This window comes from Protopterus annectens, chromosome 2.part1 (genome assembly GCF_019279795.1).
Source record: "Protopterus annectens isolate FY-2018-M chromosome 2.part1, PAN1.0, whole genome shotgun sequence".
Classification (NCBI taxonomy): Eukaryota; Metazoa; Chordata; order Ceratodontiformes; family Protopteridae; genus Protopterus; species Protopterus annectens.
This window is the reverse complement of record NC_056729.1, coordinates 510,995,430-511,067,518: the sequence shown is the minus strand read 5'-3', so window position 1 is coordinate 511,067,518 and position 72,089 is coordinate 510,995,430.

The following is a 72,089-nucleotide window of genomic DNA, read 5'->3' as shown; positions in this document are numbered from 1 at the left end:
AATGTGGAGCGATCTCGGAGTTAGTATATTTAGTTAGGGGGGTGTGGGGGGCACAGCTCGCCACTTAATTCAGGTTGAAAGGTTTTTGTTTTGTGTAACGGCCAAGCACATTCTTTCCATGGAAAAAAATTTGCTTAGCTTATCGTTCGCAGTTTGAATGTTTCAATCTTTAGCTGTCGATCTTTTGTAGTTTGACAAGCTAAAGTTTCGTCAAATTAGTAGGGACCCGATATATACACTATATATATATATATATATATATATATATATATATATATATATATATATATATATATATATATATAAAGTTCACAGAAGCATTAGTAATGAAAAACTGCTATGAAACTAACCACGAGAAATACACATTTCTTTCTAAAAAAAAGTGTAAATCTATATTTTCCTGTGAGTGGGGTACCTCGTGTTCCCATGAAAGAAAGCTGTGTTTCCTGCACAACACTATTAAATATAATCAGCTCCAAGGTTGGCAAACCTTGTTGAATGGTATATATTCCCAACAGAATGGTCATAGGTTCATAGGCTGGTACTAGGCTATCGGCCCTAGGCCTATACAAGCCTAGCCATAACAATTCCCTGGATATTTCTTCCCACAGTATTTGCTTCCCTCTTAGTAAAGGAAACTAATTTGCACAACATAAACACCATAAAAGATTTTCTCATTAACTATTCTTCCCCCATGATGAATCGGGTTCCTATTGCGTGATCGCAGATGCATTTTGTCGAATGCATCTTGATCGAACCTAAAAGAATGTAAAGCCAAAATAGCGAAGTGGCTTTTCAGCAAATTCTTTCTCTGGGAAAGAATTTGCTTGGTCGCTTTCATTACTTTGCCGTTTCGGCACTGTAATGTGATCTCGGAATTGGTATATTTAAGTAGGGGTGTGGGGGGCACAGCCTCCCACATCAGGGGTGTGAAGTCCCTCACATTATGCAATGTTTTAAAGTTTTTTTTTTATTTTGGTTCTGAGGTTTCAACGTTGTAAGCTTTCACTTACATGGGGTCAGTTAATTATCGTTCGCTTTTGTAAGCGTGCGTTAATATAATATAGACCCGATGAATCACATGCTATATGACATAAGTTTACAATTTCTTCAGAAATCACACACACAAGATTAGGCAGTACTTATTAGCAGTTTCTGTAATGAGAACATAAGAAATTACCTTTTACAAATTAAATAAGGGTTCACCAGTGTTTCCCTGTTTTACTATGCTGCATCACACCAGAAACAACCTAATTCACCTTGGGTAGTGCTTCTCTTTACTTTTTTTTATGGTTAGCACTTTTTTTTTACCTTTTGCCGATTAAATATGTCCAGCACTGGACTAAACTTAATGCTAACTACTAAGTTGTAAACAATCAAATGATTCCTCCTGCTTTTCCAAAGACTCAGCAATTTCTCCAGGTCTAAAACTTTACTTAGAACCATTTAAGTGATGTTTTTCTGTATGATATCAAACGATTCCAAAGCATGAGTAGTGATTGATGTAATGATGTGAGGTATGTCAGTCAGGAAAATGTAGTGAGATTAGATAAGTGCTGTTTTTCTGTATCTCTATGAATGCATTCATCTGTGTTATTTTAATATTTCCTGTGACTGAAACTCTGGTGTTTATTGTAAACAGATATTCCATATTTTCATGTTCTTCTATTATTTATTATTAAATATATTTAAACATTGTGGCTGTCCCTTTAGAGAATATTTTAAACTTTAAGAGTACTTATTTCTATTTGGTGACTTTGTGGCCACTCCTGAAAGCCTTATTGCATTGGTAAAACACTACCATTGGTATTAATATTAATTTCACTCAATATAATTGGGTACCCTTGTAAGAGCCTTAGTGTAGCTGGCTTTGGTGTGTCTGGTGGCAGTGTAACTACCTTATAGTCTGGACAGAAAGGGCATAGCTAGTAAATCTGTGCCAGCTTTTCCCAGGTGTGTGCGTGTGTGTGTGTGTGTGTGTGTGTGTGTGTGTGTGTGTGTGTGTGTGTGTGTGTGAAAATCAACTCTGAAAGAGTGTGTGAAATCTGCTTGGAGTAGAGACACAATGCACTGGTTTCACAGAGAGGGTGCTGGAGAACTTGACTTGAACACTTGACTGAGGATTCAACTGTACAGCTGTGCCAGCTGGTAGTCTTATTGGGGGCCTGAAGAGAGAGAGAGAAACCAGTTCCTGGACTGAGTGTGCTCCCTGTGTGCTCTTAAGGGAAATTGTGCTTGATGCAGAGAGCTGCATCTGGAAATACTGTGTGTATCTATTTTTATTCCAAGTTAATGTCCCTATCCAGTGTCAGTAGTGAGGATTGAGACTCCTTGATAATGGGTCCACAGGGGAGTATGTCACAATCACATTTAGTAACTCATTTTTGAGTTGGCATTTGAGCATGAGCAAGTGCAACATGTTGCTTCAATGACTCACATATTTCAACAGGGTGGTACTCAAAATAAGAAACATTAAAACAAATGTGCCTGAAAATAAGTTAGAATCTCAAAATTATGTGTTGCTGCTAACAGAATTTCATTATTAATATAAATGATTGTATGAATGGCAATATAGGGAAGATATGTCTTGCAGTGAGAACTGCAAACAAAATTGGTCACATTTTCTTTTTTGTTATCAATCTCTGCCCATTTCCTGTTTAAGAGCACAGTGCTGCATGTTACTTTCTCATGACAAACTTAAAGGACTGTATATTGCTTCATCTTGATAACAAAATGCAAAGGAAAATGTTCCAGCTTCACATGAGGAAAATCAGTTTCCCACCTCCATACAAGTATGCTGTGTTCTGGTTAAATTGTGCACCAAATATCTGCAAACATGTAAAATAAAGTAAACAAACTAATGTTTAGCTATTCTCACTGTCATATATAACATAACAGTGCATTTGAAATATGCAAAGCTATATTCATGTATGCTGTTTTACAATGAGCATCTTTTTTTCCTATGAGCACATTAGTGTATTAGAATTAATACAGCCTTTAATTTTCTTCTAGAATATAATTTCTTTTATTCTTCAAAAATTTTAACATGTAAACAGAATAAAGGTGTAAATAACAACAATACAATTGCAAACAAAATTTTCTAAGGAAAAAAAACCTAAGTACAATATATACAGCGTGCCAGATTGATATTAACAAAAACAAAATTTGGTACTCCAGAGAGTAAGGTTCCATACAGTAAAAAGTAATATATGTTATGTAAACAATAAGCATTTTCAGAAACAAATTCATGAGGTAGAGTTCTTCTGAAATACATCAATTAGAGATAATACTTTTGCCCAATGATTCTTGACAAGTGCCTTAGGGAATAACTTACTTTCCTTTATTTTAGTCTCATTTAAGACTACTTTTAAGGAAGATAAAAATTCTTCAAAGGATGACAGTAAAATTAATCTCTAGTGCTTAGTGATACTTTTCCTTGCCACTGTCAAAATGGTCCAAAGCAGGTAGAGATGCTCATTATACAACTTGTGATTACCATTTATATTAAATAGAACTAAAACCCAGTTAAAGAAAAATAATCAAATCGTAAAACTTTCATGAAATCTTCTATGGAATTCCAAAAATGTTTCATAGAAGGACAGTCAAACATATATGCAACCAGTCTGCATTACAAATCTTGTACACCTCCAGCAATTATTGGTGCTGTTTTTATTTATTTTGGCCATTCTATCTGGAGTTAAGAAAGATTAGTATAAACATTTCCAAGTAAATATATGACAATGGTTGAGGCCAGTATGTATTTTTATTATAATTTCATATTTGTGATTTCTGCTCTTATGTAAAGAGTTATGATCCAATGTTATAGTTCCAAAATGTTTAATGAATTGTACTCTATCAAAATTTTATATGATGTAAAGATAATTCCCCGTATTCAGCAAGCTCTGCATGGCGTGCATGAATAGTGCAAGAGCTGCTGCACGCAATATGGCTGACCAGCGATCCAGGAACAAGCTCCCTGGACGTGCACGAGCACTCCCACACTATTCCTGCATGGACACCGCTGCTATATGCTAAGTACCTCATTTGCTGGTGAAAACCATGAAAATGAGGTGAATTAGCGATCCAGGAAGCAGGCAGGCATCTGTGCAGGAATAGTGTAACCTGCAGAAATGTATTCGGTTACTAATCGAATACATTTCTGCAAATTACAAAATGGAGGGATGACAGCTCTAAAGAAAGCATGTATTCAATGTAGTAGGCATGCCAATGGCCAAATATATGGCCATTGGCATGAGAAATAGTTGCAAAATTATAAAAAAAAAGTTTTTTTTGGCTGATCTCGGCCGTTTAAGCATAGGGCAGCGGTGCGCAAATAAGAAAAAAAGTTGGAAATAAGCTTTTAAACCCAAATCAGCATTTTGACATAATAGTCAGTGGCATGCATAAGACAACAATACCAGGGAATAGTGGTTGCTAAAGGGGAAGGCTGAGTTTGAGTGTGGTAACTATGTATTAGCAGTCTGTTTTATGCAAATGAAGGGACTGATACTGAATCACAGATTTCCTCTCAGTGTTAGCTTGCACCCAACCGTGTAGGTGCAGCAACACCATTGTATAAGTCTAAGAGGTGGATGACCTCATAAGGGGGAGTGTCATGCATACTGTAAGCTTATTGGAGCTCTGTGGCCTTGTTTGCCCTTGCTAAGCACAGCTAAGGAAGGGTGTGTGTCTGAGGCTGCCTAGCAGTGTTTACACTGCCTAAACGGGTTAAACAAAGCAACTCTGTTCACATCTGAGCACTGGGTATGCGAGCCGTGCCTTGGGGCTTAAACAAGAAGGCAATGGAAAGGGAAAACAGCAGTAGGAAGACAATCAAGGAGAACTAGCATAGCTGGCAGGTAAAATGTATCAAAATCAGCCAATTACACAAGGAACAGCCTAGCACACTACTATAAACTATGAAAACACCTTCCAGTCTGGTTTTTCTCACAAACTCTACACCACCGGTGTACACAGATGGGGAAATTTTACCTGACAAAACTAACAAAATGTTAGGGGCCGCTGTCACTGTCATACATCAGTATGTGCAAGAGGCTGAGGGTGATGAGGATGTGAATGCTGATGACCAACCCACAGTGAGGAGAAGGAAAAGAATGTACAGACCCAGGATAACCTACCAGGGGCTACATGTGCTGGAGATACTGGAGCGCTATAGGGTGGACAGGGACAATCTACAGCAAATTGTTGAGCTGTGCCAGCCATGCCTCACACACAGAACCAACAGAGGGGAACCCATCCCAGTGGATACCAAGGTATGTGTAGGCTTAAGAATACTAGCCACAGGTACCTTCCAAAGGGCAACTGAGGATATCATGGGGATCTCACAGGCATCAGCATCTCGGGTACTCCACCAGTTCCTGGATGCCATGTCAGCACATGCCGGTGAGCACATATATTTCCTCAACACCCGTGAGGTGTTGATTAGCAATATGCGTCTCTTCCACCAAATAGCAGAATACCCTGAGGTAGTGGGTGCTATAGACTGCACACATATTCACATCAAAGCACCACCTGGTGAGCAGGGTAGGGTCTACATAAACTGCAAGGGCTTCCCCTCCATCAACTGCCAGGTCATGTGCGATACCCAGGACATTATCTTGAATGTGTGCGGTGGCAGTCCTGGAAGCTGGCACGATCTCCCACATATGGCATATGACACAGTTGTACCAGTCATTTGCCAGTGGGGACATCCCATATGGCCACCTAGTGGGGGATGCTGGCTATGCACTGGAGCCGTGGCTGATAACACCCTTCAGAAATGCACACACACCTAAACAAGAACTCCATAATGAGGCACACGCACAAACCAGAATCATAATAGAGAATGTGTTTGGGATGCTCAAGTTACGGTTCTGCTGCCTGGACATATCCGGTGGAGCCTTGCAGTACTCTCCAGCTACATGTACACAAATGTTCATAGTATGTGCCATGCTACACAATATGCTCCTGTGGAAACAGCTGCAGGAGGAACATCCCCCCTTGTCAGGGTTGCTCCACACGTCTTGGACTAAGGAGTTCTGTGTATACCTCTGGACTGACCAGATTGTTTCAGACTGTCCATGTTTATTGGTCATATTTCTGATGTATGCCACAGCATCAATACTGTGATTTGTGTGGTACTTCACTATGATGATTTTATGATGTCTGTTAGTAACTGATGGTATACATGTCAGTTTCAGGAGAGCCTTCCTACACAACGTGTCTGTTGACACAACCCCTGTTATTGTAGCAACATTCTACATTTATAACCACAATACTTACATTGCGTTCCCTTGCACTAAGAGGTTGAGAGTTATGGTGCTGATGTATGACTCCACTACATGTTATGGGCATATGCTATTTGTGTATAGATATATATATATATATATATATATATATATATATATATATATATATATATATAGATATATATATATATATATATATATATATATATATATATATATATATATATATATATATATATATATATATATATGTATATATATATATATATATATATATATATATATATATATATATATATATATCTATATCTATATCTATATATATATATATATATATATATATATATATATATATATATATATATATATATATATATATATATATATATATATATATATATATATTTATATAGAGGTCACACAGCCCCACCATTGCCAAGGCCATCGCAGGCACAGAGGGACTTGGAGGAGGAACTACCTGAGCCTGCCCATGTAGGCAGAAGGAGGCATGCCCAGTATACCCAGACTTTGGCAAAGAGGCAACGCATAGCACATACACTGACATGATAGGGCCCCAGGGAATGACACCTATCTCTGACCTGCACATACAGTAAAAAGGATGCCAAACATGACATTATCTGTGCTTTACCATGTATAGGGAGTGTACTATGTGCATCCAACATAGTCAGCCCTCCAGCACCGTCCTCAGTACTGGCACAGCCACAAGGTAAGTCACTCTTCCTATCAATTGCTGAATGGAGTAGTATGTTCAGATAGTTGTATCTATGGTATGAACGTGAGCATGCAAGGGAATCGGGTGGCTGAATGTGATGGCAGCAGATAGTGGACACCTATATGGGCAGCATGACATCCAAAACAAATACTGGTGACAACATACTAGGTAGTACTAGACAAGGTGACAAATCCCACTGCAGTACATGTGGTGGCCCAAATGTGTGTCCATAGGACACACACACATGCATGTCATTGAGGCTCACATACCCAACAACAGCTTTAGCCAGCAGGACAGGAGTGGATGACCATAAAGAAAGGCTGGGCTAGAGTCTCCAATTGATGACAATGGTTAACAGCCCCCCACCAGACCTACACTGACAGACTACAACAGGTCTGGCAGTTGTATGTTGGTTCTGAAGGGTAAGAAGTCTGAAACTGAAATGTAGGTCAATAAAACCTAAGATTTGTATTCTACTGATATGCCTCCAGTCTGCATGATAGGTCAGAATACAAAATGAAATGGAAGCCAACAGATTACCTGAAATACCAGTACAGTCATACCAAATGTTTAAAGTCATCAGGTGTGTCCCCCCCCCAACAATCCTATGTAGAAATGCAGTAACATGTAAGTGTGAGGTGTAATAACAGTGGAGCACAGATTACCCGAACTGGCCCAATCTACAGGATAGATTGATGCATGGGTACAATATGTAGGGGTCCATGTGTTAGGTTGTTGTGTGTTCAATATTGTCTGGAAGTGGTCAGGATGTAGGCATGGAGGGTTGAGTCTCGGTGGCCTATGGGCAGTACTGTGGATGACAAAGCCATGTTCCGACAATGGCAGTGCCAACCACAATGCTTCTCAGCAATACCCATGTTGGCAGTTGTCCATATTCACTGCCCAGATGTCAATATCAATCACCGTCTGAAAGATGGACATGCCATGAATGTGGGCCCAGACATACACACAGTACACATGTGGAATTACCCTAGACAGAGTACATAAAATTTAACTGTCAACTGCACACAACTTTGGAATTGTACATACAGGTTAGCAGCACATTAGTTGTCTGTGTAGTGTGGAATACTGCTGTAGTATGGCCAATCACTGGCAGACCACAAAAGGCACAGTTATGAAGTAATGAGAGACTGCCTATGTCCCATATAAGGCAGCATAAGGGAAATGTCCCAGGTATATCTGTGAGTCAGTTGCAAGAAGCTTCCATATCACACATTGAGTCAGCTCACCCCACCATCAGCCACAGGTTTATCACAGGTCATATCCTTGCTGTTGGGAAGGAGTACAGTATGACCCCCACTTCTGTAAGGGAATACCCACAGAATGCAGCATGCTGAAGAGGTGTCCCATGCAGGTGTGTCCCTAGCTATAAGCAGCACCCTGCCTGCATCCAGACCAATGGATTAATATGGCCAGGAACTATTGCCATTAACACCCCGCACACTTACCCTGTCACCCCAGGGGAATCCACTGGCTTGCAGCCTGGGAATGTAGGAGTGACAGAATGCAGTGGCCTGCTACAGATGGCCTGCATCACTACCAAATGGCCTACAGTCCTCTGTCAAAGGCCTGTGCCTCACCCGAAGTGCCAGTGTATGGTATCTCATGGGGTCCCAACTAACAACATAAAAGTCAACAGAACACAAATGCAAGGCCATGTTGACAAATCGCAGTAGCATTCCCACCATGTCCTACTGCATGAACTGTGGACCAACCCCTAAATACCATTGCGATGAAGGGCCAACTATAGGGATACTTCTCAGATATTGCTCGCATAATGTTAGGACGAGGATAGAAGAACAGAGTGGGGGGGTGTAAAAGCATGGACGTCATGGAGTGTGTGAAGTCTGAAACTCTGATGTGTGCCCATACTACCTCTGCCTGCAAACCCAGTAATGTGTGGCTACAAACCTGCTCATAAACCACAATGTGAAGGGGAACTGACCAGATATATGAGCCCTGCCTCTGGGTGAACTGGGTGAATCTGAACAGCTGAGAGGTATGGCCACAGCAGGATATGGCCATTCTGTTACGTTGATATATGTAGAAGAAGGGGATCCTCAGCCACCATAGTAGCAAGGTGCTGGACCATTTACACAGACACATCAGCAAGTGTCTGCAGCTACCCCTCCAGAATGGCATGAGTGTGCAAGAATATGTAGGCTGTGGACCACAATACTGGACACAGCTTCATTCATCTTGTATTTCTCAGGAAATAACTGTGAGCAAATAAGTATATCTGTCAATAGTTGATGACATAATACATCACAGTGGAAAACAGTACATATGTCTGAAAATCTCTGCTAACACCAACCAGGTAACACAAGCAGCACAGACAGCAATAGTTACAGTATCACCCTATCTGTCGCCCATTGTGACTCCATATTGTCAAATCTACAGATATCCTGCAGAAAAAAGTTGCTAGCTGTAGGTGTAGAACACCAAACCCTGGACTGGAGTACAACCCTACCTGGAATGGATTCACACACTCAATATAGAAGGTCATACTGGGCATGCTCATGAAGCTCATGTCTGACAACACAGTGGACTATACATATTTGTCATTCGCAGATGTCTGTACACACACACCAAATTGTATACCATTCATGCTTTGCTCACACATTGGATAGGAATACTCACACATATTCATGGCCAACACACTATAATATGCAAAACATACACAAGCAGATGTGTGGAGAAGAGAGAGAGACAGACAGTGACATAGATTTCCATTATGAGGCCTGTCCCACCCACCACACATTAAATTAGCCAGTATCACATGATGTGCTGATGTCAATCACTGTAGACATTCCTTTTGGTAGCCCTCAGCCCTATAGTGCCTCTGGTGCTTGTGATAACTGTGTAACACAATAGTACAAATCAGCATTCATCTAGTATTTGTATACCCAGTCCTGTCAAATGTAAAGTTGTGTGTGACTGAGTGTGTGTTTGTGTGTGTGTGTTTCCAGAGGAATGATTTATGGTCCATTCACACACACTGCTCTTCCCATTGCCCATGTTAGAACTCCTGTTGATGTCAGTCACCTTGAAATAACCCTCTGGCCAAATCTCAGCCCTGTAAACTATGTGGCACTTGTGATATGTGTGTAATGCTATAGTTTAGAAAACTACTGGGATAGGAGTTTGAATTCCAGACATGGTAACTGTGAAACTCTGTGTGTGTGTGTGTGTGTGTGTGTGTGTGTGTGTGTGTGTGTGTGTGTGTGTGTGTGTGTGTGTGTGAAGATGAATGATTTTGAGGCCATACACACTCACTACACCTCCCATTGCCCTACTTTAGCATGCCTGCTGATGTCAGTCACCTTGAAATAACCCTTTGGCCAAGTATTAGCCCTATAAGTTCCATGGTGCTTGTGATAAATGTATGATACTACAGTGTAGCATACCAGTTAAGTAGGAGTTCTCATCCCAGACATGGAAACTGTGTGTGTGTGTTTGTGTGAGAAAGTGTGTGTGTCTTTGATGATACCTGATTTTATGGACATTCACACTTACTACTCTCCTCTTACCCCTCCTTTAGCACTGCTGCTGATGTTACTCACCTTCAAAGATACCTTCGGAAAACTCTCCAATCTGTAAGCTCCGTAGGGCATGCTATAAATGTGGTACACTGTAGTAACAATACATAATTAGGTAGGGGTTTGAATCTCAGTACTGGCAAGTGTGTGTCATCAGTATCCTGTGTGGGGTTGCTGTGAGTGTGTAATAACTGGATCCATTGTGGGGTGAGTTTTGCTAAATTATTATGTTGAGGACCTAGTATATGTCACAATGTCCACATTACAAGGCCAACAGATGTCAAACACCGGAGAGGTTGGTGTAGACAATCCACAGACCTACATGTGACAGTATGGATTAGTGAACAATATAGGAAACCCTTCTATTACTCAGATAACACTCTCCACCCACATATCATACACAAACACAATTGGCTAGGCAACAACCACTATATTAGTAATTCCCTGCATATTGCCTCCCAGATAGTAATCACAGTGTGATAGCAGTGGACTACATGCCTGTTGACCACAACAGTGCCACTGACATCAGAAAGTACTTTGATGTGTTACATCTCCTGACTGTGTGTTATCCAGCAAGTAAAAGGACATGGCACCCTGTTCCATCCCCTCAGTAGCTAAATAAATGTGTACAGTGGCCCTTTTGCCATGTTCCCCACTGGACGCCTGCGACAACTGTAGAGTCTGCAAACATTCCCACAAAAGGAATACCATGCCTTATACACATGCCCTGTATGGACAGACACCACTAACTCCACTGAATACCCATATCATACTGTCAGTGTAGGTGCAATCACGACCTTAGTTACATAGCCAGGTCTCGCCAAATGAGGTCAGGAATGCTACATCAGAAGATAACAATCTATCCACACAACATGCCCCAGAGACCTCAAGTACACTTCCACACATCAAAGAACATGCATATGGGACGTGCACAACCCAGACACTGTCTATGTTATGGAATATAGATCACATACATGGGAAGCAGTGCACATCACTGGCCACCCACAATAGAAACCCAGATGAGTGGATGGTGAATACAATACCCACCCCTGGGATCACTCCAGGGACTACACCCCTTTGGCATACTGGGGACTATTGTCATGTGGCCTGAGGCCAAGGCATTCCCTTGGCCTAGCCTTGTAGAGCCTTCAGGCCCATTCACCTACTACACACCTGTGAAGCAATGAACCTATGGATCTCCGTACTGGCAAATGTGTGTGTGTGTGTGTGTGTGTGTGTGTGTGTGTGTGTGTGTGTGTGTGTGTGTGTGTGTGTGTGTGTGGAGATGAATGATTTTGAGGTCATTCACACTCACTACACCTCCCATTGCCCTACTTTAGCACGCCTGCTGTCAGTCACCATGAAATAACCTTTTGGCTAATGTTCAGCCCTATAAGCTCTGTGGTGCTTTCAATAACTGTGCAATACTGTAGTGTAGCAAATTAGTTAGGTAGGAGTTTTAGTCCTGCTCCTGGCAACTGTGATAATATGTGTGTTTGTGTGAGAGAATGTGTGTGTGTCTTTGTTGACACCTGATTTTGTGGACATTCACACTTACTACACTTTCCTTACCCCTCCTTTAGCACTGCTGCTGATGTCACTCACCTTCAAAGATACCTTTGGACAACTCTCCAACATGTAAGCTCCATGGCACGTGCAATAATGGTGTAATACTGTAATAGCAATACATAGCCAGGTAGGGGTTTGAAACTCAGTACTGGTAAGTGTGTGTGTGTGTGTGTGTGTGTGTGTGTGTGTGTGTGTGTGTGTGTGTGTGTGTGTGTGTGTGTGTGTCATCAGTATCCTGTGTGGGTGTTTGGATGATTGTGTAATGACAGGGTCCATTGCATTGTGGGTTTTGCTACATTATTATATTGAGGACCTATATGTCCCAATGTCCACATTACAAGGACAACAGTTGTCAAGCACTGTAGAGGTTGTTGTAGACAGTCCACAGCCATAAATGTCTACTGCTGTGTGCAATTACTATGTGACAGTATGGATTAGTAAACAATACAGGCAACCGTTATAATACCCAGAGACCACTCTCCACCCATAGATCATGCACAAACATGCTTGGCTCTTTCTCTCTTCCTTTCTTACTTGCTTTCTGTCTCTCTCTCTCTCTCTCTCTCTCTCTCTCACTCTCTCTCTCTCCCTCTCTGGTAGATGTGGAAAAATACATCTGTTTTGCATAGGCAGCAGCTTGACTTTGGTAGGTAATGCTCATGATCAGCTGATGGCCTGTGCACAAATTGGAGACCCCCACTTGCTAATTGCATGTGGAACAGCTGTATTATCATTCCTGTAGCCAATTGCATTGAAACACACTCCTATAACTAGGCACTTCATGCGGTGTTGGCCCTTTTCCTTCACTGTGAGCAGGACTTCATGTGGGTGTATGACAAACAGCATCACAGAGGGTAGTTGGAAATACCTCTTACAACAAACACTGTGGAGACAGGCCAACAAACTGGAAGGGGATTTTCCAGACATGGGGACAGAATGTGAGTATTGCTGTCCTACATTTGAAGCAATGTTGGTTTAACAGGGTTTGTGTGGCTATGGCTGTTATGCATGATTTAAAGTCTGGCATGACAGTGTTATGTGTTTGAGGAAACTCTCACCTGTAGGGCTATCTGCAGACTGGCCAGAGTTTGGAGTCTTACATGTGGTGTGTTACTCACACATTTCCTATCTTTAGAAATGCAGTAGCATACTCTGAAGATTGCAGTCAGTATATGGTAACATGTATGTGAGTTACTGATTTCATATCCCTCAGAAGAGATATGTCACAGCAAACCCTGTTACACCAGCAATTTTCAAAGTTTATCACAGCAATATGTCAATATTGCCCCTGTGTTTGTGCCTCTGTCCCCCAAATCTGTCACCCTTTGTCCATATGTCATGTAGTAAGAGGTGCATATGTACAGTATATAATTATTTGCTGACATCATTCCTGATATCAAACCAGTGATATATCAGACTGCCAGACATGTTATGTATAGGAGGCCTTATATTTGAGGACACAACCTGGACATTCTGTTGTAGTCTGTGCAGTAGAGAGGTCTGTGCACTTATCGTGATTGTTGACAGAGTGTCAGTATTGTGTAGCAGTGTATTGTGAATATGTTATTTGGCCTGTGTACAGACTGGGGGTAGATGTCAGTGCTCTTGATCCTGTTCTGACATTGCATGCTGTTCCAGTATATGGTACCCTATCAGTGTATATGTTTGTAGGGCCAGACTGAGACATGTCCCATACCACAGTCAGGCATCAAACTACACTGTGAATTGGGCCAGTATATGTAGGGTTAGTGTGTGAGTGGCAAATATGAGGATGGTTTTGTTCACACAGTCCATATACTGTACTATTAATTAGGCTTACCATAATGTGACTGTGACTGTGTTGAGACTGGTTGTGGGTATGCACTTTCACACTGGTGTCTGTTACTCCATGCTCTTACATGCCTGTAGTGCCTGCTATATTTGCAATTACATGTGTATTCCCCCATAAGAAACTTGGGTCAGTGTTGTGGCAGGCTGCCTGTGGTTTAGACAGTGCTTGGTGACATGCCTAGCAGCTCAGTGTATTTACCTAGTGTGATGTTATGCCCAGATATTTGTCAGATGTACTGTTGCCTGGCCAACATATGTGTTGTGCATTTCTGAAAAAGCAGTGGGATGCTGTGAAGATGTATGTCACTAACTAATGGGAAGTATGTGGGCTTGGGACCTCTGCTCTTACAGTTAATATGTGTTAGGACAGACAGGAGGGTGTGAATGCATCAAATGTGTGAGCTAATCTACTCCAGTATTTGTGATACATCCCCATTTTCATTACTGTAAACATCCCCCTTGTCAGGGTTGCTCCACACGTCTTGGACTAAAAAGTTCTGTGTATACATCTGGACTGATCAGATTGTTTCAGACTGTCCATGTTTATTGGTCATATTTCTGATGTATGCCGCAGTATCAATACTGTGATTTGTGTGATACTTCACTATGATGATTTTATGATGTCTGTTAGCAACTGATGGTATACATGTCAGTTTCAGGAGAGCCTTCCTACGCAACGTGTTTGTTGACACAACCCCTGTTATTGTTGCAACATTCTACTTTTATAACAACAATACTTACATTGCGTTCCCTTGCATTAAGAGGTTGAGAGTTATGGTGCTGACGTATGACTCCACTACATGTTATGGGCATATGTTATTTGTGTATAGATATATATATATATATATATATATATATATATATATATATATATATTTATATATAAATGTGTGTGTATATGTATATATATATATATATATATATATATATATATATATATATATATAAATGTGTGTGTGTATATATATATATATATATATATATATATATATATATATATATATATATATATATATATATATATATATATATAAAAAAATATATATATATATATATATATATACACACACACATAAATATATATATAAATATATATGTGTGTCTGTACGTGTGTGTGTGTATATATATATATATATATATATATATATATATATATATATACCCGTATCCTTATGTGTAAACATGAGTGTTGTATATACCTTCTCAGATGTATCCCACTATATTTATCTATGTGTATATTTAGATATAAAAACATGACTAATTCAACACTATTTTCACTAACAAGTAGTAAACAATTGTAGCAGTCAAAGCAGTTGTTCACTACTATTCAGTACGTGTACTGAATTATATATTTGAAAAAGCAACAGGCTTTTTTGCAGCGCAGGTGATTTTCTGGTAACTTGCTGTGGATATGGTGTGCAGGGTCCTGGGTTTGAGATTTGCAAAGGCTGAGTATTTTGTTGCTGGGCAGAACAAGGGCTGTTGGATACAGAGTGATTAAAGCACTTTTAAGCAGTTGTAAGCTGGTTTGCGGGGGTTTTCACAGCGGTAAGCAATGCTAATTTCTGGTTAAATCTGCTTACAGTCAGCCTTAACAGTGCATAATCTGTGTAGGCATTCCTTAGTTCTGCGCAAACAGGCTTAATCCCGCTTACTACTGCTTAAAAGAGCTTACTCCTGCTTACCCTCGTGCTTCTTCTTCTTCTTTTGGCTGCTCCCGTTAGGGGTCGCCGCAGCAGATCAACTGTTTCCATTTCTTCCTGTCATCTGCATCTTGCTCTGTCACACCAACCACCTGCATGTCCTCTCTCACCACATCCATAAACCTTATCTTAGGCCTTCCTCTTTTCCTGTTACCTGGCAGCTTCATCCTTAGCATCTTTTTCCCAATATACTCTGCATCCCTCCTCAGCACATGTCCAAACCAACGTAATCTTGCCTCTCTGGCTTTGTCTCCAAACCTTCCAACCTGGGCTGACCCTCTAATATACTTATTCCTAATCCTGTCCATCCTCGTCACACCCAATGCAAATCTTAACATCTTCAACTCTGCCGCGTCAAGCTCTGACTCCTACCTTTTTGTCAATGCCACTGTCTCCAACCCATATAACATAGCTCGTCTCACTACCCTCTTGTAGACCTTCCCTTTCACTCTTACTGGTACCCATTTGTCACAAATCACTCCTGACACTCTTCTCCACCCACTCCATCCTGCCTGTACTCTCTTCTTCACCTCTCTTCCACACTCACCATTACTCTGAACTGTTGATCCCAAGTACTTAAACTCATTCACCTTTGCCACCTCTACTGCCTGCATCCTCACCATTCCTCTATCCTCTCTCTCATTCACACACATATATTCTGTGTTAGTCCTGCTGACCTTCATTCCTCTTCTCTCTAGAGCATATATCCACCTCTCCAGGGTCTCCACCACCTGTTCCCTACTCTCATTACAGATCAAAATATCATCTGCAAACATCGTAGTCCACAGGGACTCCTGTCTGATCTCGTCTGTCAACCTGTCCATCACCATTGCAAATAAGAAAGGGCTCAGAGCTGATCCTTGATGTAATCCCACCTCCACCTTAAACGCATCTGTCACTCACACCGCAGACCTCACCGCTGTCACACTACTCTCGTACATATCCTGTACCACTCTTACATACTTCTCTGACACTCCCGACTTCCTCATACAATACCACAACTCCTCTCTAGGCACCCTGTCATATGCTTTCTCTAAATCCACAAAGACACAATGCAACTCCTTCTGACCTTCTCTGTACTTCTCCATCAACACTCTCAGAGCAAACATCGCATCTGTAGTGCTCTTTCCTGGCATGAAACCATACTGCAGATCACTAATCATCACCTCCCTTCTTAACCTAGATTCCACTACTCTTTCCCATAACTTCATGCTGAGACTGATCAGTTTAATTCCACTGTAGTTACTACAGCTCTGCACATCACCCTTATTCTTAAAGATTGGTACTAAAACACTTTTTCTCCATTCCTCAGGTATCCTCTCACTTTCCAAGATTTCATTGAACAATCTAGTTAAAAACTCCACTGCCATTTCACCTAAACACCTCCATGCTTCCACAGGTATGTCATCGCTTACCCTTGTGCTAATTTCTTTAAAAGAAAAGAAAAAAGGGGTGATAGGAAGGTGGTGAAAAAGGGGGCATGTAGAGGGAAAGGCAATAGGGAAAGTAGCCAGGGATGTGCAGGACAGGTGTAGGGAAGGTCCATAGCTGTCCATTTCTTCTACAGCAATAGCTATGCATGTATACTGAATTTGGAGGTAGATTTGAACAATCAAAACCCTGAGGGAGGGGTGAGGACAACAGTAATGTGTTGTGAAGCCAATTAGACCAGATTACGTGTCCAGTGGACACATGTGCGAAATTGACAGCTATGTATGGCAAAATTTTTTTTGGGGAACAAATTGCCCTTTTTTTTAAGGTGAGAGTGGGATGTTGGGGAAGGATAGTAGGTATATTTGGGGAGGTAGGTTGGGTAGAAAGACAGACAAGACAGACAAGACAGCATACAGGGGTGGTATATGACACATGTGGGGGTAAACACCTTGGTTGGGGAGGGATGTTTGGAAATCGGAAGCCCATGAGCCCCCAAATGGAAACAATGGGACTGAGGTCCCCACCCATGGGCAGTCACCACTGCACCTTCATGCCCCCAAAGGGGGCTGTGCTGGGGGCTGAGTAGGAGGGGCAGGCTGACCCTCTAATTGCACCATGCAGCCCTCAAGCTGGTGTAGCAGATCTCCAAACTCCTTTTGGAGCTCGCTATACACCGAACCCTGGACCTGGCTTCGGGTGACAGAATCATGTACATGCCTACTCCCGGGGGTGGGGGAATGAGCCCCATCCCCTGAGGCAGTTCTACCTGAAGGTGGTGCAGGACCAGCAGATGAGGAGGTCCCAAGGTAGGCCCCATACATGCTGGGGCCCACTGTCACGACCAGATGAGGTGGGAGCAGTGGGTCTGCTGGGACTGCCGCAATATGAAGACAAGATGATCAATTTCAACAATTGGCTTAAGTATTGGTGTCATTCAAAGGGGATCCAATGCCTGTCAGCCTGGGATGACATGCTTGACAAGCCACGATGCTTCGCTAGGGACGGCTTGCACCTGTCACCCCTGGGCTTTCAATTATTGGCAAAGGCTCTTGCTACCCCCATAGTGCCTTCTTTAGGCAAGGCTCAAAAGACAAACCCACCTCCATAGGTATCACAAGGGATAAGAAACTAAGAGTAATGCTACTCAATGCCAGAAGTCTAAACCTCAAGATGCATGCACTCGAAACTCTCCTTAGCATGGAGAACATTGATATCTGCGCAGTAACAGAAACCTGGTTCAAGGCTCCCGAGAGCACCCCAGCACTACCAGATTATACCTCATACCATGCTTTTCGGCCCCAAAACTTGGACCGAACCGCAAAAGGAGGGGGAGTATCAATATTTGTCAAAGATACCCACACCTCCAGGTTGGTGGCACAGCATGAAGCATCAGAGACTATCCATGTGCAACTAACAGTGGGTAAAACTGCCTTTCAGTTTATAGCCTGCTACAGACCACCCTCCCAAACCCAGGAACCCCACTCGGCCTTCGTGAGAACACTGGAAAATATGAAGGTCTCTCCAAACACCATTATATTGGGTGACTTAAATTACCCAAACATAGACTGGGAGCATTACTCTAGCTCCAACACCCTAGCCCAAAGGTTCCTAGAATTTATAAACTCAAATGCTGTGGAACAACTTGTTACCACTTTCACAAGAGGGGAAAACATACTGGACCTGATCATCACCAACATGGGGACTCTATGCTCCAGACCAGAAGTGTATCCCTCATTGGTAAGATCAGACCATAAACTAATCTCACTGGATATTCACATCCCGACTCCACCCCCTGCCCTGAAAACCACAGTGAAAAACTTCTCTAATGCAAATTTCACATGCCTCAAAACCGAGGTGGAATCCTTCAAAGCCCCCGGGCCTGTGGAAAATATGGCCCAGACCGCAGAATCCTTTATAAATGCATTCTATGAACACCTTTTAGGAATGCATGGATCATGCAATCCCAAATAAAACCAAGTCCCAATCCTCCAAAGGCAGACCCCAGCCATAAACAAACTATACAATAGAAGGAGGAAGCTACTACATGATAGAGCAAAATCCAAAAAAGGGAAGGCATCTCTGATCAGTATTAGCAAAAAACTACGGGCACTCATAAAATTGTCTAAGGCCAGCTTCGAGAGAAAAATTGCACATGACACTAAGGATAATCACAAGGCTTTCTTTAGTTATGTTAGGAACCTGGATGGGAATTCCCAGATATGCTCAGAATTAGTCCAAAATGACAAAAAATACACTGAACCCACAGACATTGCCAACATCCTAGCTGACAGGTTCAGCACAAACTTCTCCCCCCCTCCCCACCAAAAGGGCAAATATCTATCCCAGCAGAGTGCTGCCCCCATGACATCTCAGATGCTCAGGTAAGAGCTGCCCTCTCCAAAGCAAAAAACACAGCATCAATGGGACCAGACGGTGTCCCGGGCTGCATCCTACATGAACTCCAAGAAGAGCTAAACCCAAACATAAAACTACTGTTCAATCTCAGCCTTACTACAGGATATGTACCCAAAGAGTGGCATACAGCAACAGTGGTCCCTCTCCACAAAGGTGTTGCCTCAATGGATCCTGGAAACTATCACTCCATAAGCCTGACTAGCTTGGTCTGCAAAGCTATGGAAAGGATCATCATGGACCTCATAAATAAAGATATTGGGAACCTACAGACACTAGATCTTACCCAGTTCGGATTTGTTAAGGGAAGATCCTGCCTCTTAAACCTGGTTGATTTCTTTGAAACAGTCACCAAGGCCATTGACAAGGGGAAGGTGGTCCACACAGCCTACCTGGACCTCTCAAAAGCCTTCAATACAATACCCCACTTGGGCATAGGTTCATACTAGGCTATCTGCCCTAGGGCATTTATAAGCCTAGCCAGAGTGTGTTTGGCCTTCGCCACCCATTTTAAATTAATTTTGCTATGCCCTTTTTCGAGGTTAGTATACTGTGCCTCTGTCTAACAGTGACACAGAAGTGATACCTGGGGTAAACCTACGATCTCCCATCCACTCATCAAGATTCCTCTTGAAGAGAGTCAGTGAGGGACTCTGCCTAACCTGGACAACTGGGATTTTATTCCAGAGTGAAGGGAACCTCTGGGTTATGAATCTGTCCCTCCAGCATGTCCTATTTATTTCAGTGCTGAGGTTCAAGTCTCTCGAGCGCGTAGCTCGATGTGATTTGGATTTTCTGAGGTGCAGCATGTCCATTAATTCCGGGTTGGACATGGCTTTATACGTCAGGCACAGATCGCCTCTGAGCAGGCGGTATGCCACTGAATAGAGCTGGAGTTTCTTTAACCGGGCAGCATATGGCATCTGTTTGAGCCCTATGATCCTCTTGGAGAGATACTTTTGGGGTCTTTCCAGTTGCTGCAGGTGTCTGGTAAGGTACATACCAAAAGGGGCATTGTACTCAATTATGGGCCTGATGAGGGATGAGTAAAGAGGCACGATGACATCCCCTGATCTATATGTGAATCCCTTCATGATTAGGTGGGCTATATAAAATGTTTTTCTAACCACTTTGGCCATGTGGTTGTCAAATGAGAGATTGTTATCAACTTGGGTCCCCAGGTCCCTAATTACTTCTTCTGTACTTAATGGATTACCACCTATGTGGTAATTTGTGGGCACTTTGTTTTTGCCAAAGGGGATGACTATACACTTTTTGGAATTTAGCTTGAGGCCATGGCTCTGGCACCAGTTGCCTGTTTCTATGAGGCCCTTTTGGAGGATGCTTGTGTCGGCTGGAGAGTCGATTATGGCACCCAGTTTGCAGTCATCTGCGAACTTAGTCAGCCACAGTCCTTCCGTGTTGGCCTGTACCTCCAAGAAATATATACCGAACAAGAGAGGTCCCAGGACTGAGCCTTGTGGGATGCCACTTGTAACTGGTTTGGAGTCTGACATGGCTCCAGCAATTCTAACCATGTGGGTTCTGTTCTTGAGCCAGTTTGCAATCCATCTAGTGACATAGGGGTTTATATTTAAGCTGGTGAGCTTATCTATAATGCCCGAGTGGGGTATTGTATCGAAGGCTTTTGCGAGGTCCAGGTAGGCTGTGTGGACCACCTTCCCCTCGTCAATGGCCTTGGTGACTGTTTCAAAGAAATCAACCAGGTTTAAGAGGCATGATCTGCCCTTAACAAAGCCGAACTGGGTAGGATCCAGTGTCTGTAGGTCCCTAATTTCTGAGGTCCATGATGATCCTTTCCATAGCTTTGCAGACCAAGCTAGTCAGGCTTATGGGGCGATAGTTTCCATGATCCATTGAGGCACCACCTTTGTGGAGAGGGACCACTGTTGCTGTACGCCACTCTTTGGGTACATATCCTGTAGTAAGGCTGAGACTGAACAGTAGTTTTATGTTTGGGTTTAGCTCCTCTTGGAGTTCATGTAGGATGCAGCCCGGGACACCGTCTGGTCCCATTGATGCTGTGTTTTTTGCTTTGTAGAGGGCAGCTCTTACCTGAGCATCTGAAATGTCGGTGGGGGCAGCACTCTGCTGGGATATTTGACCTTTTGGTGGGTAGGGGGGGAGAAGTTTGTGCTGAACCTGTCAGCTAGGATGTTGGCAATGTCTGTGGGTTCGGTGTATTTTTTGTCATTTTGGACTAATTCTGAGCATATCTGGGAATTCCCACCCAGGTTCCTAACATAACTAAAGAAAGCCTTGTGATTATCCTTAGTGTCCTGTGCAATTTTTCTCTCGAAGCTGGCCTTAGACGATTTTATGAGTGCCCGTAGTTTTTTGCTAATACTGATCAGAGATGCCTTCCCTTTTTGGGATTTTGCTCTATCATGTAGTAGCTTCCTCCTTCTATTGTATAGTTTGTTTATGGCTGGGGACCACCAGACAGGATGTCTGCCTTTGGAGGACTGGGTCTTGGTTTTATCTGGGATTGCATGATCCATGCATTCCTGAAGGTGTTCATAGAATGCGTTTATAAAGGATTCTGCAGTCTGGGCCGTATTTTCCACAGGCCCGGGGGCTTTGAAGGATTCCACCTCGGTTTTGAGGAGTGTGAAATTTGCTTTAGAGAAGTTTTTCACTGTGGTTTTCAGGGCAGGGGGTGGAGTCGGGATGTGAATATCCAGTGAGATTAGTTTATGGTCTGATCTTACCAGTGAGGGATACACTTCTGGTCTGGATCATAGAGTCCCCATGTTGGTGATGATCAGGTCCAGTATGTTTTCCCCTCTTCTGGGAGTGGTAACAAGTTGTTCCATAGCATTTGAGTTTATAAATTCTAGGAACCTTTGGGCTAGGGTGTTGGAGCTAGAGTAATGCTCCCAGTCTATGTTTGGGTAGTTGAAGTCGCCCAGTGTAATGGTGTTTGGAGAGACCTTCATATTTTCCAGTGTTCTCAGGAAGGCCGAGTGGGGTTCCTGGGTTTGGGAGGGTGGTCTGTAGCAGGCTATAAACTGGAAGGCAGTTTTACCCACTGTTAGTTGCACATGGATAGTCTTCGATGCTTTGTGCTGTGCTGCCAACCTGGAGGTGTGGGTATCTTTGACGAATATTGATACTCCCCCTCCTTTTGTGGTACGGTCCAGGTTTTGTGGCCGAAAATCATGGTATGAGGTATAATCTGGTAGTGCTGGGGTGCTCTCGGTAGCCTTGAACCAGGTTTCTTTTACTGCACAGATATCGATGTTCTCCATGCTAAGGAGAGTTTAGAGTGCATGCATCTTGAGGTTTAGACTTCTGCATTGAGTAGCATTACTCTTAGTTTCTTATCCCTTGTGATACCTATGGAGGTGGGTTTGTCTTTTGAGCCTTGCCTAAAAAAGGCCCTATGGGGGTAGCAAGAGCCTTTGCCAATATCCAAAAGCCCAGGGGTGACAGGTGCAAGCCGTCCCTAGCGAAGCATCATGGCTTGTCGAGCATGTCATCCCAGGCTGACAGGCATTGTATCCCCTTTGAATGACACCAATACTTAAGCCAATTGTTGAAATTGATCATCTTGTCTTCATATTGTGGTATCATTCTTGGTGAGGGTAAGATGCTACTCAAGGTCAGGGTCATACCAGCCTGGGCTACATGCTCAGAGAGCTCCTCTGTGTCTCTTTTCATGTAGTCCAGGGAGGTACATCTCAGGTCATTCACACCAGCATGGACAATGACTGAGTCATATTTGTACTTGCCTTGGAGTGACCTGGGTGCTTGTGTTATGTGGCGGATCCTAGCGCCCGACAGGCAGCTCACCGTGACCATCTCCTTGTTCAGCCTGGAGAGCGGGACGTCAGTGTGCCTGACGATAGAGTCACCTATTACAAGTGTATCAGGTGTTTTGTTTAGCCTTAAGGGCTGTGACTGTTTGGCACACTGGCTTTGTGAGCTATGTGTTGCATGTGTTTTGTTTTGGGATAGCGGTTGCTTGGGTGTCTGCTTTGGAGGTCTCTGCTGCTTAGGCAGATTTTTATTTAGAGCCTCCGAGTATGTTTTTGTGTGTTTATGTGTTTGGTTTGCTGTCATGGTAGGTCTATGTGAGACTGGAATTGTAGTGAGTGTGGTTTCCTTCTCCTCCTGACTGGTTTCTCCAGTACTGAGTTGAGAAAGCTTAGCTTCCAGTATGGCTATATGGTTGCATCTCTCACATGTGTTGGAATTTGTTGGGAGGAGGAGAGGGTTGTCTGTGTACATGAGGCAGTTGTAACATTGCCTCAAGATTCCCAGATTCACCAGCTGGACCAGAGAGGAGATTGACAACTGACCCTTGGACATGCTAGAATAATATTGGGAATTCCTTTATAATTGAAATAAAGGGCCAATCGGAAACAAGGTACTCAAGGGGAGTTTGTGAGGGTGTAGTGCTTTTAATATTTTAGTGCTGACTTATATAATTGCTTTAGTGAGCAAGTGCCAGGTAACTTAAATGCAATGTGTTACAGGTAACTTAAATGCTAAAATGACAAACAGTAACTTTCTTTCAAGTGAAACAAGGAAATAAGTACAGTAAGCGATGCAGATATCACTAGGGATCCACAGAAGCGCTGAAAAGCCACGTTTTAGGTGGAATTAGCGTTTCACGGAAATAACAAGCAAACAAACAAGCAGCATACAAATAAAGCTAGATTCAGCAGGCCTGGATCTAGTCTATGCTACAGCAAACAAGGTGTACCAATTTCAGTAAGAAACAGTTCAAATATGCAGGCACTATAAGCCTTTAACCAGAAATTCCCAGCTCAGAAGGGCAGAGTCCAGCCTCTCCTCCCACAAGAGTGCAGACCACAAACCTTCTTAATGTAAAATAACTGGCCTGAAGCCCAAGTGCTTAAACCAGAACTAATACGCTTTTAGAATAACAGACACTGAGCCCTCAATCAGCAGTTCATGACTTAGAAGGATGTAAGCTACCTGTCCTGCCACCACAGTGCAGGCCACAAACCTTCCTCATGTAAAACAACTGGTCTGAAGCCCAAGTGCTTAATCCAAAAGACTTAGAATGATAGCTATACTTTAATCAAGTTACTACCAAGCAGTAACAAATACAATTGAATACTTTAAAGAATGCCTGGATTAGTGCTCAAGTTATACAAACAAAGCTAGATTCAGCAGGCCTGGATCTAGTCTATGCTACAGCAAACAAGGTGTACCAATTTCAGTAAGAAGCAGCTCAAATATGTAGGCACTATAAGCCTTTAACCAGAAATTCCCAGCTCAGAAGGGCAGACTCCAGCCTCCTCCCACAAGAGTGCAGACCACGTACCCTTTTAATGTAAAATAACTGGCCTGAAGCCCAAGTGCTTAAAACAGAATGAATACACTTTTAGAATGACATACACTGAGCCCTCAATCAGCAGTTCCCAACTTAGAAGGATGTAAGCTACTGTCCTGCCACCACAGTGCAGACCACAAACCTTCCTAATGTAAAACAACTAGTCTGAAGCCCAAGTGCTTAAACTAAAAGGCTTAGAATGAGTTACACCAAGCAGTAATAAATACAATTGAGTAATTTTAAGATGAAGCAAAAGCAAAATAAAGTAGGATGAAACACAAATACAGTAAAAGCAGATTTTTTTTTGAGTGAGCAAATGAGATGGGCCCAGGAGTTACAGGACAGAAACAAGTGCAAATGCAGGCCTTCAAATCAGAAAGCTGAGAGAGATGGAAGACTGCCCAAATGGCCAATACCTACAAATTCTGGGCCAGAACCACTCCTTATGTGGTAGACAGGTTACCTAGTGCTTACTGCTCCCACTGATAAGCTAGAAGGCTTCCCTCCAACACAGAAAGGCTTGGGGGCTCAGAAGCTTACAAATAGTCATGGATACAGCAAATCTGTATCTGGAACACTAATTACAGGAAAGGTAGGAAACAGGCTTACAATTGTTTTTTTTTTTTCAGAAAAGTAGCAAAAACAGTAGTAAAAACAATTCACATGCAGTGCAAGCTGGCGCACTTGAGTATGTAGCAATATTGGTCAACACACAGTTTCAAAAAATGTAATTAAATTAAAAAGGACTAAAAGTAAGTGCAGAAAGGGTTTATTAGGTAGAATGCGGTAAAGAGATGGGACTGGGGGAGTGTCCTAGATCAATTCTACAGTGGGGCGGGCACTGCAAAAGCCACCAAATTTAAACTACAACCAAGAACAGGGAGGGGGGTGGGGAAGACAGTTTCAACAGAGATGTGAGGAATCAGAGTGCAAATTATAAAACCCAAAAAATATATACTGATCTCTGTATATTTGCAGAACACTAAGACAACAGATATCTAAGCAACAATTTACCTCTATAATACAGAATAATATAGAAAAATATACTCAGCTCTATATATTTGCAGATAGTCTTGTAAGGCTGTTCCACTTTAAATGCAGAATGCTGCTATAAACAGTTCAAATTAAGGGAACCTTGAGTTAACAACACAAAAGCAATAGAAACCACAATGAGGGGTGAGGTGGGGTGGGGAAGAAAGTTTCAACAGAGATATGAGGAATCAGAGTGCAAATTATAAAACCCAAAAAATATATACTGATCTCTGTATATTTGCAGAACACTAAGACAACAGATATCTAAGCAACAATTTAGCTCTATAATACAGAATAATACAGAAAAATATACTCAGCTCTATATATTTGCAGATAGTCTTGTAAGGCTGTTCCACTTTAAATGCAGACTGCAGCTATTAACAGTTCAAATTAAGGGAACCTTGAGTTAACAACACACAAGCAATAGAAACCACAATGAGGGGTGGGGAAGAAAGTTTCAACCGAGATGTGAGGAATCAGAGTGCAAATTATAAAACCCCAAAAATTTATACTGATCTCTGTATATTTGCATAACACTAAGACAACAGATATCTAAGCAACAATTTAGCTCTATAATACAGAATAATACAGAAAAATATACTCAGCTCTATATATTTGCAGATAGTCTTGTAAGGCTGTTCCACTTTAAATGCAGACTGCTGCTATTAACAGTTCAAATTAAGGGAACCTTGTGTTAACAACACACAAGCAATAGAAACCACAATGGGGGTGGGGAAGAAAGTTTCAACAGAGATGTGAGGAATCAGAGTGCAAATTATAAAACCCAAAAATATATACTGATCTCTGTATATTTGCAGAACACTAAGACAACAGATATCTAAGCAACAATTTAGCTCTATAATACAGAATAATACAGAAAAATATACTCAGCTCTATATATTTGCAGATAGTCTTGTAAGGCTGTTCCACTTTAAATGGAGACTGCTGCTATTAACAGTTCAAATTAAGGGAACCTTGAGTTAACAACACACAAGCAATAGAAACCACAATGAGGGGTGGGGGTGGGGAAGAAAGTTTCAACAGAGATGTGAGGAATCAGAGTGCAAATTATAAAACCCAAAAATATATACTGATCTCTGTATATTTGCAGAACACTAAGACAACAGATATCTAAGCAACAATTTACCTCTATAATACAGAATAATATAGAAAAATATACTCAGCTCTATATATTTGCAGATAGTCTTGTAAGGCTGTTCCACTTTAAATGCAGACTGCTGCTATTAACAGTTCAAATTAAGGGAACCTTGAGTTAACAACACAAAAGCAATAGAAACCACAATGAGGGGGTGGGGTGGGGAAGAAAGTTTCAACAGAGATGTGAGGAATCAGAGTGCAAATTATAAAACCCAAAAAATATACTGATCTCTGTATATTTGCAGAACACTAAGACAACAGATATCTAAGCAACAATTTAGCTCTATAATACAGAATAATACAGAAAAATATACTTGGCTCTATATATTTGCAGATAGTCTTGTAAGGCTGTTCCACTTTAAATGCAGACTGCTGCTATTAACAGTTCAAATTAAGGGAACCTTGAGTTAACAACACACAATCAATAGAAACCACAATGAGGGGGTGGGGAAGAAAGTTTCAACAGAGTTGTGAGGAATCAGAGTGCAAATTATAAAACCCAAAAAATATATACTGATCTCTGTATATTTGCAGAACACTAAGACAACAGATATCTAAGCAACAATTTAGCTCTATAATACAGAATAATACAGAAAAATATACTCAGCTCTATATATTTGCAGATAGTCTTGTAAGGCTGTTCCACTTTAAATGCAAACTGCTGCTATTAACAGTTCAAATTAATTTATGTTATTTAATAACTTATAATATATAATTAATGTAATTTAATAACTTATATATCCTTGCAGTACTCACAACTTTAATGATCATTGCCCTGATCATTACTCTAAAGGTAGTATTACAATAACGTGTGGCTTTGGTTTGGGCAGTGGTATGTTTGTACACAGTGTATACTTCAACTGTCTTATAGCTGCATTCTAATTCTCTTACCTGGTAGACCTGTGGAGGGAATGTTTGTTAACACTACCTGACTGTTTCTACACATATTCCCAGATTCCTAGTTATAATTCTGCACATACCTTGCAACCTCTTAATGCAAAAAATCTGTACAAAGCTTGACAAACTGGGGGTACAAATAGGGACATATTTTAAATATTGCTCACAAACTTTTAGAAAGTTGCTAGAGTAACAGGATTTGTTTTAATATACATTTTCTGAAGGATCTGAAGCCTGAAACTCAAATGTATGTCATTATTTAGTGACTACAATCCTGAGATCATCCCAGTGATTTGCCAGGAAAATAGAGGAACAGGCCAAAAATCTGGACATTCTGCAGAAATCTGTACAGTTGAGAGGTATGATTATGCATACAAATTACTACCACTCATGGGATTCGAACCATGGCTGTGTGTGCTAAAAATACAACAATTTGTGTTTCATCAGAGTGAGCTATTTAGAAAGTGCTGTCTTTTTTTTCAGTGTTTTCTATCTAAGTCTCTCTTGGTTGTACAACCTGACCTTGTAATTAAAACATTCTTATACATACATTCCTAGACATATTTTTTATGTAGCACAGTGTGAGAAACAGTTGACTTAACAGTACTAGTCACATACCAGATCTTGGTGAATGCAACATGTCAGGCCATACAATACCAGAGTAAACACAGCCATTCCAGGATTTAGAACTTTATTGCCAGGCAGTTACACTTGTATTTAAATATGACCTATATGGGACTATTACTGCCATATTGTCTAGTTTATTCAGTACAAACCATACACATTTTTTATACTGCCAGGTGACATTTTGCTCCTTTATGTTTATTTGGTATGATTACTACAATCAGGATTGTTACTCACTAGCCTCGTGATGCAGCCTTTACAATCTACAATCTGGCATGGGCTTCCTGGTTCACAGCCCGCTCAGCTGCAGCTGTAATGAAAATAGAGAAACATTTATGCATACCTATCCATCACATACACAGGCTGGACTTTGGTAAACAATTATTGATATGAATACTTACACACTGTTGGGACATCTCCCCTGTCCCTTGCTTCTTGGACCCACTGTTCCAAGAGCTCTCTCTTCCTCCATTTCAAGTCGGCATAGTGGTGCCTGGCCTGCTCAGTCCAAGGGATGCCAGTGGCACTGGTGAGATCATGAGCAAGACTTTCCCAGGCTTCCACTTTATATTGGGAGCCCTGGTACTGGTCCTGCAGCAGTCTCATGTCATGTTTTTTTACCAGGAGTCCTACCATGACCTTGGACTCCTTTATGCCCCATCACTGTGCCTGGAAGTGCATGCCCTCTCCAACACCTGCCATACTGCCTACACTGGAGAGCTACAACCAGTTATGAGCTGTATTCCCACCTGCGGGGTTTAAATATGGCCGATTTCCCACCCTTTGCCATGATTGGATGGTTTTGAAAATGTTGAGCTAAGCTAAGCTACGGGCAAACCTGCTTAGCTAAAGTTGGCAGTGCTTAATGGGGCAGGTTCAGCATTGCTTACCAATGAGCAAATCCACTTAGCTGGGTTATTCATTGCTTAGTATTCATATGTACACAATGCTTACACCCAGTCAACATAGCTGTGCAATGCTTAGCATTGCTTATGTTTTACTATATTGGTCTGCCACCTGTATGGGATAGATTCATCATTCATTACATAATATAGATTTACTTACTTTCCTTGACATCCCCCAATGTGCTGTGATTAATTTATTCTTGTGTGACTATACTGTATGGGGCACTTGTGTTTATATGGGGGTTTCACTACTTTATTACACTGACACATTACATCTATGCTTAATACACTACTCTGGTTATGAAAAATCAGTTACTTCTTACATAAATATGCAAAAAATTAAAATTTTAATGTTTGCACATGCAAAATAGAAATGGCTTTGGGGAGACTTAAACCAGGAATAACTACATGCAAGGCATATGCTCCAAACACTGCACTATTGCACTTATGCTTACATTGGATGTCTATTGCTTTTTAACTTACCGTGCCGTTTCAGCTGGGCTAAGTGTAGCTAAGCAACGAGCACACTCACGCAGCTATGCTTAAACTTTATTGCATATATAAAAAAAAATATTTGTTGTGTTTTTTTTATTTGTACCCTTCAGAATATCCATGCTAATGCTGAACATGTTATTACATCAACTTTCTGCTTTGTGGGATGATTGTCCCTTATGGCTTTGTCCACATTCCTTACTCTGATGGGTTGGGAGGTGTGCACTATGTGCTTATGCTAAATCTGTTGTTCTATCAACTTTTGACTTGGTACGGACGATTGTTCCTTATGGCTTTGTCCAGATTTCTTACCCTGATGGGTTGGGGATGTTATGAGCATTCTCTCTTGTTTTAAATTGCTGAATGGCAATTCTGGAGTGCAAGGGACATGTGTATTGTGAGAGCTCTGCTCTCAGACACCCCCCCTGTGCTCATACATGGAACAGTGTCCATTTTACAGCACGGTAGCATACATATGCATGGCGCACTGCTGTGCAGAACAGGAACGGTCCCTGTGCAGAACAGGAATGGTCCCTACCATGTAGGAATAACTTATTCCTGCACGGCTGCTTGCTGAATCCAGGAGAATGTTTTTTACCTTAGATTTGTTGTATAAAATATCATAAAAAGTTGAATTAGTTTAGGGGATCACTTGATCATTTATGTTCCACTGATTAAACACAGCCCTTTGCTATTATCTGGAATGAAAAAATACCATTATAAAATCTAATGAGTGACACAGAAAACTCAAATGTGCAAAGAATTTTTTTCTTTTTCTTTTTTTATTTATTTTTGCTTCCAGCACATCACATGTGATGTAATGTTGTGAGTCCCAAGTAAAAAAGGAACGGAAACTTTGCTATAGGGTTAGTTGGCCAGAAATGAAGACCATGACTGAGATTTCTATTCCCTTGTAATTGATGCACATAACGAATTGTGCATGTAGACACCAGTAACCAATTATTTATGTATTTTAGCAAGCGATTTAGAATGATGTTTTCTTTGCAAAATCATTATCAGATTTTTCCATCTGTGCAGACTGGAATGATAGCGAAAGTGACTTTTTTCTGACTAATCCACTCAAACAAAAACTGTTTTTGCCATTCATAAATGTGTAAACAAAAACATTTTTCAGTTTATAAACTAGATTTTGGTTTGATAAACCTTGAAGTTCTAGCCATACCTCTCAACATCTTAGCACAAGAAATCTGGACAAAGTCTAAAATAATAGGGGAGACAAAGGCCCAAAAATAGGGACAGATTTTAAATATTGCTCTTAGAAAGTTGCTAGAATAAAAAGGTTTTGTGTTAGCATGCATTTTCTGAAGCATGTGAAGTCTGAAACTCAAATTTATGTCATTATTTAGTAACATCAGTTTTCAGTCATTTGCCAGAAAACCACAGATTTTATGAGGAAGAGAGCAAAAATCTGGATATTATGCAAAAAATCTGGACGGCTGAGATGTATGGTTGTAGTTGTTTTATGAATTCAAGTCAGAATCTAGAATTTACACCTACATTTCTATCAAACATGGTTATTAATTGCAGATGAATTTAACGTGTGGATCTCAAACACTTTTGCTCTCTCTTATTTTAATATGTAGCTATAAATATTTCTATGAATTTCAGTGAACCACACTCCAGCGACATGAATAGTCTTCCTTGATGCAGTTTGTAAGATATATATTAGTATCAATGCAAAGAAAATGCTTTGGAACAGCTAGTCGATATCCCCACAAGAGGTGATATCTTGGACTTTGTATTAACCAACATGAGTAACCACTGCATCATCCCTATAGTATCATCCTCCATTGTAAGATCCAATCATAAAGCGGTCACGTTCGAAGTCACCATCTCCCCTGACCCCCCCCCCTCTAGCTAGGGTCAATCAAAAAACTTCTCCAAAGCTGGTTACAGCCTCCTGAGGGATGGTATAAACAGCTTTATGGCCCCCTCCCCCTCTCTAGGAACTGGCACCAGTATCCAAAACTATACCAAATTACTATACAAACATTTATATAGATGCATGGAATCAGGAATACCTGACAGGATTAAATCATCCTCCGCAAGGAAGAGTAAACTTGTCTGGTGAACATCTGCAATAAATAAACTCTATAACAAAAGAAAAGAATTGCTGTCCAGGACCAAGAAAGAGCAGGTGCCCAATTGGACGTAATCTCTCCTTAGCCTAAACAAGCAAATAAGAGCACTAGTGAAATCCTCCAAAGCAAACTTCGAGACCAAATTGACCACATCTGCTAGAGACAGTCATAAGACCTTCTTCACATATGTCTGCAACCTCAAAGGAAGCACCCAGATCTGTTCAATACTGGTGGTCAAGGACACCACATATACAAATGCCGTAGATATAGCAAACTTGCTGGTCGACAGATTCAGCAAAAGTTTCACTCCTCTGTCTCCCTCATCAGTAAATCAGGACAATACCATTACCTGCCCCCTTCCTCTTATATCTAGGGATCAGGTCATCACTACTCTCTCAAAGGCAAATAATACAGCCACCATGGAACCTGATTACATCCCAGGCTGCATCCTACATGAACTCAGGCAGGAATTTGCAACACTATTAGGCACCCTATTCAACTAAAGCCTGAGTACCGGTTTTGTCCCAGCTGAGTGTAAGACAGCCACTGTCATCCCTTTACACAAAGGTGGAGCGTCCACTGATTTGGGAAATTATAGACCCATCAGCTTAACTAGCTTGATCTGCAAGGCCATGAAATGAATTATCATTGGCTTCGTCAAGGGGAGGTCATGCCTGTTAAATTTGGTTGACTTTTTTGAGACATTCACCAAAGCCATGGATGAGGGGAAGACAGTGCACACCACCTACCTTGACCTGACCAGAGCCTTCAACATTAATCCCCACTTAGGCATAATAGATAAACTCTCTCAACTAGGCATCAATCCATATGTTACCAGATGGGTAGACAACTGGCTCACTGATAGAACCCACCTAGTCAAAATAGGGAAAGCCACCTCAAGCAGTAGACCCATATTGACTGACGTACCCCAGGGTTCAGTCTTGGGGCCTCTGTTATTTGGGATATATTTTTCTGAGGTACAGGCCAAAACCAGTGGGCTAAGGCTGACCAAGTTTGCAGGTGACTGCAAGTTGGGAGCTATCATCAATTCCCCTAGTGATGTGAACATCCACCAAGAGGGGCTCACCCAAACAAATGACTGGTGCCAGAAACATGGCCTCAAGCTGAATACAAAAAAATGCATCATCACCCCTGGGAGAGAGATGTCCCCACAAATTATCACATTAATAACAATGTTCTAAGCACACAGTCAGTCGTGAGGGATTTGGGCACCCAGATTGATAGCAGCCTGACTTTTGACCACCATGTTGCTTCCATAGTATGGAAAGCTTTCTACGTGGCCCAGCTCATAAGTAAGGGTATCTCATCCAGAGACAAGGACATCATAGCATCCCTGTATTCTTCACTTATAAGGCACATTATTGAGTACAATGCCCATTTGGCATGTACCTCACAAAGCACATACAGCAGCTGGAGAGACCACAGAGGTTCCTCACCAGGAGAATCTGGGGACTCAACAATCTACCATACATAGATAGGCTAAAATCCCTATCCCTCTACTCTGTTTCATATAGACTCCTCAGAGGTGACCTCTATCTGGCGTACAAGGTGATCTCGGACCCCGCCTTGATGGGACTGCTGCATATCCGCAAGTCAAGCTCCACTCGAGTAACCCACACAAGTGGCCTCAACCTGGTCTGTGACATCAATAGGACTTGCTGGCAGGACAGATTTGTGTCCCAGAGACTCCACCATCTATGGAAAAGACTCCCTCTCCACATCAAGCAGAGTACCTCTTTGCCCCTTTTTAAGTGCAATCTGGATAACTGGATGGGAAATTGAAAATACATCCCTGGGATTACACCAGTGTCGCTGCTGGACAGGACATGAGGTGCTGATTTGTCTATGCATGGGCTAAACATTTGGCTAGGCTTATAAGGGCCTCAGGGCAAATAGCTTAGTGACTTCCTATGATCCTATGATCCTATACACCATTTATCTGTAGTTCAGTAACAGACATTTTGCTGTGTAGTATATTCTATGATTTTGCAGAAATTGAAATCAAGCAGATCTTGTTTAAACTATAACATTTGCCCTGATCATTTTCTCAAAATATTAAAATTAAGGTGGCATTATTAGAATACAGAGTGAAGTAGAAAAACTAAATATTTAAACATCTTAATACCTCAGTGCAGTGTCTACTATTTTCATACATGCTAAGATGATATTACCTTACATGTTTCTCAATTTATGCAAGCTTTCTTGTTCAGGTTTGTGTTGTCTTTTTTACATTTTTTGCTCATTTAACATGTTAAGTGAACTGGTCATTCACAGACTTCTTTCACAACTTGGTGCACAAAGGCAAGGTAAAGGCAGTAAATAAATACACACATACACGCCCACACGCACACACACACACACACACACACACACACACACACACACACACACACACACACACACACACACACACACACACACACACAAATACATATGCACACACAGTTTGTCTAATTTGAAGAACTAAAGTTTAATGTACCATGGCCAATCTACTTCAGATGATCTTAGTGTCACGTAGTTGACTGACTCAGTAGAATCAGTGATCTACCTCAGCCAAAAAATGCAAATAACAGAAATAGATTGGTGAGATGCATTTAACTAATTGTAATGCGAATGTTAACATTTGTTTTTCCTCTTCCCCTGCTCTCTAAATATACTATGTCTGGGGTCACATCAATTTAGATTTAAAAAATGTATTTCCCTTTTCTGTGAGTTGACATGATTGAAGATCTAGCATATTTATTTATTTTTTGTTTTATTTTTTTTCTCTCATTTCCATTATTTTGAAAGTTATTCCAGTTCCCTGCATCCTTGCTGGGTCTACAAGCACTCCAATCATCCACTGGTCCAATACCAGAAATTTAGCCAAAAGCAGCAAGGATCCTAAGCTCATCCTGGGGCTCATGCCGTCAAGAATACATCCAATTTTTTTTCTATTTTTTTGGCCTACCCCTGTTTCTTCCCTTCCCTTTCCCTTTTTTGCTGAACCCATAGTTTATTTGAGGGTGCAGGAGTGCAATAGAAACATTCATCATATTGCCCCACCTCAGTGGCAGCTTAGCCATGTCTCCACCCTCAGTGAACCATACCTCTTTACAGCTATATCCCTATTCTCCACCAGAGATCATTGCTGATATATCCACAGGTCTGTCCATACTCCCAGGGATAGTAACACCCATCCCTCCCTGCCAATCTGTCAGTCAACAGAGCCACTAATTGAATTCAGATTGGCTGGGCCTTAGTTAGGGCTTTATCCTTCTAAAGCACTGGAGCAGCAGAGATAGTATATTTAGAGATCAGATGGTAGACCTGCCACAGGGGTTTACAAGAGGCACAGCTCTCCCCTCTGCAAAAATGCTTATTCTATTTCTTTCAGACAAGTGCCAGCCATGTGAAGAGGAAGGACTGTGTGGTCATTAGACTGGATGTTGGGTAGCTATGTATTGGTAGTTCAAAGTAAACACAGCCAGTTTTATTGCAACCAGTCAACCAACATACCTGGGCAATATCCACGCAGATACAGGGATAAAGTATAGACTCTGTACAGTGACTGCCTACAGGTAATGATCAAACACATGTCCTGTCACTATGAGACAGATATATTAGCCACTGAGACCTGTCCTGCGCTTGTTAATGAATATGTATACCTCTGGAAAAATATATGCTTCACATTCTTATTTTGTGCATTACAGCTGATATATTATCAGCATATCTCAAATATCCAGAAGACATTTTTGTTTCCAGAGTTTCTACCATTTATTTCTGTTTGTTGTATAGTCCCTACATCCGCAAACTGTGAAGTTGTACTGCTGTTGTCTTGTAAGCCCTTCTCAGAATCCTTTTAGAAAACAGCAGTAGTCTGTAGAACTTTTTCTACTGACAATTACAGAAATTCAAATACAAACTTTATTGTTAAATGGCTTTGGAGTATAACAATGCTCCAGGCATAGTTTACTTGTTCACCAAAACCACCGAGACATAGGGTTAGCAACTGTTGCAAAAGAACACTGATGCATCATCAGGTATTCATTTAGAGCTGGAAGCATTACAGAAAACATTTGGCAAAATACCTCATTCCAAAAAGTAAGAAAATAAGTCTTTATTTTGCAGTAAAAAAAGCATGTGAGACAGAAACAGGCAGCAGAATATTTAACAAAAAATAGACCCTTTCCCAGGAGGCACTGAATGTTACAGCTGTAGAACATGTCCTTTGTTGATGCTTGATACCACAGTTGCTTATGTTTATTAAATACTTCATTTTGCAATAAATATGCAGAAGAACACTCAAGATGTAGAATAAACTTTTGAAATCCCTAGAAATAACTCTGGCAACATTTGGCTAGGCAGCTCAAACTTTGCTTTCTTTGAAGACTGCCCAGAAACACATTAATAATCATGTCTAACCATGCCTCTTGTCTATTGATATGCAGCGTTCTTTTACTTCAGTTGTACTGAGTGTGGTATCTGAAAATCTCATTTGACAGCTTGTGTTTGCAGCTGGTTCATCCCAATGACACCATAAACTTGGAACTGCAAATAAAGAAGAGAAAAAAGAGCCTGTTACTAGTACTTGAAAATAATTGTAAGGAGTAAGAAAAAGAACTGAGTGAAACAATATTTATTATTCCACTAAATCACTTTCAGTTTATACATGTCATGTTCTACTCTTGGAATGTACAATGACTAGCAACTTATGGGTCTTTGTGTAGTGCTGCTTTGGGAATAGTATGTGCAACATGGGAATGGAAAACTATAATCAGGGAATCTTGAGTGCTGAATTCTGCAGCTGCTCCCATATGTAATGTCATTCTGAATGCATGGCTATTATGAGTAGGCAGCATATTTGTCAGTTGTTAGATATTTTTATTGATACCTTTAATTGTGCAGCCTAATTCTTCTATGTGCTGACAAATACACTGCTTCCATTACTGACTAGTAACCACAAAGCAATATTAATTAGCTAAGTATACAGACGTGCTGATCTTTTTAAATGGATCAGGGCACACCACAAAGAATTAAAAGGATTAACACATCTGTATACTTAGCTAACTGAGAAATGAAAGGCAGTTCTCAAAACTAGGTATGATAGCGGTACATAACATCTGATAACAATGTGCACAACAAAGCAGGAGATATGCATGGTACATAACAAATGAACACAAATCAACAGGTACAACAAAATAAAAAGGATAAAGAACTAAAGATATATTAAAGAAAAATGATAAAGAAATAAAATGTATCAAATGTAAAAAATACAAATAATGTTATAAGCAGTTGCAATAATACTAAAGCAAATATAAAGAAGTCAAAGTTTCACAAGCTAAGCCAAGCAGAACAAGTGACAGTAATGATAACATTACAGCACAGTCACTGAGCTAGTAAAGAGAGGAAAACATAGAATGAGGGTGCATGTAAGACAGGAAGAGAGAGAGAGAGAGAGAGAGAGAGAGAGAGAGATGGAAATAAACTGGAACAGCTAACTCGGAGAGATTGAGCAATCACTGTATAAAAAATGTATTCCAGGTAGCAAACTTTTGAAGCTGCCATTGATCTATAATTGCTACTGTGAGGTTACTTTGGAATTTTTCATTTAAGATTTGCAATTTTGTAGCATTTCTGTTCTTTTATTTTTATTTATTGTAATTTGTTTTATCTTAAATTTGTTTGCTTTATGTTTATTTTATTATATTTTTTTTAGTTTTAAAAGTAATTGGCTATAGCAAGTTAGGAAATATTTCTTTTCTATTTGGCTCAGTCAGACACCCCTGGTTAACAAATGTAAAATAAAATAAATAAATATTCACTGGTCTGACTACAAGAAAATTAAGTCTAGGAGATCCATGGGAGGAGCTAATAAGCAGCATTTATTATTTAAGGTAAGCAGAACAGAAAATGTCTTAATCTTTTGCATTTTCCACTGATTTGTGACTGCTGCTGTTATGATCCTACTTTTCCCACCTATCCATCCGTTCTATGTTGCGCTATTAAACTCAATGGCTCTTGAGTGGCCCTTCCCATCTGCACATTTGCGTTTGGAAGCTCCTCCCAGTCTCACTCGTCTCCTCATACTAGCCAGTACTAGAAGTTCAAAGTAGGAAAACCTTCTCCTTAACCTGAAAAAACTTCAATTTACCATCTGTTTCATATCTAACCACTGCTTGGAGCTCAATGCAATACCTAGTTAGTCCATTTTCTGCCATTCTGCTTTAAAATCACAAACACCTTAGCAGGACTATTGATGGTGGCATACAAAGCACTTTTCATGAATCATTTTGCATTAGTGGTTCTGCTTTGCTCCTGGTGAAAGGAGAAGCATAGGAACACTATTGCCTAGACTTCCTAGTGATTTTCCTACTGATAACTGGAAAGTTTGAAAACTGCTCCCTAGCAGCCGGCTTAGGATTAGTGCTACTGTTTTACTCCTGGTGAGAGAATGAGACAGGGACATTGATTCCTGACCATCTCTGATTGGAAAGCACGTATGAAACATCCCTGGCTGGTCTGGTGTTGGACCACTGTGTGCTTAGTTCTCAGTAGTCAGGTACTTAGGGACACATATAGATAGTAATCTAGCCTTTGATCATCACGTGTCTACAGTGGTGAGGAAATCATTCTATGTTGCACAATTTATAAACAAAGGTATGACATCTAAGTCCAAGGAAGTCATTGCTCCACTGTAGTCGGCATTCATCAGACCTATAATTGAGTAAAATGCCCCCTTTGGTATGTACCTAATCAGGCATATACAACAACTAGAACATCCACAGAGGTTCCTCACTAAAAGAATACAGGGCATAAGTAATATGTCCTATGCAGACTGCCTTAAGGCCCTATCCCTGTATTCTGTCTCCTAATGGCTTTTGAGGGGAGATCTATTACTGGCATACAAGGCATTGTCAGAACCCACTCTGATGGACTTCCAGCATATCCATAAAACAAACAGCACCAGAATTACCCATTCTAAAGACTTAAGCCTTGCCTGTGATATAAATGGGACCTACTGGAGAGAGATCAGTATTTATCCCAGGGACTACCATCTATGAAATAGGCTCCCCATCCATATGAAGCAGAGTTCCTCCCTAACCCAATTCAAGTGCAACTTGGACAATAGGATGGGAAACCAGAAATTTGTCCCTGATTTGGCACCTATGTCTCTAGTGGACACAGGTAACCTGTAAAGGGTTCATCTCCCAGGCCCATGCTCACACTTATCAACGGTATCAGAACTTGACAGAGATTTGGAATGTATGGCTATGCTAAAAAGGCCCTTGTGGTCGTTAGCCTAGTAAACACCTATGAAGCTATGTACTAAGCTGCTGTACATACTATCCAAGGCATCTAACAAGAGAAAGCTACAACAAAAGTACAGACCCATGCAACATTTGAAATGAGACTGCTAATCCCCAAAGATCCTTTCATTGGCTTCTCAAGAATCAGCTTGGGATTACTGGCACTGCTTTGCTTCAGGAGAGTGAAAGAGCAAAGGGGTGTTGACTCCTAGCTGAGTGTAGCGGTGGTGAGAGCAACATTAGTAGTTTTCAGGCAGAAGCCAAAAGGCAAATGACCACCATTTATCATTCTTGGAAAAAGTATTTATGCCTTTTCACTAAGTACTGCTAGATTAGCCACTGTCACACCTAACTTCAGAGTATCACTCAAATTACTTCATCCATAAATCTTCAGGGTTTTCTATAGTAGTCTCCCTCCAACTCCTGAGTAATATGACCAGCCCCAGTCCTCCACTCTCCACCAACATGGCTCAGCAGTCTGTTCTCACCTATATGTGGACAGTCCGATTCTATCAGGTGTTGTAAGGCAGTGTGGCAACTGTCTTATGCTTAGACTGTTTCCTAGTAATACCAACTGATGCTACAGCCTGCAAAAGATGCAGATATTTAAGAAACATGGAGACAACACTCTTGTATCAGCCCACTATTGGAAAGTATCATACATCCAAAACATCTCAGCAATCACAAGACACCACCACACCACTAAGCACATAACTTATGGTGAGACTGTAAGCCTCCTAGAACATGTTCTAAATGATCTCAGCCTTTAGCACAGCAGGCAACGTGCTGCTGCTCCATTCCCACTCCCACATACAGCAAATCTACACTGATTACCCAAGAGTCACCAGGAAAGTAATCCAAGGCCTTAGGGCTCACTAAGTCTGCTGCTCCACAGGGAAATATCTTAGTCATAGGTGGCTTTATAGTTAGGCATATAGACTTCACATTCATTAGAATGGACAAGAACAGGGTGACTGTACAGTATCAGGATCTGTTATGTCACAAGGGCCCTATAATCAGGGCCCTATGGTCCCTTAAACCAGACAAATATGATTATGATCTAGTCTGTCCAATGCAGCAGTAAATAATCTGAGGCTCTATCCAGAGGGACATGATGGAATTTACTATGCATGTGTTGGTGTCTGGAAAGACAGTTGTCTTAAGAAGCATCTTGCCTTCACTAAAAATGAAAAGTAGATACTAATAAAAGAGAATTAGCATTACAAATTGGCTAAGTAATTAGTGTCATCCTAAGGGGATCTAGTGTGTGTCAGCCTGGGCTGAACTGGTAGACAAGACTTCCTGTTATGCCTGGGGTGGCTACACATCCCATACCAAGGCTTCCACATTCTGTCTTAAACCTTTGCTGCTCTTATAATGCCTTTCATAGGCAGAGTCTCCCTACTGGTCATTCCTATACAACAACCTGAAGTTTAAATTTGGATAGCATCATGGTGTCACTATTCAATGTTAGCAGTTTAAACAGAAAGATGCCAGAACATGAGGTCCTTGTGCAATTTGAATGTATTTATATCTGGGTAGTTGCAGAAACATGGTTTCAGTACAATGACAGCGCTTCCTCCATATCAGAGTTTAATGCCTATCCTGACTTCATGTACTTGGGTAACTGCAGATAAATATCCATATTTGTCAAAAGCACCATCACTTCAAGTCAAATTATCCACAACCCTTACTTGGAGCTCTTGGAATTCCAAATCACCCTTAACAGAGCCAACTATTACTTCATTGCTAGCTAGAAATCTCCATCAAAGTCACCCAAAGATCATGGAAGTTTATCAAACCAAATATGCTCCTGCTAGGGTACTTCAATTACCCAAGCATTGACTAAATAACTTACTCCTCTAAAATGGATATCTTTAGCATTTCCTAGATTTTGCTAATACCAACACACAGGAGCAAATTGTAAAACTACCCACTAGAGGCTCTAATATTTTTGACCTGGTTCCTACCAATCTAGCCTCTGCCTGTTTCCCACCATGCATCTCCTCATCTCTAGTTAAATCTGACCACATATTAATTACCTTCTCATTCAGGCTTAATGGCACTACCGCCACCAAATAAAACCATTTTAGGGAATTCTGCAGGGCAAGCCTACTTCATCTTGTAGAAGACCTACACAAAATTCCCAACAATCCCCTGCAAATGGAACCAAATGAAGGGCTGCCTCATTCACCTCTAATTGTAACCAGCATCTAAACAACTCCAGAGGAATGTCTGTATACATCCACCCTAAATATAATGGTAAATTGAGGAATGCACCTCTCTAGTGGAGCTCCCATATTAATAAACTGTATAATGAGAGAAGGAAAATAATTAAATGTTGTAAGAATTCATAATCCCCCTACCTTAAGACCACACTAAAACATGTCAGCAAGGAACTTGAGCATTATTAGAAAATGTAAAGCAACTTACAAACTTCAGGTTGCTATAGATGCCAAAGGAACTACAAATATTTCTTTATTTATAAAAGAAAATTAAGGAATACTGTACAACAATGCACTGAGCTCACTCATAATAATATCCAAGGATATAGCTAATATATTAGCAGACAAATGTAGTGCTAACTTTATCCTACTTTCTCATATTATTGCACCCATGATCCCTAAAAATGCATTGGAACAAATCTTAGAATCCCCACCAAAGGATGAAAATGATGTTTCTATGGGCCCAAATGACATACCAGGCTGCATTGTCATCAATGTCAAGTATGCACTATGTGAGCTTCTTCCTAAACCTTTTTGGCCTCATCCTATTCACAGGGTTTGTCCCTAATGCCTAGAAAACAGGCACCTTAGCTCCTCTACCAAGGAAGGCCCTCTATAGAATCAGGTAATTATGGACCCATCTGCCTCACCAGCCTTATATGCAAAGCTGTGGAAAGTATCACAGCAGAACTCAGTTATGAGGACATAGGCAGCATAATTGATCTAGACCAGGCTCAGTCTGGTTTGTGAAGGGCAGGCCTGCTACATGAACCTAGTAAGATTCTGTAAAGGTTACTAAGGCTGCAGACAGTCATTACTCTGTGCATTCTGCTTATTTTGAACTGGTTAAGGTTTTCCATGCTGGTATTATTGGAAAGTTAGACACTCTTAATGTACACTTCTATGTTGTGGATTGCAGTTTGCTACCCAGCAGATCCTATGTAGTGAAAGTTACCGAACATAAAATTGTAACCAGTGGGGTACTGCAGGCATCAGTGTTGTGCCCACTCCTGTTTGGCATTTATTTTCAGACATCCAAGCTAATATCCCTGAAGTGAGACTGACCAAGTTTGCTGATAACAGAAAGCTGGGCACTGTTATCCGCTCATTCTCTGATACAAAACTGCTCCAAAAAGGGCTGGAATATGTATATATCTGGTATTCTGAAAATAGTTTCAAGCTAAATGTAAAAAAGTGCAGAATGGTAGCATTTAGCAAAAAAAACATTCCCATGTCATATAAGTGTAACTCCTCTTCAAATAGATACAATCATATGTGGAAAACTGTCTCTCATTCGATCATCATGTTTTCCCGCAGAGTAAGGAAATCCTTTTTCTGGGCCCAGCTAAGTTCCAAAGGAGTATCTTCAAGATCCATATAAGTCATATTACCAGTGTAGTCTTCTCTTGCCAGACCCATCATTGAATATAGTGACCTCACTGGTATGTAAAATGCAAACATAATACTCTGCTGGAAAGGTTCTAATAATTTCTACCCTCCCCTTCAAAAAAAACTAAATAAATAAAAGGCCTTCAATTCTTTAACTACTCTGATAGTTTAACACAACTCTCCTTACTCTCACTTGTCTACTGTCTACTCTGAGGTGACCTGTTTCTAGCTTTCTGAGCCACAAAACACCCAGTCCTATATAACCTACTTTTCTACAAAATCAGTGGCTTTATAAATACCAGTGCTAGAAACCTAAATTTATGCTAACAAATAAATAAGACTTGGTGAAATGATAGATTCCATTAGGCTCCAAACTGAGCATATTCCAGGCCTATGGAATTTGTTACTACTACAGGCCAGGCAAAGTACTGCTTTGTCTGCCTTTAAGGCTAGTATTAGTCATTAGATGGGTAGACATAAGCCAGATGTATACAAGGGTTATAATATATAGCCCTACTTGATTTGGAAGATAGACACTCTTATAAAGGGTAGCAAGAACTTTTGAGAGTGTCTACTTAAAGATCTATATGGTTAGACTTCTTTATGGGCTATTTAAACACTTGCCTAGTATTGTTCTTATGTTCTTAAGGTCCTATGAGCACTGGGGACTTGGCAGATCATTTATTTTGCAGCATGAAACTAAGCTATGCCAGTTCCACTGTCTTTAGCTGTACTTTTGTGTGGAGGATTCCACGCAGGAGCTGTTACTAATAATATCATACCAAAGTGACAGCTAACAGCAGAGGAAACATGCTACTTTCTAGATGCCAGCATTAGGTGGGTGTCAGTATGGCATGAAAAGACATTGGGGAAGGACAGGGCACCTGAAGTATCAAATGTATGCCTTTTTTGTGCTAGCCCTAACTCTAAGCCTAGTCCTGACCCAAACTACAACCCTCAACATTACCTTACAACACCCATCTTTCTAGGAGTACCACTGCATAAGACACACACTCTACATATACAACAACATACAAACACAACACTAAACCTAGCCCTTTTCCAAGCCCTTTCTCCATATCTCTCAACCTCTTAGCACAATAAATTTGGATGAAGACTAAAATAATGGGGGGAGGGGGGCACACATCCAAAAATAGGGAGAAAGTTTAAATATTGCTTTTATAAATTTAGAAAGTTGCTAGAATAACAGGATTTGTATTTCCTTTCATTTTCAAAAGGTTATGAAGTCTGAATTCCAAATGTATGTCATTATTTAGTGACTTCAATCCTCAGTGATTTGCCAGACAACTTCAAATTTTATAAGGAATGGGCCAAAAATACTCTTAGCCTATGCCCTACAGCAGGATTGTGATAGTGAGAAAAAGAGTGAAGTCAGACAGCAGTTGCAGGACCTAGTAAAGCGGGACAACATGAATTAATGTGGATAATGGGTGACCTGAATCCAATTATCAGGACAAATGGAACAGGTTATGAGGGTAGCCTTTGATCAAGTAGGTGGAGCAACAAGAATAAAGAAGGAGAGGCCATTCTGCAAAATGTATGGACTTTACTTTGAATGAAACAACACATGGTTCAGAAAAAGAGACAGTACCAAGGTCACACTCGAGTGGTCAGCATACAACTAAGGTTGACTTCCTCCTAGTAAGGAATGGGCACTGAGGCACAGCATAAATCACTGGTTGCTGCAAGCAATGGTCAAAGAAGGCTCTAAGGTCAACAGAAACTAGGATGAAGACCTGGAAGTTGATAGGAGGGAAAGCACAAGTGTTCAAGGAAATACTCAGGGCTCTAGTGCCTCAGGAAGAAGAGGAACTAGGTGGAGATGAAGAAGAAGAATGGCAGAGCCTCAAAACAACATGTGTGAAGACTACAAGTAAGTGGCAGAGCCAGGTATGGGAGTAAGGTACATAAGGAAAGCTGGTGGCGGAATGCAGACATCTGGGAAATCATAAAAAAAAAAGAACTGCAGGAAAAAGTGGGAGATAGAAAAAGCAGATCAGGCAAAGAAGGAATACTGGTTGACTAACAAAGAGGCTAAGAGAGGAGTTGCAATGTCAAAGAACAGAAATCTGAGGCGCTCAACCACTTTTTAGAAAGTGACTCAGTAAAAGGTAAAAAGTAACTCTATTAGCTTGCAAGACAAAGACAGAAAGATACAGAAGATAGTCAGGCACCCTTCATAAGGGATACCAGTAACAACCTTCTCACCAGCCCACAAGAAATTAAAAGGAGATGTAATGAATACCTTTAGGAGTTTCTGAACAAAGAGCACCCCCCCTCCAGAAGCTGTATTGCCCCAGACACAGCCTACAATGTAAGAAAAGGAGGAGCCACTCATAGAAGAGGTAAGAACAGCACTAAGGAAAATGAAGTAAGGAAAGCAGCAGGCCTAGATGAGGTCACAGTACATATGATAAAGATGTTGGGAGAGACAGGGGAGAAATGGCTCCTGAGGGTGCTCATAGCAGTATGAAGAGAAAGGTGTATCCCAGATGACTGGAGAATAAGCATACTAGTGCCAGTGTACAAGAACAAAAGTGACATCCACAGCTGTGGGCAGCACAGAGGTATCAAACTCCTGTCACATTGCACAGAAGTTCTGGAGAGAGTGATTGATAAACAAATATGCAGAGTAGTAGAAAGTAAGATGGGAGATGAGTAGTTTGGACTCAGATCAAAATGCAACACAATTGACTTGATGTTTGCAGTGAGACTGATATTTGAGAAGAAGCTAGAGATGTGGAAAGCATCCAACTAGACTACAAGATAGCATATGACAAGGTCCTGCAAATGCTGATTTGGGAAGTCCTGCGGTACTTCCCGAAAACAAAGTCCCAAAAACATTGTTAGAATTAGTGCAGGCTATGTAGGGTCTATGTTAAATGAACGAACGATCATAATGTCGAGCACAACATACTCAAAACATTATGATCATAAGTTCAAAACCACAAACCCTTAAAAGCCCAAAACAAACAAAATCGAAAGATTTTGTTTGTCCCACACTTACCCTACACTAATATACAAAACACACACATACAACCAAAGCATACAAACCCCTACTCACTCACATCATTCAAACACTACCACACCTACACAAACACACCTACTTTTAAAATAAAGTGGGGGGCTTCACCACCCACACACCCCCAATGTGGGGGGCTGTGCCCCCCACACACCCCTAACTAAATATACTAACTCCAAGATCGCTATACACTGGGGAAAGGGCAATTTCCCGGTAAATGCAACAAGCAATTACCAGGAAATTGCCCTTTCCCCAATGTGCAGCGATCTCGGAGTTGGTATGTTAAACTAAGCAGCCTGTGACGTAGCCATTCCGATCAGTGTAGTGTGTCTACTTCACACGCTACACTGACTAGAATGGCCGACCAAAACATTTGGAACTCCAAATTTCGGCATTTGGAGTGTCTAATTAAATGAACGAGCGATCAAACGTTGTTGAGTATGTTGTACTTGACATTTTGATCGTTCGTTCATTTAACATAGACCTGCTATGTACAAGAACCCAGATCCAAGTATAAACAATGTTTGCACTCACAGAGGAGTTCCCAATGTGTGTGTGTGTGTGTGTGTGTGTGTGTGTGTGTGTGTGTGTGTGTGTGTGTGTGTGTGTGTGTGTGTGTGTGTGTGTGCATCGGGATTCAGCTCTGAGCCCACTGCTGGTCATACTGATGAAGGGCTACATTAGTAAACAGGTCAGATGGGACAGATCAACATAGTTGCTCTATGCATACAATGTGGTATTACAGACAGACTCTGAGCAAGAACTTCAGCAAAGGATAGGATGGGATGAAACTGGGTACAGCCAAGACAGTTGTATAGGCAGCAAATACAGGAAATCAGAAGAAGCTGAAAATTGAGATAGAAGGGAAAGTAGAGGAATAAGTTAACAGCTTCAAGTATCAGGGATGGGTGAAGGAGGAGAAGGGAGGTCTGAATGAGGAGGTCAAAGCTAATATCAGAAGGGCTGCAACCAGCTGGCACAGAGTGGCAGGGGTAGTGCATGAGAGAAGAATGACAAAGAAGCTGAAAAGTAAGGTGTATGAAACAGTGGTGCGACCAGTACTACTGTATGGTACAGAAATCTGGGCAGTAAAGGCAGAGCAGGTAAGGAAGCTAGAGATGTTGAAGATGAAGTACCTGAGATGAGTGCTAGGATACACAGTGTGAGACATCAGAGATGAGGACATCAGAGCAGAAGCCAAAGTAGCTCCAATTGCAGTGACAGTCAAACAGAACAGATTACTGTGGTTTGGAGAAATGTGCAGAAAAGCAGAAGACAATTTGGTGAAGAAGATTTGGGACAGACAAGAAGATGACAAGAGGAAATGAGAGTGTCTAGCAAAGAGATGGCTGGATGTTATGAGAGGAAACGTGCAACAGTCAGGCATGAGTGTCAAAGAAGTTAGGAAAGTGACATTGAATCAAGAGAGATGGTGACAGTTGACATGACATCCTGACCCCATGTAGGAAATGGGAAAAAGGGGATTGATTATGTTGAAGGCAGCTTTATGGCGGCCTGCTGTAGCTCTTAACAATACAGTAATTTTAAAGGCTGTGGTAATATTTAATGAAAACTAGACAGCACTTCAGTTCACTGTATTTACAGTGAGTTATTTAACATTAAAAAGGGATTTGAAAAGAAAAAAATAAGAGCAGCTTTTATTCAGGGAATTTTTTTCAAAAGAAAACAACATACAGTTCACAGTTTTTCCAGCTTAACTCAGGCTGGTTAGATTCATCCAACAGATCCCTAGTACTCCCTAAGTATAGGTACGGTCATGATTGGACTTCTGGTATTCCACAAGCAGGTTCCTCATATCCCTTTGAGTGTAGCCAAAGACAGGCTCTTAGTAGTTTATGACTTCTTCTGGTCAAGGTTTTTGGTGTAGAGTTCCCCAACAACTTCCAGTCCTGGTTTCAAAGCAACAGAATGTATATGAAACCAACACATTTGTTTTTGTTTTGTGATTAATTGTATAACTGCTTGGTAGGGGAAATTTTATTTTGAATTAAATTTTCTTTTTTACCTTTGATTTTAATTGTTTGTCAAAGAAAGGAATAAATTATAGGCATGCACGTTGTAGCCTTCCCAAGGGACCTAGCTGGTTATGATGAGCTGTGATGGTAAGTGATAGTAAGCAAAACCTATTCCACAAAGCTTAAAAAAGTCCAGCATTTAAGTGTAAGTGGCACTACTGGCATGGTAAGTCTGAATAATTGATATTTTGAATATTAATTACTACAAAGCTATTAATAAACGTCTAGGTATAAGCCTTGGTGTAAAGCAGGTTAGTTAGTTTAGGACATTGTCACATTTTGTTATTCTCCTCATCAATATGCTGTTTTTCTTGGGTGTATCTGACTTTTTGTTATAATTTTTGTGTGATATTTTTATTCTAATGTCAATAAAGTACATTGTTTCATAAAAATGACAAGGGGATATAAAAGAGGAACACAAATGCATCACAATGGTATCTAGAAACTGTATAAAACATACAAAAATCAACATGAAGTTAAAAATGACTATCAGAAGAAACATGAAAGATTAGAGGGATATAAAGCATTTAGGAAATGCATGGAATATGGAAAGCACAGGACAAACAACAATGCAAGAAGAATGGACAGTAATCAGTTTAATAGGAGGCCTTAATAAGAAAACACTAGCCACTGAAGAGAGTAGTAAGAAAATAAAAAGAGGGTGATATTGAATGTTGTTAAACGTACAATTGAATAGTAAGAAATAACACAGGAAATAAAATATACTGAATGGAAATGTGCTCAGTATTCATAAAAGAGGAGAACGGCAGTTGGAAAATGTAATAAGTAGGTAAGAGGATCATCTCTGACCTCTCAGGGTAAAGGGGATTCTAAAAACTCTTGAACCAGTAGCAGAAGCAGACAAGGCAAAGGAGTTTGAAGCAATTCAGCTAGAACAGTACGAGAACAGAACAGAAATTCATGAAACATCTGACTACTCTATCTTACGTTGTAAGTCACAGAGTAAGTTATAAAGTGACTTGAAATGGGTAGATATGCATTCCTACACAACAGACTGAAAATTACTGGTTTGTCTGAGTTCAGTGGTAGGAAAATGTATGGACTTTACTTTGAATGAAACAATTGTGGAGCAAGCAAATGGCAAGTATTCTGGATGCTGTACATTTACAGCTGGAAATTCAGATTCATAGATATTCCAGTGTATTTGAGTCTGATGACCATTTACACCTTGTGAGTATCCTCCTCAGGTTGCACCTTGTTTCTCTATGGAGACCAAACCAATCAATCACAGAGTAAATTTATGCATATCAATCCAGTCAACTGTTATCTTTAAAGAAAGATAGCGAGTCACACTGCTTAACATGCAGAGGAAGTTTAAACAGAGGTTTGTGATGCACTTGGTTATAAACCTGTAACTCCACAATGTTTTATTCCTCTGTTTGTGAAGATTTAGGTCCCTGGGGATAACTGTGTTTCTAATAAAATGGCAAGGGATCTCCTATTCAGTGTCTGTAAGACACTGAATAAAGGGATACAGAATCAAACTTCTCTAACAATAACCAAGGCTAGGATTGAACCTGACACATTGGAGTTAAGAAGCAGATATCTTATAGCTGAGACACTTTGCCCAGGTCTGAAAAGCATCAGTTTTTTGATTGTGTAATTGAGCTACTGAGTGAGAGGTGCTATGGCAGTTGACTGCATGGTTTGAGCAGTGCAGTTGATATACTGTCGCATGAAATGTCAGAGAATAAATCAGATTGTCTTTAAATGACTCATAAAGAGGTAGTATGAACAAACCAGTGGTTACTGTATTGTACAAAAGAGGATAAAAGTACTCTGATTACTTACTAAAGGAATGGTTGCTAGGAGGCAATAATATGGTTCTAAAAAGTTCTGCAACTGCTTATTAATTTATTTTCATTGCCTTCTTAGCTGGTAAGTAATGAAGTGGGATCTCGTGCGACTTAATAAAAAAAAGAAAAGAAACTTCAGAGTGAACTGAAGACAAGATATCCATTTATTTATTTTTTTGTTTATTTGTATTTCAAACTGGATGGCACACAGCTAATATAAAATATATCCTAAATTTATTGATGAAAAAAGGCAATCAATAAAAATGGTGATGTATAACCAATCTGTATAATCAATTCAGAAAAGTCGCCAGGAATAGATGATATTCCTGTGGAAGTTTTTTACGAGGGGAAGCACCAACATCCTGGAAGAAAGCTGTGGTGGCTATTATACCTAAAGAAGGTAAAGACCTGCCATACTCAGCTTCATGTAGGCCCATTTCAATTGTAAGTCATGGTTATAAAGTGATTATGTCTTTAATAGCTGAAAGAATAGCAAAGGTGATGGATCAATGTGGTTTTGTGGAGGGCAAGCAAACATTTGGCAACATTAATTGAACAATGATGATCCATTGGGAAAGAACATGTAAGAAAATACTGCTGCTGTTGGTGGGTCTTCATGCAGAGAAAGCATTCTACGGAATAAGCTGGGATTTTATTAGCAGTGCAAAGGAATCATTTGTATTCCCTGACAGAATATTAAGATTAATTAGGAGAGTGGTTTCTGGCCCAGAAATTGTAGTTTATTGGCCGTTTGGGCAGTTTTTCCATCTCTTTCAACTTTCTGGTTTAAAAGCCAGCGTTTGCGCTTATTTCCCTCCTTTCCTGTAACTAGTTTAGTCCAGATACAGATTTGCTGTATCCAGGACTGCTTGTAAGCTTCTGAGCCCCCCAAGCCTTTCTGTGTTGGAGGGAAGCCTTCTAGCTTATCATTGGGAGTGGTAAGCACTAGGTATCCTATCTACCACAAGAGTGGTTTCTGTCCCAGAAACTGTAGTTTATTGACCATTTGGCAGTTTTTCCATCTCTTTCAAATTCCTGGTTTAAAAGCCCATGTTTGTGCATGTTTCCCACCTTTCCTGTAGCTAGTCTAGTCCAGATACAGATTTGCTGTATCCAGGACTGTTTGTAAGCTTCTGAGCCCTCCAAGCCTTTCTGTGTTGGAGGGAAGCATTCTAGCTTATCAGTAGGAGTGGTAAGCACTAGGTAGCCTATCTACCACAATATCCAGGTACAGATTCTTAGTTTTAGTACTTGAATTTGCTTATTCGTGCTCAGCACTTGTTCATAACTTGTTGTTAGCACTAAATAAGCTAAAATTACTACAGATCTCAACCTTCCTCTTTACCTAGAGGAAAACAGTTTTTGTACTTACTTTCCTCACTTGTTTAGAGAAAAACAGCTCTTATACTCACTTTCCTCACTTGTCTTGAGGAAAGTAGTTTTTTATTCAGGCATGTCCAAGGGTCAGCTCCCAGTGTTCTTTCCTGTCTATCTGATGAATCTGGGCATCTTGGGGCAATGTAGCAATTGCCTCATGTACACAGACAACCCTCTCCTCCTACCAGCCAACACCACAACCTGTGAGAGATGCACTTATCTAGCCAAACTGGAGGAAAAGCTCTCTCCAACCAAGACTGAACTTGACAGTCAAGAGGAGAAGGTAAACATTTGCACCACACCACATCACATAGTCCCACTAAACCTACACCACCAAAATCCACACATAGGTCATTGTTCCCCTCTACTCGTCACTCATTAGACCCATTATAGAGTACAATGCCCCTTTTGGAATATACCTCACAAGACATCTGCAGCAGCTGGAAAGGCCACAGAAGTACCTCACAAAAAGGATTACTGGCCTCAAACAGATGCCCTACACTGACCCTCTCAGAAAACTCCAGCTTTACTCTGTATCATATCGCCTACTCCGAGGAGATCTCTGCCTAACATATAAAGCTATGTTAAACACAGAACTGTTGGACATGCTACTCCTAAAGAAATCCCAATCCCTCCGAGTTACATGCTCTAGGGACCTAAACCTTGTCACCACAATAAACAGGACATGCTGGAGGGATAGATTCTTGTCCCAGAGACTTCCTATACTTTGGAACAAGCTACCCATCTATGTCAAGCAAAGCTCCTCATTAGCACTCTTCAAGAAAAATCTTGATGAGTTGATGGGAAATAGGAAATAGACCCCGGGGATCACTTCTGTGGCTCTGCTCGACAGGGGCACAGGAAATTAAGTTTCTTGGGTGGCGTAAGCCAGGGAACCTTGTTGGCTAGGCTTACTTAGGCCCTTGGGCCAATAGCCTAGTACCTACCTATGAACCTATAGGAGGAATCAGAGACAAAAATTAAAGTGGGTGGGTTTCTATCTGATAAGTTGTGTCTGAACACAGGAACCAACAGGGGTGTCCTCTTTCCTCTTTGCGTTATATTTAGAGCCACAGACAAAGAAAATAAGGGACTCAAAAATTCAAGGATATAATTGGTATGGTAATCAAAAAAGTTGGCTTTATTTGCAGATGATATTTTGTACCTGATAAAATCTGAAAAAGACATCTCAGTGTTATGGAGCATTCTGAGAGTTTCAAGTCTTTTTGGTTTATAAAATTAATGAAGACAAAACAAAGGCTGCAGGTGTAAACTATGTGCACATGCATGAATTGGTTCAGTAATACCCATATTTATGGGGCTATGATAAAATGAAGCACTTAGCAGTATGAGTTAAAAAGGATTCTGTTATGACAGCTAAGGATATGTAGGAAGAGATTAAACATAATATAAAAACTGAGAAGCTGGAAGCTCTTGTTTATGGATATGGGCAGCAAGATACAAGCAATGGAAATATTTTTAGTCCCTTTAACTTATTATACAGGTCAGGAATATTTTTATCAACCAGAGGAAACATTGTGGACTGTAATTAATAAAGAGTTGAAGGATTTTATCTGGGAGGGGAAGAGGTTAAGGGTCAATTGGGATAAGTTGATCCTCCTAGTAGAACAAGGAGGTTTAGCATTACCCAATTTTAAGGGATATTTTAGAGCTAGACACTTAAGGGTCATATACATAAAACAAGCTGAAAGCTATATTTCAAAGGGGAAAGGTATGCTATTGAAGTGGGGGGGTCAAGAAATTAGGAGATAGTGGGATTTTGGATGCAAATCCTTAAGGAGAATAACAACAGCCATACCGAGTTTCAGGGTCCGAATGGAGAGATGAAAAGTCAGCAAGCAAAGGAGAACAGCAGTGTTGAAATTGAATTCATCCTCAAGTCTTGGCGAGTACCTTCACAAGGTGGACCCTGTTTTCACAAAATCTCACCAAGGTGACACTGATATATAGACTGTATTTATAATGCATATATCATGGACAGAAGTAGGTCAAAAACTAAAAAAGATAGCTGGGTGCACAAGACCCAGGATAAAAAAGTGCTCAATCCTGGTAGGTGGACTGGTGTCAGGACTGGAAAAGATGACAGTGCAGAATCCTCAAAAACATTACTACAATGGGACCAGGCAAGGCCCAGGGGGAGGATGCCCTCCTCTGTTGTAGAAGGAAGTAGCAGTCCACAAAAATCACAAAATCTGATAGGCCAAAGAAGAGCCATACACACAATAAAGTGGACTATTAAGGATAAGAAAAATATTATGTATTGTTACTATTGTGCAAAAAGCCCAGAATTTCCAGACACAAGCTATACAAAACAATTAAGAGAGAAATTAGAGGAAAGAAAAATACTTCCTCAAGAAAAACTGCCAGAAGCTTCAAATGAAAAATTGTGTTCATTAATACAACAGATTTGTGAAAAACAGTATATAGATCAAGAAACCTTGATCTGTTTGAAAAAAAAAAGCATATGAGGAAGTGCGAAAATATAAACAACAAAACCAAGAGATATTTGAAAAGTATAAAAAAGAAATATGGACATGGGAAAGAAGGAGAGATTTGATATAGTGCAATATTTATGCAAAGGAGAAAGCCAGATTAATCAATGTAAAGAAGGCAGCCCCAAAGATATTTGAAGAGAAATACAGGCAAAGGCATGTGGATATGCAAAATTTCACAATAAAAAAAAATAAGATGGAATGTATAAAATAAAATTAGCAAAGTAGAAGTTAAAAAAACAGAAGTTGAAGTTATGGAGTGCCTGCAAAGTGAAGGATTTGGTGTAGGAGGTCTAACACAGGTTACATCACAACATGCTGGAAAGAGTCCCCAAAGTAAAGAGAAACAGGAAGATCAGGAGACATATTAAGAAGAAGTGTGGACATGGGAAAGGAAAAGAGATGTAATATGGTGTAATATCTATGTAAAGGAGAAAGCAAAACTAACCAATATAAAAAGAGCAGCACCAAAGATATTTAAAGAGAAATACAGGCAAAGGACTCCAAACGTGGAAAACTTTACAATACAAAAAAATAAGAAGACAAAGAGGAAAAGTAGAAAAGGAGATTAGTAATGGAGAAGTTAAAGAAATAGAAACTGAGGTTATGGAGTACCTGCATAGTGAAGGATTCAGTGTAGAAAATCTAATTCAGAAAGCACCACTACAGGATAGTGTAATGGCTATCCAAATTAAGGGTAAACCAGTGGAAAAGGACGCAATTGATCAGGTGCCATATGAAGATAATTTGTAGCCCTCCACAGGAAACCAGTATAAATGTTCACTTGAAGCTAGACAGTAAGGGAAGGAACAGGAAACTGTGGAAGCTCTGACACAGTCAATGTTGAGGAGTGATAGGCCAGTGAGTTCCCATATGACAGAGCAACGGATAGCACAGGATGAAATTAAAGTGAATGTGCCACAGGAAAATGCTATAGAACCTTCTATAGAATGCCCGCAGGAACTGGAAAACAAGGGATGTGCCCTCAGTTTGGAAAAAAATGAGCTAAGAGAAGATTTGCTTGATTTAATAGACATAGACAGATATATCAAGATCAATTAAAGAAATAAATTACAGATGGTTAATAAAACCCCAAAAGTCTGCAGAAGTCTGATAAAACAAATGAAGACACTAATTAGGGCTGTTTACACAGAGATCCATGCAATATAACAGAAGTAAACAGGATATGTTACTGTGCAGCTAAATTAATAACTGATAAAGTTCTACCACAAGAACACAGGGTAGTGAGGGAAAGGAAGGGGAGAAATTGAATACCATTATGGAAATATCAAATAGAGAAAACTATAAACCAGTTAAGACAAGAAGTGTCACTCTTAGAAGACTATAGAAGAGGGAACAGATCAGCAAAAATATTAAGAAAGATAGATGCAATAAAAGCAATGTGCAGTATTAGAACAGACCGGGATCTATCATGCAGTATCGCAAATAACAAACTAAAAATTTCAGCACAGGTGGAAAAACTTAGAAGATACGAAGATAAATATAAAGGAAAAGTACAAAATAAGCAGTCTATTGATGACCCAAAAAAGTTTTATAAAGAAGTGGGAAATAAGGTAAAAGGAATTGAAAGACCGCCAAAAAAAGAAGAAATAGATACATTTTGGAGACGTATCTATGAAGATCCTGTGGAACATAACAAAGATGATAAATGGATAGAAGAAGTTAAAGAAAGAATAAGAGGTTTAAAGGTACAGGATATGAAATGGGATGAAGTAACAGCAGGAGAGACTGAAACAAAGTTAAGAAAAGCCTCTAATTGGAAAACTTTAGGCCCAGATACAGTACCTAACCTTTGGCTGAAAGTATTAACATCTTTGCACAAAGATTTAGCCATGAGTAAGAACTATTTATATATGCACCCTGAACAGACACCAACCTGGTTAACAACAGGAAAAGCAATGCTCCTACTTAAGAGTGAACCTGCAAGCTACCCTAAAAATTATAGACCAATAACTTGCCTTCCAACGACGTATAAACTCTACACAGGAATTGATGCTGACAGAGTTTATTTTATTTTTTATTTAACATTTGTTAACCAAGAAAGTCCAACTTGGAACAAAGTAAATTTTTAGCAGAGGCCCAGGAAGAAATGCTCCAGACACGTCTTTGTAACATGGGAGAAAACTGCAGCACCCAGAGTAATCCCAACACAAATGCAGGGAGGACATGCAGACTCCACACAAAAGGCACCTCAGCTGATAATCGAACTGGATAATCTCTTGCTGTGAAGCAACAATGCTACCACTGCACCAATGCCCCATCCATTTAGAAGAAAACTCAGTTATGGCAGTAGAACAAAAGGGCAATAAAAGAAAGTCATATGGAACAAAGTATCATTTTTTGTTAAATAAAGTCATAGTGGAGAACTGTAAAAAGGTGAAAAATCTAAGTATGGCATGGTTTGACTACAAGAAAGCATTTGATAGTATCCCGCATTCATGGATAAAAGAGTGCTTAAAAATGTATAAGATACAGTACATCCTACACTGATTGACTACATTACAGCGACCATGAATCAGTGGCAGACCACTTTGCAATTAAGCCATGAAAAAGGACAAATTATTATCCCAGGGATAAAAATTCAAAGGGGGCTATTCATGGGTGACTTTTTGTTACCACCGATATTCTGCCTTGCCCGTAACAGCTTAGGCCATGGCTATAAGTTGGCTCCTAGAAAACAACATGTAAAGACTTTCCTTCTCTTTGTCAGTGATTTAAAACTGCATAGCTCATCAGATGAGAAACTGAAAGCACAACTGCAAGTTGTCAAAACTTTTTCAGATGATATAAGAATGTCACTTGGTTTTGATAAATGTGCAAAAGCAACCTTTACAGCAGAAAAACTGCAACACCAGGAAAACATTAGTTTGGGACAAGAATGTGACATAGAAGAACTTGAGCAAGAAGGGGTGTATAAATATTTGGGAATTGATGAAGGATCAACAATAAAACATGAACAAATGTGAATAAAACTTAGTAAGGAATACTTCAGAAGACTTAAATTAATCCTGAAAACAGCACTGACATCTAGGAACAAAATCCAGACTGTAAACCATTTTCCTCTTCCTGTCCTAACTTACAGTTTTGGAGTGATTGACTAGACCCAAAATGTGTTGGCTAGATTAGATGAAAAACAAGAAGGATGCTTCAGGCTTACCAAATGATTTCTAAAAATCAGTGTATACCAAGATTATATATTCCCCATTCCGAAGGAGGGATGGGCCTCCTTGAAATTGATTATATGCATAGATCTGCAATTGTGGGACTCCACACATATTTGCTGACCTCACAAGACCCAAACGTAGTGAAAGTTCTAAAACATGAGGAGAATAAATCTAAGATGACTTCTCTTCTTAATATAGCAGAAGCATATTGGCATCAAGCAGGAATGGAAATCAAACCAGTAGATAAAAATCAGGCAGCAACTTGAATGTGCCAAAAAACAAAAAAAAAAAAGAATATAAGATGAAGGCAAGAAATGTGGAAAATGCATAAATACAGTTGCAAGTATAGAAAACTTCTGAAAGAACCTCATATCAGGAATGAACGTGGGAGTAGTTGAGGAGAAGTGAATTCAAACCAAGAGATGAAAGGCTAATATTGGTGGCCCAAAATAGTGGGCTGCGTACACGTTGGTTTACAAAGTCCATTGAACATGTGAGAGAAACAGACAAATGTAGGTTTTTGTAAAACCGAATTGGAAACAGTTGTGCACCTTGTTACCAGTTGCAGCATACTAACGGCAGAAGGACTGTATACTGAAAGGCATAATAATGTGGCAAGACTGTTGCACTGGGGACTGTGTAAACATTATGGTAATGAAGTGGCTGAAAAACACTGGAAACATAAGTCACAAAGCATCACAGAAAATGAAGAAGTCGACATCACATGGGATCATCCATTACCAACAGTTCAAAAGATAGATGCTAGAAAACCAGATATAGTGGTCCAAGAAAAGAAGACAAAAGTAGCATAGAGCATTGAAATCACCACACCCAGTGACTACAGTGTCTTGCGTACAGAGAGACACAAAGTCATAAAAATATCAGGCTTTGCAGGCAGAAACAAGAGCAATGTGGAAGATACCTAGACAGTTCCAATAGTACTAGGAGCAACAGGTCTTATAAAAAAAGAGACTATGATCATATTTAGATATGCTAGCAATACATGTAATTCCATACGAATTACAGAAGGAGTCATTATTGGGCACATTGTGGGTGCTGCGACGAGCACTACTGGCTGACATCAAAAAGTGAAACAATGCTAATTTCATAAACTTTAATCGTACTTTGACTTAGGAATGGGGTCCATTTCTGTCACGGTATTAGAAACCCAAAAGATTTGGAGAAATTAAAAAGAGGGAAGCAATATTACAATTATAAAGTATTCTAAGAACTAAGCCAACACAAGAATGGAGAAATGAGATTCTGCCCATACATTCAGGGATACAGAGAATAGGCAAGTGGGGGCTGGAATTTACTAGAGAAAACTGGCAAAGGAACCACGGTAATGGGAACAGATAACTAGAGAAAGAGAGAGAGAGAAAGGCAATAGAGTGGGAAGGGGTCAAGAAGACATTTGGATGGCAGGTTAGAGACTGCCTTCCCTATCAGGGATTGATTTATGAATATAGGGAAAGATAAAAGGATAGGGAAACCCTAAGTGAAAGACCTGATCTGGTAAAGTTTTTAGTTGAATCTAGAACAGAAACTGCTATTAAAAAGGGGATAATTTGTAGGGCATATAAAATATTGCACAATAACTATCAGAATCAATAACAGAAGGTTAGAAAAGATTGGGAAGAGTGACTGGATAAGCAGTTCACAAAAACTATGGGGGACATATGCATGGCTCCAAAATATAAAACAAAGTCTAGAAGATTTAGGATTTTTGCTTGGAAGTGTTTGCATAGGTGTTTTTATATACCAAGCAGATTCCGAAGAATTTTTCCTCAGGTAGTAGGCAAATGTTGGAGATGTGACTGGGGAGAAAGAGGTAACTAGGAACATATGTTTTCGGAGAGTAATGAGTTGGCAGACTTTTAGAAATATTGGGTGAACAAATGGGTGTAACTATGGAAATTATATTTTATTATTATTTGTTTTTTTTTTAGTTGGGATACAGGATCTGAATTGCCTAGACACAGTAAGGTCTTGTTAAGTTTAATTTTGGTGGCTGCCAAAAAAGTAAACACTAGAAAATGGAAATCAGAATCCAAACCAACTATATTTGAAGTAGTGAATATTGTAACAGAGATAAAAGAATTGGAGGTGAGATCTTTAGAAAAGGGCAAGATCAAATTACATAGAAAAAATGGACATTATGTGAACAATACACGCAGAATAATGGTTTGAAGGAGGAGTGAGGTTTAAGGGATGGCAGAAATCTAATAATTTATGTAATGTTGGATTGATGATAATTGTATCTAAAATATATGTGATGTATAATGTTTGTAACTGTGAAAGTGACAACATGGTTTGTGTTCTTTTATATAAATGTATGCTTGCCTACATTTTAAGTGCTAATTCAATAAAGGCGTTTAAAAAGGCAAGAAGAAAGCATGGTTTGAAGTAAATCTGTAAAAACTAATGAAAATACTCTGTCCTTGGGATTCATTAAAGCCTGTAGTTTACACTATTCAGAGAGAAAAGACAACACAGACATAACTCACACCTTCTTCCTTCTAATTTTAGTTTTCCTACTGATTGTCTTGCAGCTTTAAATACTGAGGGGGATTCATAAAGGTAACCACAAAGTGTAGACTACATGTAATCTTAATATAATCTTTCTGAGTGACTATCAAGCACAAAAATGTGGTAGGGATGTTCTTGAATACAGATTGTGACATTTAGCTTACACTTAGTGTAGGTCTTATTGAATCAGTGTCAGTCATGTTATATAATGTGAAGGTATGCGGTCCTTGTGGAAAATTGGAAAGGAAGTCTAAGAAAAAACAGGAGCATCCATTACCAGTAGAAAACAAGGCATTGTTATTGTTTAGTAGAAAAGTTTGATTAGGTCTCATTCTGACCCCTGTATGCAAACCCAGTCTCTGCAGAAACATGGGCAAAAATGTGTTTAGTATAGTCGGGGGAAGAGGAGGACATGAGATACATTGCAGGGTCTGTGACAGAAGCCATATGAAGACAAGTAGAATACAGCATGCATACTTTTATGTCAAAGTAGAAGGAAGGAGATGTAAGAGAAGATTATAAGCATTTCATGGTGGTCATCATAATCTGAGTTCTACACTTTAGGGAAATAAGATACTTTAACAATACAGTGTCATTTCAGGACACTGAGTGTACTGCTCTAGGGAAATGTGAGGAAACATTGTTTTATGAAGTTGGTGGTAGATTATTAAATAACTTTACTGAGTGGATTAGACAAAGAAGGTGTAAGATAATGGATGGGAGGGTGCAAGTATGACACATGTATGAAAAGTAATGGGCTTGTGTACTGTCCTTAATACTTGCTTCCATTTATGCTATAAATTCCAAAATAACTGGCATTATAGCAGATTTGTAACAAATTGCCTACCCACTTTTATTTACTGTTTTCAGCATGGGCTCATGGCTGTTCTCATCACTGTTGTTGCCCTTTTATAATGTAGCAACGCAGTGGAAAGGAGCTATTTGTAGAGATGATATTTGACAGTGTAACTGTTTATTTAGACGTTAAGTTTTATAACTCTGATCATTTTATAAATTAATGGCAGACCGTGACTTTGGGTCTTTGTATTGTAGTTTCAGGTCTCTCCATAGACAGAAACCCATTTGCACAGTTTCTAGAACTGTGCAACATTGAGTTTTCAGTTGAAAAAAATGCTTTTAGGCTTCTCTACTTGGTTTTGTTGTGGAGCCACTTTGCTTCTCTAAAGAAATTATTGACTAAAATGTTCATTTTTTTTTAATTAACAGAGTTTGTTCATCTCAGTGCAGTTGCTTCATTCACTTCTTATTTCTCTGGATACAAAACATCACTAGCTAGATTATTGTAATTGTAATGTTTTTAATCACTTGACTAGAAGCTTCTCTTTTTCTAGACAATATCTCATTATACAAACATAAATGCAGCCACCTGAATTAGGGCCCAACCTTGCCACCCACCAAGGATAAGTTTGACAGCTCAATAAAATATGTATGCTAACTCATTTACATACTTTCTTTAGGGGCAATTGTAAATGTCAACAGTTATCTCAGCAGTTATACAGCTTTTGCTAGCATTTTCTCTCTCTCTATCTATCTATCTATCTATCTATCTATCTATCTATCTATTTATCTTATCACTGAAATTTATTTTAGTCCTCAGATCCCAAGCTGAGACAATGATGCTGTTAAATTGCCAGGATTAGTACTATACAGCCCTCGGTGTGTGATGGTGCAGGTGCTAAAGATGGGCATAATGACAACTTTGTGTCTTTGTATTCGTATCTCAGGTCTGTTTGAAATGGGTGACATGTGTTACCAAGGACCAGCCCTTCTTGAAAGCCTGGCCATGCACTTTATTCAGGGTCAATGCCAAATGACCTGCTGCACAGACTGAGCATAATTAATGCACACCCTAGTCCACTCTATGGATACAGATGCACAAATAGGAAGCGATGCAGATGCAGGCGAAGAGATGGTACTCTATTCATTGAGTTAATTGAATCTTGTTTGCTTATTTTCAGTCTTAGAACTGAAATTCTTGTTAACACATCAAAGATTGATCACTTTTCACTGGGGCTATGCAGACTAACCAACGTGGTTTGCCACGGTAATTTTTTGCAAAATCAAATCTTAAAATGGCTTGTTTAGAGTTAAATTTAAACTTACATGCCTTTTCTAGTCCAATTTATTTTGATTTACATTAATATTTAAATGTCTGTACATTTTTCTAATTCAAATTTGAAAATTTTGCCTGCACATTAAGCATAACGTGTGTGGGATGGGAGGAAAATGTTTGAGCTTTCCAGTCTGACCTTCATCTACAGTGGAATGAAACAATGTTTAAAAAGATGTACCTCTGAATCTCCTTTTCTCACTCACACAGAGACACACACACACACACACACACACACACACACACACACACACACACACACACACACACACACACACACACACACACACTGAATCTATAGGGTATTCAAAAACATCCATAACTCCACTACATGCCCTTAAGCTGTTTAACTATATATGATGCCTGGTAGAATGCTGGCATGCCGGGGGAAAGGGATGCATACCAAATTATTATAGCTGTGGTAATGGCAGCAATCACATTATACAGTGTCTGCATTATAGGTGATCATGTAACCTATGTGAGAGGCACAAAGGTGGGGTGTGCCCACTGCTACTCTTGCTCACATGAGCAGTGAATTGCCTCATAGCTGCAACATGGGGACTATGAACAAGCTATAGAGTCAGAACAGTAAATCTTCAACACATTTCAACATATAAATGGGAGGAAAATGCAACTCTGGCATATGCAATAAAGCCCTGACTATGGCCCAGGTGATGGAGCTGGCAGGAGAAGCTGGGACTGTGCTGCTACTGCTGGTTCACCCCTCCTGGGGAGGGTGTCAGCTTTGGCTCACCAGATGGGTAACACCTAGCTGCAGCACTAGGTGCTGTGACCATGGAGCACAAACCTGTGAGCATGCACTGCCCACATGCAATAGTACACAGCTGAGAGTGCATACAGAGGCAGGTTTTCTGTGGCAGTTAGCAGTAGTGGAGCTCCAAGAACTGTCATGGGAGTGTTCCACTGGGGGTGGGTGAGGATACTTGATCTGGAACTTGATCTTCACCATAAGGGAGACAAATTGGCTGATGTGGCACCCCAGGCTATTACAAATGGATTACAGGACTTTTCCCTTGCCTGGAGATAACTTATGCTTAGCCCCCTGACTGAATAAATTGGCCAGTTATGTAAAGGTAGTGCAGATTTGGGCAGGTCCAGTGGGGATAAAAATTAACAGGAAGGAAAATGCTAAACAGTAAAAAATAGAAATGGGGTAAGAGCAAGCAAAGGAGCATAGACAAATATAAAATGAAGAGAAGATAGGTGTGTTCAAGAAGAACATACATTTTAAGAAACAGGAGCCTATTTTTCATTTTTTAATAAAAATGGTAGCTGGGGAGGAAAGAGAACATAAGGAAGGTAGAAGTGGAATACAAACAAACATAAATAATAATCATAATTTAGCAGTATGTGTGCCACATGGTGGTGGAAGTGACATTGGTTACAGCAATACAACAGGCATGTTATCTTTATGCTTTACAGGTTCTATTGGTGGAGGGTCTAGCACAACATATTAGCAGTTAATGTCATCAGGTTTACTGTGGCTGATGATGATGTCTCCATGCAAGTGGCACAGATCAATGACACAGTAGAGCTGTCAGCAATATTATCATTGGAGGACACACACCAATCTTCCATGTATGAGATAATGGTGGAGGGCCAGGATGAAACTCTGATATTGCCTCTGCATAGAGAGATGGGTGTCCTGTCCATGTTAACCTGTCCTAAGCTACATAGGAGTCATCACCACAGATGTTATCAGTGAAACACACTGCCTCCAATGGGCATCACCCATAGAGTGGAGGCATGTAGGTGGCCTTCACTACCATGATTGCAGAACATTCCCCTGATGTCTCCCTTGGCATCAGACAGCGTATGTGAAGGTCAGTGATACAGGCATAGAGAGCCACCATGGACACTATGTTAAAGAAGATGTGTGTGCTCTTTGGCCAGCATAGGAAGGTGCAACCAATACAGGGACTGTGGAACATCCTGCATTAGATGCACACTGACACTGATTATATGGATCTGAAGCAGACATGCCTGCTGAGGCTAGTAGTAGCCTAACTGGCATCCATTGGTAAATCCACAAGGACACTGGCAAAGTCCCACAAATGCTGTGTAAAAGTCCAGACGCATGGTGCATAATTTCAAGCCAGGTTTCTACACATGGCAGACTCTACCTCAGAAACTGCTGCACTGTTACCTCTAGCCATGGTTACCTTCACCATTAACTGTGGTCACTCTCATGGTTGTAGCTGATGCAGTTCCACTCCACCCTTATTCCCTGTTGGCCTAAAGAGTGCTATGATTAGCTGTCCTCATTCATGGGGTCATGGACACCAACATTCTACTACTTTCCCACATGGGGGGGTCCTTGTACCTGTTTATAGAGTGCTACGCCATCCATCGGGGAGGATGCCTCCAGTTCTGATACTGCAGGGTGACATTGTATACCTGGCCTGCATTCACAACATGGAAGCTTCACCATAAAAGTGGAGGATGTAGTACATGATTCCTCCCAACATTCTAGCCGCATACATGTCTAGCAAATCCACCTCACACCAAGGGTAGCATTGCTGTCCCTTCTCACTGTGCCTCACCCTACCTGTGTAGATGATGATGATGGCTGTGCCCTATCCATCCCTCTGACATTGGTGAGTAATATCTGAAGCACAACATACCCAGTCACTATACTGTAATGCATAGCTTGGGTACATTAATGCATGCATCAGTTTTGCCTTGTGCTGCCCATGTCATAGCCCAAAGCTTGTGGATCAGACACCACTTCTTTGCCAATGTCAGTACCTACTGTGTTTGCCTTTGTTTCACATTGGCTACATCTGCAGTCAGTTCCTCTGATGACCCCTCACCAGACTCCCCTAAACTGCTGCTGCAGGTCTGTCAGGCAGTACTATAATTTTCTCACATTGTATCTTTCATATCAATGTATTATTTAGCATGGGAACAGAGCCAGATCATGGTCAATTGGGGCCCTATGCAGTGTAATGGAGCAGGGTCCCCCACAGTCATTCCAGTGTCCCATTGTTTCTCTAACCAGTTACCATAAACACAGTTCAAAACTGTCAGCATGCATACTATCTTCTTTTTTTACTTTTAAAGTGAAGACAGAGATGTAGATTTAAATTTAAAACTTTTAATTTATTTATCCTTTGTATACTAGGTTAATCCCACTAGGCTAGTAGCATCTTTTGAGGGGAGACCCTTGGTGGTATTTACAGTATTAGGGAAAATTTGCACAGGACATCAGGGAACGTCCCCCTACTTTTTCAATAGCTCAGGTGGATGTAAAGATTTCACAGCACATACCATCAGTGCAGGCAGATAGGGCCTCAGTTTTGCATCTTAGTCAAAGATGAAACACAAAGGGGTGCAGCACCCCTGTTATACTGTACTGCAGTGTCAGTAATCCATTTACATGGTGTCTGAGTAGAACCCACAGCCTTCTGCACCAAAGGCAAGTGTGCTAGCTGTTGCAATAACACTGCTTATAATTTTTGTAGCACAAACACTAATGGTCATTGGCTAAACAAAATGGCTGCATATTAAAACAGGCTTAGCATAAACAACAGTAAATGTCTGCTCCTTTGAAATGCATTGAAAATGCATTGAAGCTCTCATTCATTGAAAAGGCATTGAAACTCAAACTCACATTCATTGAAATACTTACTGCTCCATAACTGAGTAAATCAATTCATTCAAATGGAAGAGGAAGCCTCAGTGTTGGAAATGAAATTGTCCATTGCTCTGCAGATGTAAGCTTCCAAAGCAATACACAACAAGAGCAGCATAAAGAGATGAGACAGGAAAAAGGAAAGCTTTTATTTAATTGAATTAATGTTGTGACCAGAGTCCCCTCCCAGCCAGAGGGCTCTAGCCAACTGCCTAGATCACCTAGTTGCTGGATATGGCTCTCTGCTGCATACTGCAGTGTGCTATCAGATGTAGCCAAGCAAGAGAAGTGAGCCTTCATAAGTCTGGTAAAGTGTTCAACAAAGTTCAGTGTCTGTGACAGTAAGTCATCTCCATCATGGTCTGTGGCTATAGATATGGACATCACCAGCCACAGTTCCAAGGCAAATCCTACATCACTTGTAACACACATTGTTGGATGTCATCATAAGCAACCTGTTGCCTACATCCATAGGAACAGACATGCTGAACTTTGTGGCTGGCAATGCATGTGCCTACCAATGAGATGACTCTGTGAAAAGTCACTCTACATAAAACACTGGCAGAGGTAGCACATGTACCAGATGTGGAAATCATGTGAACTACCTGGATATCACATCAACACATTTATATTTCAATCATGCAATGAAGCAGCACAAAACAATGGCCATCAAGTTGTAAAATACTCAAACCATTTAATAAAATCCAATGGCATAGCTATGGGCACATCTTGTGCAAATAACTACCCCAAGCTAGTAATGGCAACATGAGGACAACTAGTGATAATAGATGCACCATATAGGGAGCAAGTAAGATTTTATCAATGGTTCATTGATGATTTATTTCTGGTATGGCAAGGTACTGAGGATGAATTAAAAGCATTTCACACATTTATTAATGTCACTACACCACTCCTAAAATTTACAATGGATTATTCTTATGAGGAAATAGCTTATTTGGATGTGAGTGTATCTAAATCTATAGTTGAGGAAGTTAGTACAGAGGTGCACAGGAAAATATGTCAAAGAAACAATATACTACATAGAAGTAGTATGCATCCCCCTCACATTTGATAATATAGTGAGGGGGCATGCTATGAGGATATCGAGGTTATGTGAAAGAGAAGATTTTTTAATGAAATGAAAGAACTAGAGAATAGAGTTATTAATAATCGGGGTTACAATATTCAGAGTGTGACAAATGTGATGAATGAGGTGAAAGGAAAAAGACAAACACAGGCAAAGCCCTAATTTTCTGAGAATTAAATGAGATGGATCATCAAGTATATGGAAAAAGAAACATTTAGTTAGATTGCCAGTATACTACTCTGGCAATGTTAAGAGTGCACTGGCAGTTTACAGGAAATTTTGGTCAGTTTTAGCTGCAGACAAGCAGATACAAGAACTAGTAGGTGATACCTCGAGTTTTGTATATAAGAACATGAAATCCCTAAAAAGACGATTATGTTACTCTATAGATAAAGGGATTCCCAGTGATATGACTATGAATTTAGCAACCATTCCATGTAATCTTTACATATATATATATATATATATATATATATATATATATATATATATATATATATATACACACACACACACACACACACACACACACACATATATATATATATATATATATATATATATATATATATATATATACATACACACACACACACACACACACACACACACACACTCACACACACACATATCAGGACGATTTTGTCTTCCTGATTTTAACAAGACCTTTGTGTTTAAAGTGACAGCTACTTGTGACACCACACATGTGGTTTATTTAGCTTACTGCATAGAATGTAGTTCATTCTACGTAGGCAAAACTGACTGCAGACTATGTGAATAGGATAAGGGAACACTTTTATAATATAAACAATAAAACAACCACCACTGCTTTGGCCTGACATATTATAAAGAAAGGGGACACACTTAGGTTTAAATTTATAATATTAGATAGAAGTAGAATAGATGGAAGATGTGGAGATATTAGAAACAGGATGGAGCTTAATGAAGTATGATGGATTATCAGGTTGAAAGCAGATAGTGGTAGTGGACTGAATGATAAGGTTCCCATCAAGCCAGTATTAAAAGCTAGACCCTTGCGGAGATAAGGGGGTGTCAGTCCTAGAAGTAGTTCCAGTAGTAGTTACCCTATGAAGTTCAATATACCATCATGTATATTTCATCGTATCAGATAGGGCCTCAGTTTTACATCTTATTTTTGCTCTACATTTATATATGGTTCTTTAATATTAGCGTTGAGCCATATATGAATATAACCATGTTGTATTTTTGATATGAGACATAAGTTGCCATTGTTTCTTTTATGAAATAATATGAAACTGCAATTCATGCTACTTTAAATGTATAATGAACTAATTAGCGTTGAATTGCAATTGAACGAGGGCAATTGTATTTATTGGCTGTGTACTTCAGTTAGTATCAACATCTGAAGAAGCAGTCATAGTAGCTGTGAAAGCATTTACTTTTTTATGTTTTTGGATTTTATTAAATGATTTGAATATTTTACAACTTGGTGGCCATTGTTTCGTCCTCTTTGTTGCATGATCGATGTACTGAGCTTTTTGTGGAGTAGGATATTAGCCTGGAGCTTCTTGCTTGTGCTGTTGTGTGGATCCATTTATTTATTTGTTTATATTTCCTGGCATTCATTTACTGGGATAGTCTGAATGGACAATGGTACCCATTTTCAGTGGAGGCCCTGGTAGAAAGGTTTTAGTAAAGACAACGCTAAGACAATCACAGACATAAGAAACCTGTACAATGAAAAATAATACAGTCTATTACAGCTGCTATAGGAAATTAAGGCAATGGTTTACTGGCAAAGATATACAAACAGAATAACATAGCTGCTACAGGAAAAAAATGAAGAAAATAATTATGTAGCAAAGACATTGTAACAAATTAACAGGACACATTTGGTATACGGAATAAGATGGTTGAAGCTGTGAGAAAAGGAGGGGGACAGGAAAATGCAGGTGAAATAGCCTTGGAGAAAGATAGAAGATTAATGTATGTTAGCAGGAAGTTATGTACAGAGAAAAATGATAGATGAGCATAGAAAATAAAGTAATTTGGAAATAAAATACAGTAAATTAAATGAATTCAGGAGTGGTTGGTGTGAGCTGAGACTAGTAATGTATATATACTATGAGCAGATAATGCTCCAGTGGAGATGAGTAATTTGAACTGGGGTAAATATTTACAATACATACAAAAAGGAATAAAAGAATGTCTCAACATCATGTTATGTAGAGGGCTTAGAATTTTTGTTTATAGAGTTAGCTAGTGAAGCTGGAATATAGTATATGAGTGTTTAACCAGATATGGAGCAGGAACAAAGCCAGGATTTTCAGAGTTTTATTTTTTGTGTAGATTTAGATGTGTGGAGTTAAGAAATGGATCTCAAGACAAGTGGGATTGAAGTTTAGGATCTGACAATTTAACTAGAGTATAGGGTAATTTCCTGCAGATCTGGCAGGATTGTAGATGGCGACAAACTGAAAAAAAAATAAAGACTGAAAACACAGGAGAAAGAGAATTTAGAAAATAGCTCTTCTCTTTACAAATTATTATTTTTTTTGTCGGGGGGTTAAATATACCACCTCTGAGACACTGATATACCTCAGAGAAAAGAGAATATTCTGAGAAGTGGCATCTCAGACTTGGTATATGTAAGTCCAATCTTTTGGACATTCAGGCTCCACATTTCAGGACTCGGTCTAGTGGGTCCCGACATTTTAAATGGTTACCACATAAATCACGTATGTTCTCTTGTATAACTATCATCAGTCCAACATTCCACAAATTGCTCAAGTCATGCCTTCCCTTAATGCTTACTCCTCCTCCAGAACATTATTTTGCAGCTATTGTTCCTGCAACTTCTATTTTTTCTATGTAATTTGCTTCTACCCTTTTCTAAAGATCCCACTTTCAGTTCTTTTATCTTTGTTACAATATTAAATACTTCAAATACAGATGGTTTAGACTCTGATTTCCATTGTCTAGGAATTGATTTTTTGGCAGCCACCAGAATTAAACTTAACAAGGCCTTACTATATCTAGACAATTCAGATCTTGTGTTCCAGCTCAGAAGAATTATTTCCTTAGTTATGCCCATTTACCCACCTATTATTTCTGATGGAGTATTCTGTAGGGGAATTTTCAAAATCTTCCAACACATTACATTGCCAAAACATACATTGCCAGTTACCTCTTTCTTCTGCATTACACCTCCAGCATTTGCTCAGCAGATGTTGCTCAGCAATGAATCAAAAAGCAAAGCTTTTTTGAGTAGAGATCTCTTAGCTTCTATAAATATGAACCAAAATGCTGGTGCTACTAAGCTAAGGTTTACCACTAGTTATAATAGGCACACTGAAGCATTTTTGAATGTGATTAGGAAGAACTGGTACATACTGGAGGAAGTGGAAGCACTGAAATACTATCTCCCTCTAAATACAAAATTTGTTTACAGGAAAGGTAAGAATTTAAAGCAACGGTTATGCTACAAAGATCTTAGAATGAGAGAAAAAATAGTACAACAAAAGCGGGACACCTTTCCATGTCAGAACTGTACTTGTGTGCTTATAAACAGAAATTCCTTCTTTCTTCATCCTGTTACAAAATCTGAATATATATTTAATAGTCACGCAACCTGTAAAACTATTAATGATGCGCATGTTGCTACCTGTATGAAATGTGACTCATTCTATATAAGTAAGACAAAAAGAAAACTTAAATAAAGGGATTATTGGACACATGTCGGATATAAAGAGATCAGTTGAGACAAATGTTTAGAAATGCATATAATAGAGAAAGATGAAACACATCACTTTAAATTTGCAGTTTTACAAGTGGTTAAGAATTGTGATAGAGATAGGGATTTGGTAAGCAGAACTGAAACTCTAGAAGTAAAATGGATGAATATTTTAAGGTCTTATTAGCTACTAGGGTTGAATGAAATGTGTAATTTAAAACCATTTTTAAAAATGTGACCATGAATGTTTTTATTGTTTTAAACTAGGATGTTTATATTTGATTATTACTGATTTATTTGCCTTTAAGAGATGATTATGCTAAATAGAGGATGTCACCGAATGAGGTTATTTAAATGGTTCTATTTTTTAGTTCAAATGCTAAACCTGATGAAGCACATTGTATGAAAGCTATTGAGCTTTTTGAACCTGGAAGTTTTTTGAGCTTTTCTTTCTGTCTACTTTTTTTTTTTGTCAGTTTTGCCCAGTGAGTTCCAGCCTCCTCTTGCCTATTCTCAGTACCTATAATTGCAGTCATCCTTATTGACAAAATCTTTCTCCTTTCTCACATTGTTGTAGTTCTCAGGATACTTTCTTCTGCTCTACAGATATATTCTGTACGGCTGTTATTCTCTGTAAGGATCTGCATCCAAAATCCAACTCTCTCCTGATTTCTTGAATCCTCCTCCACCCATTTCATCATCGTCTCTTTGCAATTTGAATTATAGCTTTCTGCTTGTAATATGTATATGAACCTTAACAGTGTAGCTCTAAAATATCCTTTCAAATCAGGTAATCCTAAACCAGCTTGTTCTGTTGGAAGGATCAACTTATCCCACTTGACTCTTGCTGTTTTCCCCTCCTAGATAAGTTCTTCCAACTCTTTATTAATTATTGTCCACAACTTTTCCACTGGTTGATAAACACATGCTGACCTGTATATAAAACTAAAGGGACTAAAAACATTTTCACTGCTTGTATCTTGCTATCCATATCCATAAAGAAGATCTTTCAGGTTTTCCAGTTTTTGTATTATCTTTTGTTTACTTTCTTCCCACATATCCTTAGCTGCCATAAAAGAAGCCTTTCTAATCCATACTCCTAAATACTTAACTTTATTGTGCCCGCATAAATATGGGTGTTGCTGAACCAGTTTATGTGAAGGTACACAATTTACAGGTATAACCTTTGTTTTATCTTCATTAATTTTATGTCCTGAAAAAACTTGAAACTGTCTTAAAATGTTCCACAACACTGAGGTGCCCTTTTCTAGTTTTATCAGGTATAGAATAATATCATCTGCAAATAAAGCTAACATTTCTTGAATATAATACCACATATATCCTTGAATTTATGAGTCCCTTATTTTTTTGCCAGTGGCTCTAACTATAAAGCAAATAACAAAGGGGGAAGAGGACACACCTGCCTAGCTCCTCTGTTCATACACAAGTTATCACAGAGGAACCCTCACACTTTAATTATTTCCTCTGATTCCTCATATATCCTCCTAATTAACGTTATTATTGTTTCAGGGGAATGCAAACGCTTCCATTACCCTACTCATAAAATATCAGCTTACTCTGTTGAATGCTTTCTCTGCATCAAGACCCACCAATAACAGTAGAATTTTCATACCTTCTGCTTCACTCTGGATCATCGTTGCTCTAGTAATGCTGTCAAATGTTTGCCTCCCCTTCTCAAAACCACATTGCTCCATATCTATCAATTTTGGCATCACCTTTGCAATTCTTTTAGCCATTGTAGATATAAACACTTTATAATCATGTTTTAAAATTGAAATGGGCCTATATGAAGCTGGGTGTGATGGGCCTTTACCATCTTTAGGTATTACAGCCACTCCAGATTCCTTCCAGGATGTTGGTGATTCCCCTCCTTTTAAAATTCTGTTAAACAAAACCTAGATATTTACATGTTCTTCCCACCTAGCTTGCAAACTTCCACAGTAGTACCATATATTGCTGGGACTTTCTTGCAGATTGATTATACGTCACAAATTTTTATCTTATCTCTTCCTATCTTAGCCAGTAATT